The 71,844-nt window shown below is 38.0% G+C and overlaps 5 protein-coding genes and 1 pseudogene across 8 annotated transcripts; 5 read left to right on the forward strand and 1 right to left on the reverse strand.

Annotated features, from left to right (window-relative positions):
- Window positions 1-2,152: 2,152 nt before the first annotated feature.
- On the forward strand, window positions 2,153-6,846 carry LOC122640916 (glutathione S-transferase L3-like). 3 transcript variants are annotated; one of them, XM_043834198.1, is made up of 10 exons: window positions 2,153-2,251; window positions 2,387-2,461; window positions 2,605-2,665; window positions 3,042-3,134; window positions 4,102-4,200; window positions 4,291-4,393; window positions 4,485-4,561; window positions 4,970-5,077; window positions 6,489-6,569; window positions 6,695-6,846. In XM_043834198.1, exons 1-10 carry the CDS (start codon window positions 2,241-2,243, stop codon window positions 6,704-6,706), a joined length of 720 nt encoding a protein of 239 aa, XP_043690133.1. In that variant the 5' UTR covers window positions 2,153-2,240; the 3' UTR covers window positions 6,707-6,846. The 3 variants fall into 3 exon arrangements, with proteins under 3 accessions (XP_043690133.1, XP_043690134.1, XP_043690135.1); XM_043834199.1 differs by having other exon boundaries at window positions 3,045-3,134; XM_043834200.1 differs by having other exon boundaries at window positions 3,048-3,134.
- Window positions 6,847-16,041: 9,195 nt separating this feature from the next.
- On the forward strand, window positions 16,042-16,470 carry LOC122639148. The gene has a single exon (XM_043831977.1). It carries the CDS (start codon window positions 16,042-16,044, stop codon window positions 16,468-16,470), a length of 429 nt encoding a protein of 142 aa, XP_043687912.1.
- Window positions 16,471-18,833: 2,363 nt separating this feature from the next.
- On the forward strand, window positions 18,834-19,518 carry LOC122639149 (probable inositol transporter 2). Its single transcript, XM_043831979.1, has 3 exons — window positions 18,834-18,993; window positions 19,106-19,213; window positions 19,384-19,518. The coding sequence occupies exons 1-3, from the start codon at window positions 18,856-18,858 to the stop codon at window positions 19,516-19,518; spliced, it is 381 nt and encodes a 126-aa protein (XP_043687914.1). The 5' UTR covers window positions 18,834-18,855.
- Window positions 19,519-21,302: 1,784 nt separating this feature from the next.
- Window positions 21,303-57,105, forward strand: LOC122640056 (glutamate--cysteine ligase, chloroplastic). Of its 2 annotated transcripts, none has more exons than XM_043833169.1 (16): window positions 21,303-21,485; window positions 23,920-24,260; window positions 28,853-29,003; window positions 29,234-29,341; window positions 40,074-40,166; window positions 40,551-40,634; window positions 40,854-40,922; window positions 41,004-41,074; window positions 41,182-41,250; window positions 47,676-47,766; window positions 47,925-48,017; window positions 48,131-48,211; window positions 48,640-48,732; window positions 49,623-49,703; window positions 49,787-49,856; window positions 56,841-57,105. In XM_043833169.1, exons 2-16 carry the CDS (start codon window positions 23,926-23,928, stop codon window positions 56,927-56,929), a joined length of 1,578 nt encoding a protein of 525 aa, XP_043689104.1. In that variant the 5' UTR covers window positions 21,303-21,485; window positions 23,920-23,925; the 3' UTR covers window positions 56,930-57,105. The 2 variants fall into 2 exon arrangements, with proteins under 2 accessions (XP_043689104.1, XP_043689103.1); XM_043833168.1 differs by having other exon boundaries at window positions 21,305-21,485; window positions 47,676-47,769; window positions 47,928-48,017.
- Window positions 51,371-55,454, reverse strand: LOC122640057 (annotated as a pseudogene).
- An 8,603-nt stretch (window positions 57,106-65,708) lies between the features above and the next one.
- Window positions 65,709-67,421, forward strand: LOC122639150 (probable carotenoid cleavage dioxygenase 4, chloroplastic). The gene has a single exon (XM_043831980.1). The coding sequence runs from the start codon at window positions 65,709-65,711 to the stop codon at window positions 67,419-67,421; it is 1,713 nt and encodes a 570-aa protein (XP_043687915.1).
- Window positions 67,422-71,844: the final 4,423 nt, after the last annotated feature.

A 71,844-nucleotide genomic window follows, 5' to 3' on the forward strand; every position in this document is an offset into this window, starting at 1 on the left:
ATGGAAGCTTCTAAGGTTCCATTTAAGGAAGTGGCAGTCCTCTTTAGCACATCACCTCCCTTTACCTCCTAAATCTCCCCATGCTCCGGGGTTAGCCCAATTAATTTCAAACTAATCCCAATTCAACTTGGCCAAGTTTTGACCACGCTAGGCTATATTAGGACAACAAGGGTAACACAGAGACAAGTTTGTGTTACGATATCGCCTTAAAAACCGGATTGGGACTACTCAATTAAGATATTAGTTGACCATTATGGTCAAGACCCGGTCTAGAATGGCACACTGTAATATCCATAAGTTAGAGTGTTTTCTGAGCTGGCGGAGTGGGAGACAACCAATGTAGAGGGGAGAGAGATAGAGTGGTTGTGTGGCTTATACCGCCAGCTCAAAGATCTTTTTTCGTATCCGAAATCAATGGTTGGCACCAATTATATTAAGCTCAAATTTAATTGGTGATGGAGTATAGGTTTGCATAAAATGGACCCCCAATGTATACCATTACTCGCAATTGGATTTTGATAAACATATCCTTAGATATTCAGTTTGTATTTCATAAATACATTTACCTTATTCTAGCTATGATACAATTCATCATATTAAAATAATTAAATGTAAATGCGAATATGTCACTATACGTTATGACCTTTTTATGAAAAACATTGGCGAGTTCCTCTATATAATGACCCCTTTTTTCCGTATCCTAAATCAATGGTTGGGCAAAGTGAGGGGTTGGAAGAGGTTATAGCGGAAGGTGAGGCGTGATGAAGAAAAGGGGATAGAAGTAGGGGTGCAAGTTTAGCCCTGCCGGCCCGAACCCGCCCTGGCCCGCCCTGAGCCCGAACAGGGTCTGGGCTGAAATATTTGGCCCTGAGGGCGGGTCAGGGCTGGAAATTTTTGGCCTTGAGTTAGGGTCGGGTCGGGTTAGGGTTGAGGTCTTGAGCTAAGCTTGGCCCGGCCCGGCCCGACCCTGATTTAAGTTATACTATAAAATATATATTGATATAATTTATACATTATAGACTTTAAATTTCACCCATATTTTTTTATATAATATATTATATATGAAGACAATAAGTGTTATATATAATTTATTATATTGTTATTTTATGTAAAATTAATAAGTTCTTCCAGCCCATTCCAACCCATGCATTTCTTTCCCCCTCCCCATGATCAAGGCCAATCAGGGTCGGCCCGGCCCGACCCTAAGGGCGGGTCAGGGTTGGATTTTTCTGACCCTGAGTCAGGGTCGGGTCGGGCCTGGGCCCAGCTAAGGGGACTTAGGGTTGGGCTAGGGTTCTATAAAGCCCGGCCCAACCCGACCCTGTTGCAGCCCTAGATAGAAAGTTGCAAGGGAGGGTGGGGCTGCAGATGGTGATCGGAGAAGGGAGCTGGAATGGTAAAATCATCAAAAAAAAAATATACTGTGTTAGGGAGGAACACTGTTTTGATTGGTTTTGTAAACCCAACCAATGATTGTGTAATTTGATAACTGTAAACCCAAAAGTGGCTAATCATGTAATTTTTCCGTTGTTATTTAGTGAAAAATCTGAAAATGATGTTTTGATAACAATAACCATCGTACAAGATGATTGTATATGCAGTATTGATGCAATTTCTGCAGTGGGAGAAAATCAACAAATGAAAGCTTGTGATGTTTCTACTTGCTCTAATTAGTAATTCATGATACTGTATATTTGAGAGAAAATAGGGAGTTTAAAGGGTAATTTGAGTAAAACAAATGGTTCATAAAAGGGTTCTTATGTTTGTCCTTAAACATGTAGGGCTTCATCGAGGGATAGTCAGTTAGTGCTCTTACACCGTTAACAACACATTTAGCTAACGTCTCAAACCTTAGCCCAACATGTTTAGCTAATGTGTCCGATCGATCTCAAACTCTCATTGATTAAGACAGGTCAATCCTATCGGTGCGGGCTTAAAATGGACCCCATAGTATACTGTACACCATTATTCGCAATTGGTAACTAGTGAGGCAACCAATTTCACCGGTTTTGGTGAATATTAGCGTGGGGCTCTTCAGTAGCGCAACACAGCGTGTAGCACATATCCAACAATCTGCGGCGTACGGGCACGCAGCTCAACAACCCACCTAGTGGGCTAATTTGGACATAAATCTCCTTCCCCATCCGTCGTCATACGTGTGGCATTATCAGACCATAAGCTTACTTCTGAGTTCTGACTTTTAATCCCCAACTGAACAACAAGAGCTCTGAGCGACAGCAATGGCGATTGGGTAAGTTTGAATGAGCTCTTCCATTTTTTGTTCTTCTTTTCTGGGCTTTCACTTCAATTGATCTCATCTCTCTCTATAAGCTTCTTAGACATTAATTAATGGCTAACTCTGTTATCTACTTTTTGGTGATTTCAGAAGGTTTCAGGCGTCTCTCCCCCCTGCTTTGGATTCTACGTCTAACCCTCCTTCCATTTTCGATGGAACTACCAGGTTTGTTCAGTTTAGCTCTATTTTCTGATTCGAATTTGCCTCTCTCTGTTTTCATTTCTTTGTTTGCTTAAATGCCCAAGTGTTAATTTTGCTTTCTTTGTGTACTTTCTGACTATTGAATATGTTGGATTTCCTTGTTGAAGGTTGTACATATCTTACACATGCCCATTTGCGCAGCGTGTTTGGATTACCAGGAATTGTAAGGTTGTTGTTCAATTGCGTTCATGACTGTCTTTCTGTTGGTAATTTGGTATAAACAGTACCTTTTTTTTTTTTGGTTAGTTCCATATCATTTTTTGAAGCTAAGCTTTCTTTTGGACATAATTCAAAAAATTTGTGCAGCATTAACAATTTTTGTCCAACATGAAGCTACTTCAGACCTAAACCAAAATTCTAAAAATAAAAATCAGAGATTTCTCTTCCAGGATTTAAAGTTTCAGGGATTTATATCCCATATTTCTTAATTATGGATATTTTGGTAATTGTTGATCCTTCTAGTGTTTTTTCAGACTCAAAATTTCTGTTGGCATTATTTTTGAGATTTGTTTTCTGTCACCTCTCTTTTCTTCTTTATGTTGAGGAGCAGGGGCTGCAGGAAGAGATTAAGTTGGTTCCAATTGATTTGCAAGATAGGCCTGCTTGGTACAAGGAGAAGGTCTATCCTGCCAATAAGGTGATATTCTTTGAACTTAATTTGGTCTCTCTATACGCTGGGAATTAATGAGGAGCTTTGCCTTCCAAAAAACTATATTGACATATAATATAGCTGCATAAGAAACTAAAGTAATTTAGCTATATAATGGACTAAAATATTACTCTTTAGTATTCTTAACATAGATGACCTATGGGAGTTTCTTCTGGAAGAACTCTATCTCTCTCTCTCATCATTTGGATTGTTGATGAAGGTTGTTGGCTTTCATAAGATCACTTTGAAAAGTTAGATCAATCAAATAATCCAATCACATTATGGGAATGTAAAATATCCCAAAACAGTTCCTTTTGAGAAGCAGACTTATTATAAAAGAAACATATGCTGGAAACAATGTGATAAAATAACATTAGAAATTTTGCCTAAATCTGGTGTTTTAGATAAAACCATGAAGCCAGATGCCTTCCCTTGTCTAGGAGGAATCAACTGTGAAATTGGAATTGGTAACATTCTGGAATGGGTTTCCTGAGAAATGTCTATCCATAAGAACCATTTCCAGGTCTAATATTCCATGATCTATAAATATTGAACATGTACTTAACCACTTATTGTGACTGATATTCTGTATTCTATTTTATTTTTCAATTTCTATTACAGTTCAGCATAGCGTTCCTTTTGAATCTTGTTTCCTTAAATATTTTCCCCTTTCCAAAAGCTCTCTATGACTCCATGGCAACTTATACAGTTTCTCTTTCACTCTTGACTGTTTTTATTACTCATGAACATCCCCATTTATTAGCCTTGTATGATATGTCCACTCTTCTTTAAGCATTAAAGTTCAATAGTCATCAAAGAATGAAAGTAAAACATGAAATTGGCAATAACTGTGAATTAACTTGTTGATATGTTCTGATTAAGAATCATTCTTAAGAGAGCTTAACATAAGATTCAATTTGAATTTTGATTCTTTTTTTTTTTTCTTTTTTTGAAGGTACCATCATTGGAACACAATAATGAAGTTAGAGGAGAGAGTCTTGATTTGATAAAATATATTGATAGCCACTTTGAAGGGCCGACACTTTTCCCTGATGTAAGACATGGATATCTCTGTTTAACGCAGGATGGGGAGTCTCTCATTCTCTTCAAAACCTGACAGAAGCCTTTATTTGGTAAACTGTAGGATGCAACAAAGAGAGAGTTTGCAGAAGAGTTATTGTCCTACACTGACATATTCAACAAAACTGTTTTTCCTTCACTCAAGGGAGATCTAGATAATGAAGCTGGTGAGGATTGGCTTCTTGATCTCTTTTGAGAATTAATTTTATATCAACTCACAGTTTGTACTGTAAATAACTACTAAATGACCTTCGTTAGGTGCTGCTTTTGATCATATAGAAAAAGCACTTTCAAAATTTGATGATGGGCCTTTCTTCCTCGGCCAGTTAAGTCTGGTGAGTAAATATATATTCTTTTTATCCCATATTGCCATGTTCTGAACCTATATAATCATGGCAGTCCCATATTTGCAAGCATTACAAAAGCATATAAAATGATGCATCTAAGGTCCATCATACTCCTTGAACACTACTGCCACTTTGACGGATTTCTCCATCTGTGCCAATAAACTTCAACCTGCTATGTATCAAAAGGGTGTTCTCCTGAAGGTCTAACAACTAGAAAGACATTTAACCTCTCTACAAGCTCTTCCCAATTTAGCATTACAATTTCCCCCGCAAGTCATTGCATGGAGTGCCATTACTCTACTTGTATTTCATAGCTTGAAAAAGGTAAAGTACATGTTTTCTCCTTTGTTCGTACATGCCACCTCTAATTCACCACTGTGTATATGTAACCTTCAGGTAGATATAGCCTATGCTCCATTTATTGAAAGATTTCATCCCTTCCTATTGGAAGTAAAGAACTATGATATTACAGCAGGAAGGCCTAAACTGGCAGCCTGGATTGAGGTGTGTTGTTTAAATATTCTACTAGAAACTAATTGTAGATTGTTATTTGAGAATTGTTGCTTCATTGCATCCTGTTTCTGTTATGCTGAGGTGAATTAGAACATTTTTTTCTGCCACGAAAGCTTTGGACATGAACTCTCATTTGGTTCATACAGTTCTTCCTCTAAGTGGGAATTTTCTACAGCGCTTAATGTTACAACTGTTGGAGAAAATCGTCAAAAATGACATAGTTCTGAAATAGCAGATAGTTGGAACTTCAAGGCACGTTACAGTGTCGCTTCCCTTGAGACATAATTCATCCCTACCAATTGTGTGCAAACTGTTTATAATGAAAAAGAGTACAAATAAGATATGCTAATTAAGGCCGACTCACAGGCCTTATCTAGTCATACAGATACAGCGAACCTAGATGGGTTACATAATAAACTTTATCTTCAACAATACCAATACACCACAACAGTTCAGATATAAGAATTGCATTTGTAAGAATTGAATTTGTAATAATTGCATTTGACTGCTTCATAATCATCACTGTAGTTGTCCATGCCCCATCCCAAGTCCCAACTAGTTGGAGTTGGCTATAAGAATCCTGACTCTTCCTTTCCATTTAAATAGAATGATATCCTTTGTTAATGCATGTGTTGAAATCATTGCTCAGTACCTCAATTGACATCAGTTCTGTTTTCCCTCATTTTTTTTTAACTTTAGACCTGTGCTTCTGCCCTAATGGGGTGTTGATGGCTTAATACATAGCTATGGTTTCTCAACGTGACAGAATAGTACTTGACATCTTGCGTACTTTAATAGCATAACAGGAACTTTGTTCCATACAGCACATATGGAAACTGGTTCTCTCTTTTTGTCCATTGCCAAACCATACTTTGCAAATGCACAAATAATTCAGTAAAATTCTTTACAAATTTTCAATAAATTTTTTTATATAACAGTCCCAACTTTTTGTGTTCCGAAAATTTTGAAACATAAATGTGTAATTCCCAAATTAATCCATATCTATTTTTTCATATTCCCTTTCTTCTTTTTCTCTTCCCGGGGCAGCAGGGGGTTGTTGGGCTTTTGGGTTGTGCAAGTTATATGGTTCTAGTATTCCACCATTTCAAGGGACAAAATATTAAAGGAAAATACAGAAAATATTGAACAGAAAAGGAGAGGACAAGAAAAAAAAGGAAGTGAAGGTATCTGATGAATATTGGTTCAGATTTAACCCCTAAATCATTGTGGCTCTTTTATTCATCACAATCTATGTTTGGTGTGCCTTGGTACATTTGTTCACTTCTTATGCTTGTTAGCAGCATCTATTTCCTTGATCAGATGCCAACTTATTGATGTATAGAACAGATTATTGTAAATTTGAGTGTAGCAATTGTATGTTTAAGAATGGCTTTGGTTGTAGGAAATGAACAACATTGAAGCTTATAATCAAACCCGACGTGATCCCCAAGAGCTTCTGGAAAGTTACAAGAAACGATTCTTGGTAATCCTTTCTACTCATCATTATCATGAATCTAAATCTCTGAATTGTAGCCGATGTTAATTTACGTTATCGTAAGGACAAAGTTCAGTAAACCTTTTACTCTTTTCTGGGGGTTGGTTTTGCAGGCAAAAGTCTGAATGTGACAGTGATTTCTTCAACCCATTAATCGAATATCAGACTTCATGTATCCCTAAATGCTTCTAGTGCTTCAATGGAGTGTAGTAGAGCACAAATATAGAATCGATGTTGTGAAGGACATAAGCACATTAAATAAGGTTTAAAGTCCTTGATGGAGTAAGGAACAGTATTTCCAACAAATTGATTCATTAGATGTGTAATGACTTGTTCTAATATAAGAAAACAAACTAGATCAGACATATGTTTGCCCTTTCTCATTCTAAATCCTATTCTCTGGTGGATTAATAATGTGAACAAATCTATCTCTGGAAACAACTAGAACTTGCTTTGATTCAAAGCGAAAAATCTTTGTTTTGCCTCTATTTTATCTTTTTTAAGGGGTTAGGCTTGCTATCCACTTTGTATTCAATCGGCAAATATCCAATCTATGGTTCTAGGGCTGGGAAGTGGGAACCCAATTTAGAGCTCAATCATGTTCTAACTTCCCTTCTTCAGTAAAGCTAATGGCATGTCTAGGACCCTTGGACTACTGAAGTATGAAAATAAAATACACTGTAATTACTTGGAGGGTAAGAGATGGCAATGCATGGTTGCCAATTTGATATTTTTATACTTAATTTATAATCCATGACTATTAGGTTGGCTGGAAAATCCAGTTGCATAGGTTGAACACAACTTCTTAGTATTGAAAGGATTGAGTTTTCCTTCACAAACGACAAGGGAAAATCCCTTGACCGAGGGCCTCATATGGCATGGACGGGGAATCCAGATCCTCTCAAATGACGTTTGACCACTTTCCCATACGGCCACACCCCATGGATGGTGTGAGATCGACTCTGGTGATTATATTGGGGAATAGTGGAAGATATTATAAACTTCGTATAATAGGGGGTGGAGTAATTATGACTCTTAGGTTTTAGAAGATAGCTGTTAGGTCTGATTAGGGTCTGAATGCGGTGGATATGCTATCCATGCTAGGTGTGCAATATTGTCGGGTTTATGAAAACCCAAGCCCAGCCCCACCGGGTGCGAGGTTGGGCTGGGATATCTCAGGACTAGTGAGGTCTTACCAAGCTTAGGGTGGGCTGGGCTGGGCTTAGCCGTAATCCAATTGGTTAGTTCAATAATAACTAACTTTTTGAAATCTAAAACATCTCTCACTCTCATTTATCGACAAGACTCTTAATTCCCTCCTTCTCTTTTCAATTTCTCCTTTTAATTTGTTAATGTGGGATTAAAAATGAGTGCATTTATCTAGGAATAGAGAATATGATGCTTATAAATAAAGCTAAACATCTCAACCCACTTATGCAATTTTAGTTTTGGTGCTAAGCCAAACTTGCACCCATAATCCATGCAGTACCTAATTAAGATTAAAATTTTAGACCATTCTAATTAGCTCAAAGGTTTTATTTATTTATTTTTTAAATATAAGAAACGTAAATTCAACAAAATGTATTCACGAATCGAAGAAAAAAACTTCATAGCTTCATACATGATGGGTTATACAATAAAGATAAGCAACGAAATTTGGTTTGGTTCATAAATATTGGTATCTTAGAAATGACCAAGGGTGCGGCGGTCATTCATGGAACTAATATCCTGACCAGTAGAGGTCTGTATCTTCTTTTTTTTTTTGTCCTATCCTACCTATCAAGAGCATAGTTAGTAAATCCGTATATAATATGTGGATTTGGACGTTTAATTCAAAAATTCGGTTTTTCCCTTTTAAGTCATCGGATACGGATTTATATGTGGATTTTATGGTTTGAAGTATTACACACATATAAAATGGGTATAATACGTTATGTTAAAAAAATCGATATTCAATATCTCCCTGCTCCCCTAACCCTTGCCCAAATCAGAATACGGAAGGAGCGGCCTACCCCCCCCTTCTTCTCTGGCTCCTTTCGGCCCTTCTTCATTGGCAACTAAAGCCCTTCTAAATACGCACTTCCTAAACGTGAAAGTAGATTGGTTGTTCCCGTACATATCCGTGCCCGTTTTGTTGCCGTTCCCAAACTTACTAAATATGATCAAGAGAGGGGCCATAATTTGCCCAATAATGCAACTAGGAGAAATCGTTCCCTTGACCTCTTGGAGGAAGGGAATGCACTCAACTAGCATGACATCGACAAACCGAGATACCGGTTATTTGCTAGGTATGTGTCGATACCATACTTCTTTTACATAAGAATGTTTTCGGAATTTTGTACCATGTTAGTGACCAATATCAAATCGGTATCAATATGCCACACCGGTACCAAAACTCATGCTTGTCCCTGGAAGAAACCTTTTGCCTTGTATATTAGTTTTCCAAAGCCACCACTTCCTAAAAGTATTCTGTCCAGCACCCCTGCCCGAGCTGCATGTGCAGTGCCGGACTTGATGAGGTGTAAAAAGACCACCTCACCCCTGCTCAGGCAAGGCGTTAGGGAAGGGGTGAGGCAGTCTTTTCACTCCTCACTGTGTGTTATGCCACTATTTTTTATATATTTTCATTCACATAGAGTAGTTTGGAACTTGGGGCACTATTAATTGACATTTTGTTTCAAAATTTGGCCATCTATCGATTTCCCTTGTCAACATGTAACAAAATTGATTAAAGAGATTTTTGGTGGGACCACTCAACCTTATAAAAAAAAAAAATCATAAAATCTCTTGGAAATATCTTTGTCAACCCAAATCCTATGAAAACTTGGATCAGGATCATCTCCAGGGAGCAGGGAACGCCTAGGGCGCTGTCAGCCATTGTTCTATGCCACACACATCCCTAGGCATGCACCGAGATGTGTGTGACACAGCTCAACCGTTGGATGCCACCTGGTAACACCCTGGGCGCACGCCTTCCTAGAGACGAGCTAAATTCTAAAGACCTTGGTTTTCGTTCTAGTGCTAATCATAATTTAGTACTATTTCAGAAGAATGTTAAAAAATCCTTCTATCCTATGGGTTCAAGTTTGGAAAGCAAAATACCTTAATAGCTCTTCTCTGCTTGAGGATGTTTTTTTCATAGAAAGTTACTCTAAATTTTGGAAAGAAATGTTAAAAATCTTGCTCACATTTAAAAATCTCCTCTGTTGGAGGATCGGTTCTGGTAATTCGATGAACATCTGGACGGATTTGTGGATTCCTTCACTACCCTCATCTTCCTAATTTATCTACCATGTACTGCAAGGCGGCGGATCTAATAGGAACCAATGGAGTATGGAATGTTTCTCTTATCTCCTCTATTTTCCCCTGCAACATTACCAAAGTCATTCTCAATGTGAAGATTTCTCCATCTTTCACTAGAGCTGAATTATTCTGCCTTTTTTCGGTAACTGGTAACTTCTCCACTAAAATTGCAGCCCCATGTCTCTTGAAACTTAACTCTAATGAATCCACACCCATTGAGTTAATGATCCGAGTTTAATTACTCTATTGATACGACCAATCCAATATCGATCCCTCAATCCATCCTTGAACATGGATTGAAAATAAATAAATAAAGGAAGAGGATTCCTCCATTGGCAGTATGGGGAATCTGCGTGCCATATCAATGAGTGATCTGAAAAAGATATCATCCATGTGAAACCCAAAATTTCAAAATATATAAAAAAATAATCAATATATATATATATATATTTATGTGTGTATGTGAGAGAGAAACTGCACACTGGCAGCATAGTAATATTTTTCCATAAATAAGTAGAAGTTTAGATAAGATATAGTTTATGTCTTGTGACAACCCAAGTCATTTATGTATGAATAAATAATTTAATGAATTTATAAATGTGCAAATGTGAGGGTGGGCCTTGATGCAACGATAAGGTTGCTCCATTGTGATCAAGTGGTCATGGGTTCGAGTCTGAAAATAGCTCAATGAAAGCAGAACAACGCTGCGTATAATATGATCCTCCCTAGACCATAATGGGAGGAGTCTTATGCATTGAGTGCGGCCCCTTTTTTTTCCATAAATGTACTTGATGCAAATAGTACTTCTTTTTCCTCTTGAACAGGAACACATTAATAGCTTATTGAACTTTATTTTATTTTTTGGTAAGATTAATAGCTTAATGACAAAAGTACATCTAGATACTCCTTAAGACGAACAAAGTGGGGTATGCAAAAGTACATCTAGCCATCTAGGTAGTCCCCGAGATAAGCAAAATGGGGACTAGACAAAACCACATCCTGATTACCTAAAAAAAAAAAAAAGGACAAAACCACATCCTTGTCAGTTGAGTTTGCCTTGCCTGGCATGTTCATGTAAACACCAATTGGTATTTCGAGAACAACTTCTGATTGAAACATTACCAATCAAAGTCAAAAAGGTCCCTACAATACAACAATAGATGTGGGGTCTCAAGGAGGCTTCATGTTTTCTTGTTTACTTTATCAACAATGTTCTTTGCATCTCCTTCAATAATAGAATGAGGAAAAGAGGGAGTGTACCGTTCACATCCAGACACAATTGGGGTGTGGGGTGTGGGGTGGGGTACCACATGTGAAAAGGTGGAAATCCCACTCCCAAAGATGCATCTATGCTCCCTCTCATTGGACCTCACGCGAAGGGCCATGTTCCCCCCCGTAGAGAATGGTCTCCCATAATTGAAATAGAACCTGTGTCATCCTTCCCAGTTAATATGGCTTCTTTGATGGCTGAAGCCATCACCTCATATTCTTCAAGAGATGATAGAGTACGATACATATATAATGAATTAAGGGTGTAACTTGTTGTCAGCAAAATGGTTGGCCTGATTTTGTATGATTTCTATTTCAATTTCATGGGCTGATTTCTATTTCTAAAGTTGTTTGGTTTGATTTTTACACCTTAATTATTGTAGTGAAATAGAAATCAAATGAAACAGAAATTATGAAATAGCTCAAGAGTTGTTTCAATTTTGAAATTAAAATTGATTTCACTCTTGCTCTTTAATGAGTACATGGTTAATTTGATGGGCAAAGTAGTAATTTCATGTTAAAAATAAAACATCACCCTTCTTCTTCTCCTAATGGTCTCACCACCACCACCAACGTCGCCATCACCTCCCCACTGCCATCGCCGCCGCTACCACTGCCACTGCCACTGCCACCATCAATACTACCACCATCACCACCGCCAACATTACAACCACCATCAACGCCACTACCTCCCCCACCACCATCACCCCCTTCATGGTCCTGCTCCCATCACCACTATCCTCTCCCAAAGAAATTTAGAGAATCTATTATCAAAAATTGAACTATCAAATGAATTTCTTAATCTTGAAATATTTCAGATTGATGTAACCAAAACAATTTCGATTTCTTGACCAAAACTCTAGTTGTTGATTATTTCATGAAATCAATCTGAAATCGAAATAGAAATCATACCAAATCTCAAGTAAGAAGTTGTAACCTATTTTTTTATTGCCCCTTATCTTATTACTAAAAGTTACATAATATAAGGTAAAAAGGGGTTTCAAAATAATTTGAAAGTGAGTTGTCATTTTGTTAGAATTACTTTAATTGAAAGAAAAAAAAAATGTATTATACTAAAAGGACAAAAAGTAAGGTTACAACTTTTATTTCACCAACCTTGGTTACAATAAGATTTTCTCCAGAATTAATTAGTGTGATATATCCTAAACATATTATAGATATAATTTTACCAAGCACTATACATTTCATGGCAATAGGGGTGGAGTTTATTTCATGGCTTTGCACTTTAATAGATGATTAGTAACCAAAAAACAAAACACATAGTTTGATTACTTATAGTTCCAAACGAAGTGGGATATTTTTTTCCCTATTAATATTAGCTTTTCTCTAATAGTTGTGGAAATTTGAATGAACATGTGGTGCGCCCTGCACTCACAAATAGGATTGCGTGAAATGATCACCTTGCCCCATGAAAAGGTAGAAATCATATCCCGGAAGACGTGATGTCATTTCGCGCGACCTTGTATCTGGGTGCAGGAGCCGTGCGCCACACACGATTAGGTAGTGTTTTCCTTCCCATAATATTAAGGGTTGCAATTCAGGTGGGCTAGATTGGGTTTTTAAAACCTAAGCCCAATAATATCAAAAACAATAAACGGTAGAAAAATAATCCAAGAAAAGCGTAGTTTACTTATTCCTTGCCCTAGCCGGCTTGACTGGCTGACCCCCTTTGGGTTAAGAGATCCCAACCCTAACCCAACCATGTGTGATTTAGTCTAGCTCCTCTGGGCCTGGAAAAGCAGGCTAGGATGTTTAAAATACTTATACATGGGAGATGTGAGAGACTATTGAACCCAAGCTTGTGAGATTGCAACCCCATATGCTTCACCTCTTTGAAATATAATTTATCTTCGGAAACAAAATCCAATGGTCAAGCAGTTTGTTGTGTACTTGCGCCCAGACACAGTCAGGCGCAAAATAATAGATACATGCCACATTGCATGATTGATTAGCATTCTTTCTCTCAATTATCTTACACTGGTCATAGGGCATATTTAGCTAAGATTCTTACTTCCTACTTATGGGAAAGGAGAAGGCCAAGAATCTTCATGCTTAGTGTTGTACATAGACTTAAGCAAAGCATACTTGCATGTGGTTCTAAGACCGTTGCCCTAATCCAGCCCGGCCTAACCTTGAGCTTGGATTTTGAACCCTAGCCTGGCCCACACCCTGGAAAAATTGGGTAGGCCAAGCTCGAACTTAGGTTTTTCCGGCCATATTGCATCGCTAAGGTGTTTCATAGCATAAGATCCATGAGCAAATCATATGCTTAAGTAAATGCTTAAACCTACTTTAACCTAAGGGAAAAAGAATGATGTTTGGTCATGTAGCCGCAACATCTAGACACATGAGTACGCAAAATTACCATCCCTTGTGAAATAAAAAATCCCATCAATGTATATACCCATGGGCACACTCTCATTGGCCTCTATGTAGGTGCAAGGGCTACATGACCAGACAACTTTCTCTTGACGTAAGTTTAAAAAATTACAAAAATACCATAAGAGGATAGGAATCCCCTTACTATTCCTTTTTGTTTATACATTTTCTATAGGATTTTGCTTTTTCTTCACCTCCTATTGTTGAAGGTCCGAAATGTTTCTACAGTCCATTCAGAAGGACCATTCGTGGGGTTGAAAAGATTCTCTCTTCATCATGGGTTAAAAGAAACTGAGTCTTTTTTTATATTCCCACCAACTTTTCTTGATGCTGTCCAAAACTAAACAATCATCAAAAAAGACACGACAAGAAAAGATTTGTGTTCGCCTTACATGTTTTTTAAGAATATGTAAAGGAGTGTTATAAAGATCTTTTTATCATTACTTATTGATAAAAAGCCAATATCAAAAAGGACTATTCATATAAGAAGGAAAGAAAGTTCTTAGATCCCATGTGGCATGTTTCAATCCGGTTGTGGGGAAATCAAAATCAATCACCTTCAACATTAGCAAAATACTACATATAATTTTACCACCTCAAGTTGGTATCTATAAATGATCAAGATATGTGGTACAAAAATAAGAGTACAATTAAGATTTGGTTACCCCCAAGAGGTAAAGTTTCTTGTGGTCCATCTAAGCATGTCATACACTAATCATCTAATGTCATAAATGAAAATATGATTTGGCAAATCCAACCAATAAGTAAGAATGTATAGTTTTTAAATTGACAATAAGACAATTTTCACAATAAAACTCAACCATTTACCCCATTTATTGCTATATTTCCCTTGTATCTTTAACCATTCATTTGGTTTTAAGTAATGATCTATTTGTATATACACATTTGGTCCCAATCTAATCTGTCACGTGTCAGATATTAAGTCCAAATTACCTAACGGGGGGACTTACCTAAGGGGGGGAGGGGGGCGGGGAGGTCTACATGGTACATCTATAGGTGTACTTAGAACTTTTAACCTTCTTTTGATTGCACCTCATCTTATTCTTGAAAATTCTTTAACTCGAGGGTTATAAAAGGGTTTCAAAATAATTAAAAAAACTTATCATTATGTTATTATTTAAAGTTGTCGTTGTCTTTATACATTTTTTGAGTACACATATGAAATGGTAGGATTTATCTCATTGAAAAAAAAATATGTTATACTAAAAAGGTAAAAAAACAAAAATACAAATTATTTTTTTTGGTAAAAAAATACAAATTATTTGACACCTTAAGGGATGTTAATAAGAAACCCCCCATCTCCCCCCCACCAAACAAAAATAAATAAATAAATAAAAATACTACTCTCACAAGAAAAAAGGTTACATTTTGTCCTTCATTAATTTTACAATCTTAGAAGAAAATTTAATGTTATTTACTATATGAGAATCATTTCCCATGATGTAACTTTTCATATTTACCAACAAATCAAAAACTTCTTAATAGAGCATTGGTCTTTGTAAAGGATTAGAGTAAATTACTCCCCCCTCCCCTCGATTATGGTCTAATGACAAACCCCTCCCCTGGGTTTTGAGAAATGACTCTCCTCTCCCCTGCATTCCCAAGATTCTATCAACCGTACCCTTGCCGTTAAAAAGGGCTGTTAAGTGATGACATCACCCTAATTATATTCGTTTAAACCCCAAACTGCCCTTATATTTGTAATATTCCAATAATACCCCCGCCTAATAAGAAGAGAAAACAAATAGAGAGAAAAGAGAAAGAGAAAATGTATCTCTTCTTCTTCTTGTTCGAACACATCTGTTATCTTCTTTCTCCGGCGAAATCAGAGAACATCATCGTACAAGTTAGCGGTTAGCTGCGGCCATATTCTTTTAAATGCTATCCGGCTAAACTGAAGGTAAGCCCAATCGATAAACCCTAATTTTTATCTCTAATCCCATCGATAAACAAATTGATAAACCCTAATATTTGGGGACAACCCATTTTGCAGAAATTCAGAAGGGGTGGTGCTACATCAAATGTGATAAAAGTTCATTCAAAAGATTGATCCTACACACGGTTAGGTAAGATTTGCACCTATAGTAGTGCAATTGATTTCTGCTGGTTCTTTTTTTTTCTTTTTCCCCAATTCTACTGTTGTATTATAAAAACGTTTCTTTTGGCTTGATTAGATGATTATATGCTATTCCGTTTCATTATGGGAGTGTATATAACCGATATTCAATACCTATGTGATTAAACTAGAGAAAATAGGCAACCAACTCCCATCTCACGGCTTGGATCGGCAACCAACTCCCATCTCTCTCTAATTTTTATTGTTTAGATTGGAGTTATTTTCTCACTCCCATATCTCTCTGATTTCTATTATATAGGTTACGGTTTTGTATTCTTTAGATCACTCTACAACATTGATTTGTTTTTTTTGTTGTTTTTGTTGTGCATCTTTTACAGGTAAATGTATCAAATGTCTAGCTCAAGTGTTAATTGCAGCAATCCTAATACACTCAAGTACAAATCCTTGAGGTGCAAATGTAATCGGAAAGCTGTGATTAGAATATCAGAGACTGATAATAATCCAAATAGGCTTTTTTACAGTTGCCCACAGATTAATGGTTGTAATTTTTTTGTTTGGTGTGATCCCATTGTTGCACCAACAACCGAGCTTGTGCCGAATCCCACCCCTGATTTACAAGAGTTGCAGGAGGAGGTGCGGGTGCTACGAGAGGAGATACGGGTTTTGCGAGAGGTGTTACGGGGGTTACAACAGGCGGTGCGAAGTGGAACAATTAGAATGGATGAAACGGAGAAGTTTGTTGCATCAATGAAGCTTGGAGTTTATTTTGTTCTAGTTTTCTTTGTTGGTGTAATTGTATCAGTTATGATTGGCAAATAAATGTGAAACTGATGTACTTTTTTTTTTTTTTTTTTGATGAAAGTGAAACTGATGTACTTAAATCCCAGCATTAGTAATGAAAAATTGTACAACATCATTAGCAAATGATTCTACAATCATATTTAATCAACAAGATCTTCTAATTGGCTTTTTCCTCAAGTGATCATTATAGGACTTTATATTGAACTTCTTTCTCATCATTAAACAGAGCCAAGCAGCGAGAACCACTATCACATACAATTTTAGATGAATTCTTGAAACCATCACACGGTGTATTCACAACTCAACTCCACCACCTCACCGCCCCTTACAAAACCATTTATGCAAGCTTTGGACAGCATTCCCTTGTATTAGTCTACTGTACCACAACATCTGGATATTTGGACAGCAATTCCCTTGTAAATAGGCTTTTAAAAATCTGAAAATTTGGACAGCATTTCCCCTTTAAATAGGCTATCTTAAACCTGGAAATTTGGACAACATTCCTAAATTATCCAAAAAAAAAGTCTATGCTTCCAAAAGTATTTGTCTACCATACTTCAACATCCAACATATCTAAAAAAAAAATTTGTTTGGATCATCCACATCCAACTTAACATCATGTCCAAAATAAAAGTCTACCACAAAATCCAACATATCCAAAAAAAAAAAAAAAAAGTTTACAATCATCCACATCCAACTTAATATTATATCCAAATAAACATAAAAATCATCAAATTACAGCCTATGATTCTAATTTCTTCACTGCCTCTCCTCCCCTCTTTGAACTTATTTCTTCTTCATTTCTCTTGCTTTCCTTTTATCTTCCTTGGCTTTCCTTTATGCTTCAATCTTGGCCTGCATATTGTCATAAGTGATGGTAGAAGAAGCTTGAGATCTGGTCAATCTTTGAGAGGTATTGACATCACATTTGCTCCCACTTCCCTTCTTTCCCTATACAAGCATGAATTCAATATTAGAATCCTTGTAATCATCACGATAACATAAAATAAGTATGAGTACTTAGGATAAAATCTTATGATTATACCTTTACTTCCTTCCCTTTAATTGGAGCTCTTTCGCATTTCCTTGAGTTGTGGCCTACCTCCTTGCAGTTGCTACATCTGACACTTCCAAATCTTTTTCTAAACTCTCCAGATGCTCCTTCATCAGGTTCCTTCCTCCTATTGATATGTGGTCTTCCTGGTAACCTCTTCAAGGGTGGAGGCTGAACAGTACCTAGGTGATGCTCAGATTTTAACTGCTCCAAACCAGGTAATGGGTAGATTATATCCTTGTAAGCCTCCAAGTATCTTTTTACACTATAGTAATCATCACAATAGCTTTCCAATGTGTGCCTCTTGTAAAGAATACAACAGGTTGCATGCTTACAAGGTATTCCTGTACCTTCCCACGCTCTGCAACCACAAGTGTGATTTTTCAAATTAACCTCATAACTGCCATCCCTATCTGAGACTTCATACTCATCTAATCCAGCAGGACGGAAGAGTTGGGCCCCATAAATTATCAAACAAGGCTAAAATAGGGGACCGGCACATACAGCAAGGCTATATCATGTGCCTGTCCATGTGCCTGTCCCTCTCGGACTTTCCCACCGGCAGATCTAGGTTCTCAGGGACTGGCACTTGCATGTGCCTGTCCATGTGCCTGTCCCTCTCGGACCTCCCACCGGCAGATCTTTCTCAGGGACTGGCACTTGCATGTGCCTGTCCATGTGCCTGTCCCTCTCGGACCTCCCACCGGCAGATCTTTCTCAGGCACTTGCATGTGCCTGTCCATGTGCCTGTCCCTCTCGGACCTCCCACCGGCAGATCTTTCTCAGGATGGCACTTGCATGTGCTGTCCATGTGCTGTCCCTCTCGGACTTCCCACCGCGACTAGTTTCTAGTTTCGATCTGTGCTTGTCATGCCATTCCGAGAATGGTTTTGCAGCCCCAAAGTCTTGGGCTAAAATGGGGTATTCTTAGGGGTTTTTAGGGGTCTCTTTGGCCATGATACAACTCCAACCAAGGTGCCATAGCACACACCCAACATGGGTTTGTAAACCCCATGATCGATTAGGTTTTTCTCCATTAAAATACATATGGAAAGAAAACTCATGGGTTTGGGTATTGGGGTTTTGAAAGGGGCTTTAATCAATGTTATTTAACAACCCACAAACCACACCTCTATGGTCGATGTACCTATCCTCGACGACTTCTTTAGAGTCACGGTCAACAATCTTGTGGGATGGCTTGAGTATCATGGTCCACAGTTCACGAGCGTACTCCGCTCCCGGTTCTACATAAAAGGTTCAAACCAGACCGGTGGTCGACGAGTTTTAAACCGGGTTTTGGGCACGGATTTAACATCGTTGATCGTATTTTTGTGGGTCTCGGTGTTGGTATGGCATCGATGACATCTCCATTATACATCTCAGAAGCTTCTCCTGCTAAAGTCCGAGGTGCCTTGGTTAGTACCAATGGTTTCCTTATAACAGGAGGCCAGTTTCTGTCTTACCTGATCAACTTAGCATTCACCAAGGTAATTAAGCCATAATACTGTAAAGTAGTAGTAATGATCTGGTCTTGTTTCTTTTGGTTTAGTGTTAATAGACAAGACAACTTTAATTAACCCATCAGATTTGATGTTTCAGGCTCCTGGGACATGGAGGTGGATGCTTGGAGTTGCAGGGTTACCAGCTATGTTTCAATTTGCACTAATGTGGTTTCTTCCAGAGTCACCACGCTGGCTTTATAGAAAGGTTCACACTTATTTTTATTCCCAGTTATTTTCGAGTTCTTCAAATGAGAACTTTTCAAACAATTTTTATACTGTTATATATCTAGATAAGTTGAAACTTGAGCTCCAATTATCTGCAGATGATTAAGAAAACCAATTTTTTGCTTCTTGTGTATTTATAATGTTATACAGGGAAGGGAAGATGAAGCCAAAGCCTTACTCAAAAGAATCTACCCCGTGGATGAGGCTGAAATGGAGATACAAGCTCTGAAAGAGTCTATTGAGACAGAGATCAATTGCACTACTATAGGTGCAAATCTTACCTAACCGTGTGTAGGATCAATCTTTTGAATGAGCTTTTATCACATTTGATGTAGCACCACCCCTTCTGAATTTCTGCAAAATGGGTTGTCCCCAAATATTAGGGTTTGTCAATTTGTTTATCGATGGGATTAGAGATAAAAATTAGGGTTTATCGATTGGGCTTACGTTTAGTTTAGCCGGATAGCATTTAAAAGAATATGGCCGGAGCTAACCGCTAACTTGTACGATGATGTTCTTCGCTTCACTGGAGAAAGAAGATAACGGATGTGTTCGAACAAAAAGAAGAAGAGATACGTTTTCTCTCTCTTTTCTCTCTATTTGTTTTCTCTTGTTATTAGGAGGGGGTATTATTGGAATATTATAAATATAAGGGCAGTTTGGGGTTTAAACGAATATAATTAGGGTGATGTCATCACTTAACAGCCCTTTTTAACGGCAAGGGTACGGTTGATAGAATCTTGGGAATGCAGGGGAGGGGAGAGTCATTTCTCAAAACCCAGGGGAGGGGTTTGTCATTAGACCATAATCGAGGGGAGGGGGGAGTAATTTACTCAAAGGATTAAGTAAGGTGGCAAAATGTGAGATACATAAAATTTCCATAAACTGCTTCCCCCCACCCCACCCCACCCCACCCCACCCCACCGCACCCCACCCCACTTCACTTCACTTCACTTCACTTTTTTTCCCTTCACACAAGCCATCCTTTTCAAATATTGGTCTCCAAAGGACTAAAATACTACGCCAGTCTCATTAAGTCATTAGTTCATGATATACAATATATAATAAAAAAATCCTTTAGCTTATAATAATGGGAGGTAGTTTTCTATATGGGAGTGGCTTACGCCAGTACTCCCATGTGTCTATCTCTCTCTTCCTCAAAATAAGGGGACAGAGGTATCTTTTCATATGGGAAAGAGAGAGATAGATTCATGGGAGAGTTAGCGTAGGCCACACTCCCGTACAGAGTCGATCTTTTTCCCTTAATGGGCAAGATATCTCTATTTGGCTTCATGATTTCTACACAAGCGTTTGGATCAATGGATGAGCACCTCTGGGTATCTATCCAGAGGTGGAGGCGTCATCTTACGGTGCCTTGTGAGAAAATGTAGGAAACACCACCAAGTAAAGATCTTTTTCCCATAATTCAATACAAATACATCCTGCCTTTGAGTATATTCTCTCCAATAATATTTTCTTAACCACCAAAGGATTTGGGTCAAGATCGACGGCTATTGCAACCTTATGTTTTTTTTTTTCTTTTTATTGGTAAAAATTGCAACCTTATGTCACATGATGGGCCATGTGGACTATTCAAAGATTTGGTTAAGCTATATAGGGGCATTTATGTAAAATAAATCATCCACAACTTTCCATTAGATACCAATCCAACGATTGATAACCTATATTGCACGGGAGCACTTCCCTTTTGATTAGAAAGGAATATCTCTACCTTCAGTGTAAGTAAGGCTGCTATCTGTAGAAAGCTTTGCGAGACACGTCAGCTAATGGGACCAAAGTGGCACTACTATGTGGTGGGGCCCACCTCCCTACATTAGATGGTGTAGGATAAATACTTTTTTTTGGTAAAAGTAGGATAAATACTTTATTAATCATTATTATATCTTTTTACCAAAAATATAAATAATTTATTATATCTTAATATATTTTGTTTTTATGCCTATTTTCCGAAAAAGGGAATTAATAAGATATATAATAAATTAATAATAATAACTGCAATAATCATAACCAACGCTCGCTATGAACAAGAAAAGAGGAAGCAGACAATAATATGGTCTTATATAGAGAACTCGTCTTCTCCAGTTTTTATTTGTCTCCGACTTGGAGAAAGTGAAGGATCGAAGTGAAGTGGAAACTAGGGTTTTCCACAATTCTCAATTTTCTACTCTCGCAGGGATCGAAGAAGTATCTTTCTCTTCGTTTGATCGAGTGTATAGGAGGAAAAGGTAGAGGTACATCTCCTTCTTCTTTACTCTTCTAATCAGTAGAATTTCAATTAGGTTAATGGATTTCTGCTCTTCTCTGTTTGATCGAAGAAGTATCTTTCGTTAATTTTATTTTTTGTGTGGATTGGATTGATGGATTTCTGCTCTTCTCTCCGTTCAGTTGGTCTCTAGCATTTTGGTTTTTTAAAGGATTATAGATTTCTGGGTGGATTTGAATCTAGGTAAACTTTGGATTAGTCGAACCCAATCATTTACAGAAAAAATTCGAATGAAAGGAGGGTTTTTGGTAGATCTTTAACTATAACTGTGGAGGAAATTTTCTGTTGAAATAGAAATACTAAGCTTCAGAACCGGGCTCGGTCTTATCCCGGTTTGGTACTGGGTCAGTTGGTTCAACTGGTCATCAATATCATCCCAAACCGTCAAACGAAGTCAGCGGACTCTTCTGGATTAGGAAAAAACAATTGGTTTTTATAATTATTCTTCCTTTGTTGACCGGTTTATTGGGTCATTGGTCGAACCGGATGGTCCATCCGGTCTAGGTTTGCTAATGAACACACTAGCAGGGTTCTAGACTACAAGTGTATTCTGTTGTATCTGTGCTTGCTAGACCTGGTGTCGAGGAACTATTCTCTTAAGATAATACCAATATGATTAACGAAGCTTAAAGCTTGAGAATTCAAACACTCTTCTGATTGACTGGATTGAAGGTAGCTATTTATTTGTGTTTTTTTCTATAAAAGGAATAAGGTTTTCTTTTAATCCACTTTATAGTGATCAATATTCCTTTTTTGATACCAGGATAATTCCCCCCCCCACCCCACATGAGGCGGGATTCAATCATTCAATCCCTGGTCTCTGTACCAGGGGCTGGGGACCTTACCTCGAAGCCATGGGTGTCAACTTGTTTCTGCATTCTGTGTAAATTTCTTTTTGAATTTTTAGGTTAGATTTGTGGATGGTTGATTTTTTGTGTGTATCAGATTTAGTTTGGAGCACCATGAGACCAACCCAGCCAGAAAACTAAATAAAATATTGCAGCTTCGACTTATATCCAAACATCAGCTACAGTGTCAACTGAAAATAGGTGGGGATAATAAAAAAAGGGAAAGAGATCATTGCCAGGGCCTTTAGAGCCTGCACGCATGGGCTGGCCAATGGGAGCATGTGCAAGCATCGTCCTGGGTGTGGTACTTTCACGCGCTTCTATGTCGAGGCACAGGAGCCACACAGGCCACGCAACGGGGTAGCGTTCTTTTCCCCATTAAAAATTAGTTTAAAACAATTGAAAGGTGAAGGGTGAGGAACATAATCCCTTAACAGATAAAGAGTTGTCTGCTTCCAATAAGACCTAAGAGTAGATTTTTTTCTTTCTTAGTTATTGAAACTTGCCATTTAAAATTTCTAAGAAACTTATGTGGTGATCTAATCAAATGAAAGGAGAAAGGTTTCTATGCTTATGATGCATCGAGCAAATAAGCTGAGAGACGAGGAGATCAAAATACACTAAATTTAGATATTCCTCCATGTAACAATGACACTTCATTTTTCAGAATTCAATGAATTTTATGGAAGACTGAATTCTCAAGAACAGAGGAAAGGCTAAACAGATTTTTGTGGTGATATAGTTATCTACTAGCATTATCTAACAGATGATAGTGGTCATTGCACATCTGGCAGGACAGAAGTCAATTTCCTGCAAAACAAATTATTTCTCACAGATTGAATAGCAAAGTAGTTTCTGTATGTGTGTTCTTAGGCTTGGGGATAGCATTTTCAAACCCTCTTCCTAACTGCTTCCTGTAATGGATTTGGTCTAGACAACCTACTGGAATGAAATTTTCAAAATGGTATTCTCACTTGACATGAATGATTGTATCTGCATAATAAAATCTTTCCTCGGTTACAGCTGATCAATCTTCTTGTCTTCTCAACACAATCTGTCAATTTATGTAAAAGAAATAAATTCTTTGTTATAAAAAAGAACAGCATTTCTTAAATTTGGTGAAAAGTTCCTTACAATCACTTAGTCTAGTCAAGCATGCATCATGCATGTTGTTTGCACTTTATGCCCAGAAAATTTCATTGTTTTAGCACCTCAGATGCACTTAGCACTTTGGCAACAGTGGTATATACAATATTCTTGGTTTTCTTTAGCTGTTTTCCGGTATTTCCTTACAGCTATAGGCATGTGAAATTGTTTGCCTATCATGGTAGGTACCAATTCATGGAATTTTCAAATGATGTTGTGGAAGGTTGACATACTAAAAACCTTTTGTTTTGTTGTTGGGGAGGGGAGGGGGGGGGGGGGAGGGTAAGGTGTCACCTTTCTCATTCTGAAAATTACCCTGCTAAAACTGTGCTTGACCATGTTAACCAAATTTTGTTTCTGTTTTCTTAATGCATGTTATATAATATGTGTTTTATGCATAATGTACAGAGACACATGATGGCCCTCATTTCCCAGTCCAGTCCATCATACCACATCTCCTCCAAGATAGTGCAATGTAAATCTGAATACAATGTGGAAGAAATCAATTTCCTGAAGAGTAAAGCATTCAGAAGGAAGGAATGTTGGGATAATTACTCTTCAATTCTCTGGAGTTCCAAGAGAACACCAGGGATTTCACATTTGGATGGTGTAGGATGCAAACGAGGGTGTAGATTGATAGTTGCTGCAAGCCCTCCTACTGAGGATGCAGTTATTGCTACAGAACCATTGACAAAAGAGGATCTTGTAAGATATCTTGCGTCCGGGTGCAAGCCAAAGGAAATGTGGAGGTATGTGTTACATGCCTTCCTAGTTCTGGTATTCAGTGGTTCTGTTCTATGTAAATGGATGAAGCATCAACATGCATTTGTATAATTTTAACTCTTGGTAGGGTGAAGTGAAGGATTTTTCTTTTGCATTATGCACATTTAGTAATCTAACTGTTGGTTGAAACATTTCTAGAATGTTGCTTCTCATTGTGATTAGTGTAGCCATTTGTGCATGCCCATAAATCCAGCAGCTTACGTACATTGATTGTGAAATCTATCATGAATTTTGCCTTGGATATTGAACAATCTACTTTCTTTTTATGATTTTTTTTACAAGTCATGTTCTGCTATAGTGTTGTTTTTTTTTAAAATTTGGCTTAGATAAAATGACTGTAGGTGAGGTTGTGAAGAATGACATGCATAGCCTTGGTCTTGTGCCAGGTATGACCTCAGATAGAGCCTATTGGAGGGCAAGGATCCACATCGTTGACACCATGTAGCTGAGATTTTCCTGATTTCCTGGACTATATCTTCTTTCCTCTTACTTTCATTGTCCATATCTCACTTTTCTTGTTTCATTTCTTCATTTCTATTCTCCATTCCTCTTACTTTCATTTCCTTGTGTGGATCTCAATTTTCCCTACTTTTTTTTTTGAAAGGATCCATGTAACCGACCCCATTTAGTTGGGATAAGGCTGAGTTGTTGTTGTTGTTGTTAGCTTCATGTCATCATCAACATTTTCCTTTGTTCATATCATTTCCAATTAGATAAAAGACTCCTGTTCCTAAGGATAGTAGCACTAAGTGCAGGAGCTACAGCGGGGAAAACTCAAGCCCGATTTGATGTATTTCATCAAATCCTACTCAACAGGGACAAGGAAAATAGGTCTCTGTGTTTGATGTGGGTACTTGATGTGTATTGTGGCATCTTCTGATGAAAATCATCTTATATAGAGAGAAGTGTCAATGTTTGACATCTATACAGACATGGGGTATCTGATAATTGAATTTGGTTTATGAATTGTCCTTGTTAAATGGTTATAACCTAACCTAGCCCAAAAGCTTGCCTTACCTTTGATCAGGACATATCTTGATCTATGTATGGCAAAGACATGAGGTTTCTAAGTATCCTACATAAAATTTCATTGAAATTATAAGAATCTGAGTGACATGGTTGGGTCCAGATTGGTTGACTTCAAGGGCTGTTCTACTCAATAGTCCAATGAGGGAGATCTATTGCTGGTGGCCTTTGGGTTTAGCTGACTAGTTTATTTTTGTTTTTGTTCTTTTTCATCTTATGTTTGAGACTTTGAGTATAATGAGTCCGGTTTATTTGTGGTCTGCTATTTTATCAACTTTGTTTAGTGTTTACTTTTCTCAGTAGCGTCTCAATAGGAGTTGATGTGAGAATTCCGGCGAAATAGAAGATCTACGTGACCAAATTTTCCTGTTCAAAAGAAGATCTCTTTTCTTCTGCATTCTCAACAGGAATGCATCAACAAGACTGCCCTTCCATATAGATCATCATGGCATGAACTAATTTCTGCGTTTCCCCACCCCTGCCCAAAATCCAGCTTTGGTGGGCTTCCCCCAAGGTGACACTGAAGGTCTACCAAGCGAAGGAGTGAAATCCCTTGATGCAAGTCTAGAGGGGGATTTAATGCTTGAAAATGTTTATTAATATGTACTTGGTTTTGGCTCATGGCGTTGCATATAAACTATATATTTATTGTAGGAAATATTCTTTTGGATGATGAGAAATAGTTCAATTTTCTATTACTCATAAAAGTTCATAATGTGAGAGAATCTAAAACTTATAAACATACAAACATGCGTAGACCCAACCTCACATTTAGACTGGGCTTTACCAATTGAATTTAAGTTCATTAGGTAAATTAAGTCATTGGTTATAGGCAAAGTTATACCTTAAATGAGATAACAAACTTACATTTAATGAATTAATTTATTGAGTTATCCTTTTATAAATAATTTAAACATAAAAGCTTTAAGGTTAATTCCGATTTATTGCACATGAACCGTATTTGTACACAGATAAAGGGAAAGTGGTGATGTAGCATCAAGTATGCTTGCTAGGCTTGGCACTCAAATTTGGTGCACAAGTAAGCTTCGCCTACTTCAACTTTAACAACAAAATTCTGTGCCTAATAGAGTTTTAATATAGCAAAACAGAGGTAAAAAAATATTTTATTTTCAACAACCCAGAAAATTAGTTGGAAATCAATATAGGGACTTTTATGTGGTGTTATTAATATTATTAATAGGCTATAATCGGAGCCGTCACTTGATGTGATGATAAAAACATAGCTGCCTGCTTGAAGATGCAGTTTCAAGTCTGAGGACAGACACTCTGCGTAGCAAATGCTGAAGGTTAAGACTGAACCAAATCCACTCTCTTAAGACTTGGGACCCTATGAATATGCTCAGACCAGATTATAGACATTTTATGAAGTTTCAAATGAAAATTTAATCATTTATCGTTAAATGACAAAATTACCTCTAAGCTTTTACCCATATTTAGTTAATATCAGAATACTTTAAGAAGCAAATGTGTAGTTAAAATTGACCATTATGTAATTTAACTGATGATATTAAGATGCTATAAATGGACTTGGTCAATCACTAGAAAATCCCTAAATTAGCCCTGGGCTCATATTATAGTAAGATATAGTATGAATTCTTTAAATAAAAGTTCAAATTGTAATGGTCTTTAATGTTTTTGATTATTGTATTTATGTATTAGAGTTGGGGTTCATTGTTCAAGGTGAATTGTCCATGGAACAAGAACTCGCCGAGATCTCGGTTTTTTGAAAAATCAAGACAAGATGCTAAGCGAAATGAGAAGGTTTCATCATCTAGCCGAGATCTTGGTGATCTCGGTCATCTTAGTGGGAAACAATGGTATACAGACATTTATTTATGCTTAATTTCATTTAAGTAAATGTTTTTATATTTGTTATTTCATTTACTTAAGATATTACTCATAAATTGCAAATACTCCCTATTTGAATCCAATAAAAATAGTTAAAAAATCAAATTCCAAAAGGATAAAAAGTCAACCTCCCAATTTTATGTTTCGATTAAACCTTATTTGGTGTGCACGAATGCTGTCAAAATCGCTTTGAATTCATTTTTTTTAGACATCAAAACAAATGAATTTTTGTACCGCACGTTTGGTTTTTAGTAATGTTTTATCATTTTAAAATTTATGGAATTTTTAGATTTGAGAAAACCCCAACATTTAAATGTTGAAAATTGTACCTACCGCCGAAAATCCAGTTTTTGTTCTAGAAGTGAGGGTTGACTTTTTATCCTTTTGGAATTTGATTTTTAAACTATTTTTATTGGATTCAAATAGAGGCTATTTGCTTATTTATGAATAATATCTTAAGTAAATATTTACTTAAATAAGTAACTATCCTGATTTCTAGCATAAATAATTGTCTGTCCTAGTTTGCCACTAAGTCAAACTCCTATTTGGACTTTGATTTTGGAAAATCTAACAGTGCCATTATGTTTAAATAGCCCAAAATAGGCTGTATGCCAAGTTTCATGCCAAACCAAGTCAAAAACCCACCGAAACTATCAAACTAGTTCAAAAAAAAAAAAAAAAACAAAAAAAAAAAAAACACCAACTCGCAGAGATCTCGGTTTTTGACCTGGGGGAAACTGAGGTCTCGAACCATGGAAATGTCTAAATTACCATTAAGCTCACGAAGTATATATGTTTTGAGTGATGAATAAATGCATTAAAATACAGGTGAAATTACATAAAAGTATTCAACAATTATAAAATTTCTTAAGAAACAATATAATTATCATTACAATACGAGAAAAGATTATGGCAAAATACTAATTTCATGGCATCTAGGCGATCCTAGGTGTTGGAGGAGGGAAAAAAATCAAGGCAACACCAAGAAGGCGTCAAGGTGTCGCCTTAGTGACCAAGGTACTCTTCCAGCAAAGGGCATCCTAGGCATCGCCTTGCCTAAGCGGCGCCTTGACAACTATGAATTTCATAGTGTATGAAAAGAAAAAACGGCGTAATTTGCTTTTAATTATAAGTTGAACATACATAATAACTATTTATTATACATTGACAATCCAATTCGGACAAGCAGATGAATCTTTCTGATTTGCCAAGCTTGAACCCATCATGAATTTTAAAGTGGATATTATCTTTTCCAGACCTCAATTTTCAGACAAGGTTTCTTTCTCTGGACACAGTTAAATCTGGGTTGGAGATAGGCCGGTCAAAGGATTCCTCTTACTTGGATTTGCCAAAACCTGTACAATCTGATTTACCATTTCTTCCTGTTATGAAGAACTAGACCAGGATTTCTGTAGATTTTGAAAGGCTTCTGATTCCATCTTTTGTCATATTCTCACTCCTTCAAAATATAAATCTTTGTTGCCTTGTTGTGATAAAGTGTGTGTTCTCCCATATAAAGTAACTCCTAAATATCCTACCAGTCCAAAAGTCTAATTCTATGCATCATTATGTCCTTGTAATCATTCAATGTTATTTTATTAGATTTTTCTGTACTAGCTTTTAATGTGTGGTTTTGTATGAAATCTTTAACTTGTCCTTGCAGGATTGGTACTGAACATGAAAAGTTTGGTTTTGAGATTGGAACTTTACATCCTCTGAATTATGAGCAAATATCACACTTACTTAATGGCCTTGCTGAGAGATTTGATTGGGATAAAATAATGGAAGGAGACCACATTATTGGACTGAAACAGGTGAAAATGCTTCCAGGCTATTGCCATGCATTTTTCAAAATTAATATTTGATTTTTGAATGATTATAATTGGTGTCTTGAGATCAATGACTTTTGAAGACATTATATTCAAGGAGCATATGAATTATGCTGGGAAGGTCATAACTTGGTTGTCTGTTCCTTGGTGGATGCATTGATGGTCTACTCTTGTTCATATATTTCATTGGAGAAATTTAACATAAAAATTGGCAGGGGAAACAAAATATATCATTAGAGCCTGGGGGCCAGTTTGAGCTCAGTGGTGCACCCGTTGAAACACTGCATCAAACCTGTGCTGAGGTTAATTCACACCTATATCAGGTGAGACGACTTTTTTTAAGCATATATTCAGTTTATTATCAAGTTGGCAGGGCCTTTATTATCACTTGGTGTTCTTCTTGTTTAGTTGTAAAAAAGTTTGTGGATGGGTTCTGCTTTTTTATTTGACCAAATTTCTTTAGAGGCTTGATAGAACACAACGTAAAATTTCTATAGAGGGTTGATGATGCAGGAGCAGTTCTTTGGACTGGAACGAACCTGTTTGAGATCCCCAACTGAGAACTGGGCCCGAATTAGACTTTTGATCTGGTAGGATATTTAGGAGTTATTTTATATGGGAGAATGAATTGAATAGTTGAGTTTTGTGAGTGGTTGAATGGCGTGCTTGCGCAATCTCCCGCCTCTTCATCTCTCTTCCCCTCCTTTCCTGCTGTCCTGGCCTTCCTTCTCATCCTTTTCATCTTCTTCATTTTAAATTTCTTTCTTTTTTTGTTATTCCCTGTGTTTCAGTTACCCTTCTCCTTCTGTTGCCCTGTTTTGCCTAACATGATTTGCAGCCCAAGTGTTGGCATCCATCTCTACTGTCTCTCTTTGGATTAGGTTGAAATTTTAAGGGATCATTCCTGTGATAGAAACGACCCATCCTGACAGTTTCGAGTTAAGATTTGATCGCTGCCAGAAGTTTCTAACTAGAATTTCAAATCTGATCTCTGGTTCCGCCAAGTCCAGTTTCAGATTCTTTTTAATAACTCTCACGCTGTTGAACTGAGAGATTATTTTGTGGAATCCATAGGTTTGTGACTTTGTGAGTAATCAATCTCCACCTAAAACCCCAAATTGATTGGATCTCCTGGAAGGAGGAAATCTGCTTCGAGCCAGTCTTCCCTGCTGCTTGTTCTGTTGGTCGAAGGTTGAAGAAGATACGTTCGTGGTTTACTTCTAACCCTTATTTATTCTTGTTTCCAAATCTGCCCCTCCCATCTTCCTTTATCGTAGTTTGTCCATATTTTATAAACCCTTCAAAGTTTGTCCCCTTACAATAAATCATATTTTCCATTATATCCTTTCCTATTAAGTCACACAATACCACCTTTGAGATTCTTTTTCATCACAAGTTTGCCATACCACCTTTAAGATTCTTTTTCATCACAAGTTTGCCACTTTTCCTTTGCAACTTCAGTATAATTACAGAACTGCCTTTATTTCCTGCATTTGAGTTATCTAGTGCTTGGCTGGGCTCATAGTGAACCGAAACAGGGTTTCCAAACCCTAGGATCGCATCACTTGAGAAAACACAAGTAAACAGATCTGGTTTAAATTTCAAGTTTTATTTTTGTAAACGAACTGGTTGCTTGGAGTTCTAACCACTGTCAAAAAGGATTGGAGGTGAGGTTGGATTGGGGAAGAAGAAAAAAGGTTGATGTTTTAATGTTATGTAGCATCCTTCCTATAAGATCATGGTCAACTCCAAATACTCTTGAATGAAGCTTTTGGGTTCATCAGTAGTAGGGTTTTGAGATTAATTATATTAGGTCATACTGAGAGTCTAAGAGAGATATATTGAGTTTTATGAAGATAAAAATAGAAAAAGTAAATGAAATTCTGTCTTGATCCACTGAGATTCAGCCCCGTGGGGCATCAATTCATATTAAGAGAAATAAAGTATATGTAAAGAAAGGGAATGAAGTTCTGCTCACTTGTCTTAACTCTCCACATTCTACTACTAATCAATTTAGGCAAAGGAGGAAAAGCCCCTAACTTGCTTTCTCGTTCTAGTATGTGCATAGAGAATCTTTCCTTATTTAAAGAGTACCCACTTCTAACACAACTTCCATTTCTTGGTGTTGGCGCATTAATGGTTCAAAAACGATAAAGAGTATTTTTTTGTTAGTAACCATTGGCTTTTATCTTGGACCTGTCCCCACCCCATTTTATGCCCAATACTTGCAAAAGCTGGACTTGCACCGAGTCAAAGGCTTTTATTTGCAATTGAATGTTAATCTTTGTCAAGAGCTTCTGTTAAGAGGTAAAATTGCAGGGAAGTTGATGATGGGATTATGCACATATGATTTCTGTCCTGATTGATTTGCACAAAACTTTTCGTTTCTTTGTCAGGTGTCATTTATTGATCTGTTTCATTCTTCAGAGGATATATTCATTTGGAGATTATATTTGGGCTTTTTTTTGGGGTGGGGGGGGGGGGTGGTGGGGGAAGGGTTTAATGCACATTAGATGATTCTAAAACTTCAGTCCAGAAATTAAAAAGAAGGAAAATTCCTTTCGATGCAATGGAAGCATTTCTATTCCGGGTATTGTTGGATATTCTTCTACCCCAACTTTAAGTTCACCAAATCGAATGCACCCAAAGCAAAAACCTTGTTGAATGCACATGGGGACAAGGAAAAAAAATCATATGGTTGAAAGGAGAGAAGGCTGAGATTAATGAACTCACATTTCAAGGTCGGCAAACATGTAGAAAAGTTGACAATTGCAATATGTGTGATGAGGCTTGGGCTGCTTTACAGGGCCATCAGCTGAGCTTCAGTGTGTCAATTTAGTTTTAACAACGCCTATTTTCTGTCTTTTTTTTTTTTTTTGGGGGGGGGGGGGTTGGTGTTGGCTGACAAGAAACTAATGTGTTTTTTTATAAGAATCTGACTTGACCATATACTATTGTTCTCACCCATCAGGGTTTTAGGTATCGGTCAGTACCGTATCTGTAGTATTGTATCAGCCAATACACATCAGTATCAGTGGGTATCAATATGATTTTCACTGATACGTACCAGCAGGGGAAGCTGCATAGGTGGCACGATACTTATTTTTCAAAAAAAAAAATAAAAAATCATATGATACGGGTTAGATACACTTGATACTATACTGAAAGCAACCTAAGATCTTGGAAACTTGTTTTTCTCTTTGATATGAGTTGGAGGAAATCATGTAACATAAAAACGATCTGATCTTCACCATTTCGACAAGTTTTGGGGATTTACAATGCTCAATGCACGGATTGAAACAGATTTGGGTGAAAAAGTGGTAAAGTTTTAGATCTCTCGCTCTTTTTTTTTGGTTATGCATCAATAGATTAGGTAAAAATGACTAATCCTTGGTTTGTAAATCGTTCAGCCATGAATCTTCTCTCTGCCAACCAAAGCCTGCTGCTGTTGTGGATGAAGCTATCTTTGAGGGTTAATCTGTAGAGAAAGAACCTCTTGCTCAGCCATCTTTCTCTGATGAACTTAACCCTCATCTGGAGAATTGATTTTCCAGAGGGAGAACTAGAACCAGACATCGACGGAAGAAACACCGGCCGGGGAACTGGCTCGAGATTCTCGATCTGAATTATCCACTAGTCATTCCGCTTTACCCTTGGGTCGCAATCGATTCTCTGCTCTGGGCTATGACGACAATGCAGATCCTTCCCCCAACCTCGAGACCACTTCTGGTCGGCTATCTTCGACAAGTCGCTCTCACCAAGAATCTTTATCTGTTGATCTTGCACGAAGCTTCTCTGAACCAAGATCTTCTCCTCGGAAGTCTGCTTTCCCTTCTGATGATACTTGTTCCTCTGTTGCAGCCGAAGTTGCTCCTCTGCCCTCCCAGCTTGTGTCGAGTTCTCACCATCGAACTGACGTTAGCTCCCTTAGTCTAAACCCTCTTCGACTCTCCTTTGTGGGTCCCACTTCATTTTGTATCCTTCCCAACAACTCCCTTGAGGGCCCCACCACTATCCCTTGTCGATCAAACCTTAACCCTGATCCCCTAACCCCACTGACTCAACTGGCACAACCCCACTTAGTTCTCTTAACCCAAGCCCCCTCTTCGTAACTCTCTTTCCCCTCGTGTTATCCCGTCTGGACCTTCCATTCACCTAAACCCAAACCCAAACCCAAACCTGTTAAACCCATCTTCTCCACCTGCTTTGTCCATCTCTTGTCCAAAGCCCATCTCTCGTCCTAAGCCCAGCTCCTTTGTGCCATACCCTATCCCTGCAGTCTCCGCTCTCCCCTATGCCTTGCGTTTTTATAACAGGCGGCACCAAAGTTCGTCCCAAGCTAGGAAGCTTATCCCTTGCCCTCTTGGGCTTGAACTGCACTCCACCTATCTGTCCCAATGAACCAGGGTGTCATTTGGAACACTAGGGGTCTGAACTCTCTCTCCAAACACTCTGCAATTTGTTCTCGCTTAAGGCTCCACCGTGCTAGCTTTTGCTGCCTCCTTGAAACTCACATTAAGGAGATAAATGCTCAAAAAATTTTAAATTCCATTGCCCCTGGCTTGTCCCTTTGATGCAGATTCATCATCAAATAGGACTTGTTTCATTGGGAATAAGTCTAGGGTTGGGTTACATACATGTTGGGCCTTTGATCCCAAGGGTTTTCTATGTAATAGGCCACTTTAATGAGCCTAAACTAGGGGTATATAAGTTGCATACGGGATTAGCCCAATACTTAGTTTTATTTTTGTGTTTTTAATTGAACCGGTTTAAATTGGTTGCATCCAATTAGTTCAATTGGTCTAATTTAAGTGAAGTGATCCTATTGGCTTAGAGGTTCTTATATCCTATTGGCTAGTAGGGAATCTTCTTTTATTTTAAGTAGTTTAAGTTGTTTTTAAGTCATTAGGACTCTATTTTGAGTCTATTTAGTTTCCTAGTTAGTTTAAGTTAGCTAATAGGTTAAGGATTGGGTTAGGCCATTCCTTTTTAGTGTCTAAGTCTAATTTTGAGTCTTTTATATAAGGTTCTAAAGGGGCCATATATGAAACACGAATTTGATTAATGAAAAAGCTTTTGTTTGCTGCCATAGCTGCTGCTCTGCTCTGTTGAGTGAACCTTGTGAGTAATATCAAGGCTACCTTGTGGGTAATATCAAGGTGAAGGGATTGGTGGACTCCGATCGGCTCCTTGTATCTTGTAGATCGGGAGGTCCTTCTTCTAGTTCTTCAATGCTGCTACCATTGAAGATTTAATCTTTCAAGTAAGTAGTTTATTAATTCAGCATTTAACCTTCTTCTTCTAATCCTCTAACCTAAGCTCCATCTACTCCTATTATCACCCCTTCCATTAATCCATGGATCCATTAGAACCCTAAAACCCTAAATCCAATTCTGCCCTAAATTGCATAATTTTGTAACTCATCCAAACCCTAACTTCTTTATACCAAAATAACCCCCTAGACCTGCCCATTAATACCCTATAAATCTCTTTCCTAAAATCTGCCCCTAAACCCTAGATCTTACAAACAGTCCATTTTCATAAGGCATCCTACCCAAAACCCTAGAATTCCAACCTCAACCAAATTTGATCCAACTTATACCATTAGACTCATAAAATTCTGCACATCATTACCAAATAAAACCCTAAGTCGAAACCCTAACCATAACCCTAATTCTACCCTAATTAGCCTAAGCTGTCCCAATCGGCCAGCCTTGTTAAGAGATCCTATTACCCTGGTTCCTAGTGGGATTACTCCTACCTAGGACTACATTACCCTTCTTTCCAATTATTCATCTCATCCCAATGGTTGTAACTGGATCATCTGGAACTCCTCAAAAATCAACATCTCCCTCATTTCCTCCTCCTCTCAGTTTCTTCATCTTAATTTCTCAGATTGCCTGTGCCATTCCAAATTTTTGTTCACTATTATTTATGCTTCAAACAGCCCTGTAGAGAGAACTTCTCTCTGGAATGATCTTTGCTCTATTGCTGGTCAGATTGGTCCCCTTCCTTGGGGCTTAGGGGGAGATTTTAATGTTGTTCGATATGGTCATGAGAAACAAGGAGGTGATCGCCTGGACTTGGATGTTGTGGATGCTTTCAACCTTAGTATTGAATATATTGGTGTCAGTGATATCAGATGGTCGGGCCCTATTTTTTCTTGGAACAATAAACGAGCTAGTAGCTCTTGTATTGCATGCAAACTAGACAGAGTCATGGGAAATGAATCAAGGCTCTCTTCATTTCTCTCTTCGCATGCCACTTTTGACACCCCAGGTATCTCTGACCACTACCCTATTTCCTTATTCATTCAACCATATATATCATTTTGTCCCCAAACCTTTCAAATACTTTGATATGTGGTCTTCCCATCCTACTTTTTTAGCTATTGTTCAGGAGGCTTGGGACAAACCAGTCAAAGCTTTCTCCTCTCCTTTAATTGCTTTTGCAAGGAAGGTTAGGAATGTTAAGTTTGCTCTTAAAGAATGGAACATCTCTACTTTTGGGAATATTTTTCAGCAGGTCTCAGACTGTAGGATAAACTCACAGCTATTCAGGTTCAGCTCCAAACCAATTCTCTAACATTCCCCTGGCAGAGGAGGAAAAAGTGGTATCTCTTGCTCTCATCTCTGCTTTCTCGGGTGGAAAATTTACTAAGGCAAAAGTCTAGGATCAAATGGCTGGAATTAGGGATTCTAAATTGGGCCTATTTCCATCGATCTTTGAAGTCCAGGAATAACTCCAACTCTATATTGCAACTTACAGATTCAGCGGGATCTACTTTTCATCGGGTCAAAGATATCAAGAACTTGGCTGTTGGATACTTTAAGGATCTGTTTAGTGGTTCTTCAGAGGATTCGAGCCCTATCTCTGAATATCTGCTTAACAAATTCATTCCCAGTGAGCTCCAAGCCTCTCTCAGTTCCATCCCCTCTGAAGATGGAATTGTTTACACTATCCGCTCTCTCAAAGCTAACAGAGCTCCTGGTCTTGAAGGGTTTAGTTTGGGATTCTCTCTTGCCTCTTGAGATATCATCAAGGTGGACCTCATTAAGGCTATCAAGAATTTCTTTTACAACCCCAGCCAGATTAAAGGTGTAAATCACACTTTTCTCTGTCTCCTTCCCAAGAAGGAAGGTGCTTCAAATATGACTGATTTTAGATCCATAGCTCTTTGCAATCTATTGTACAAATTCATTGCTAAGATACTTGCTATCAGGCTCAAGGCTATTGTGGATACTCTTGTTACTGAGAATCAGTCTGCTTTTATTCTTGGTAGAAGCATCTTTGACAACATTCTTTTGTGCAATGAGATTGTTAGAGGTTTTGATGGAAAATCTCACCCCCCCTGCAGCTCTCATGAAGATTGACATTCACAAGGCTTTTGACTCCTTAAAGTGGGACTTCATTTCTAAGGTTTTGGATACGATGGGATTTCCTCCTGTGTTTGCTCATTGGATCTACCAATGCATCTCTTCTCCTACCTTCTCAGTGCTTGTTAATGGCACTCCGGCAGGTTACTTTTCCTCATCGTTGGGAATTCGTCAGGGTTGTCCTCTCTCCCCTTACATCTTTACTTTGGCTATGGAAGTTCTCTCTAGGTACATTCAGTCTTGTATTGACCAACAACTCATCTCTCCGCTCCCCAAGTGCAAAGCCCTCAGGCTCTCTCATCTTGCTTTCATTGACGACCTTATGATCTTCTCTAAGGTCTCTATTAATTCTTTTGAGAATATCATGACTTGCGTACATCATTTTGAAGGTCTTCCGGGGCTCCGGATCAACCTCACTAAGTCCTTGCTTTTCCTTGCTAGGGTCACTGAGTTTGAAAAAGCCGCTTTGATTGACAAATCTGGATTTTCTCTAGGCCAATTCCCAGTTAAATACTTGGGGCTGCCTTTGATTCCAGCCAGGTTTACTGCTCATCACTGCTCATCACTGTTCTCCTATGCTGGATTATATTAGAAGAAAGCTTCAACTGTGGAAAAGAAAGCTCCTCTCATATGCATGTCGGCTAGTTCTAGTCAAATCAGTATTACAAGCTTCTCATATTTACTGGTCGGGTATCTTGGGGCTTCCATCATCAACTATTAAGTCCTTGGGATCCCTTACGGTCTCTTTTCTTTGGAAAGGTAAAGATTCCACAAGATTTCTCTATCCCAACAGTTGGGCTTCTATTTGCCTTCCCAAAGATTAGTGTGGTCTTGGGCTTCACCAAATTAAAGATGTGAACTTTGCTGGTATCATCAAGCTTATCTAGAAGATTGCCTCTAAACCTCAAAGCATTTGGGTTGATTGGCTTTACTCAGGGCCTCTCTGCAATGAGTCAATTTGGACCGTATTTGTTCCTTCTAATGCTTCTTGGGTCGCGCGCAAAATCCTTGCTCTTAGAACGAGTGCTCTCGGTGCCATTCGCAATTAGATTGGTAATGGAAACTCTACATCTCTCTGGTTGGACCACTGGCACCCTATGGGAATTCTTCTTCACATTGTCTCTTCTAGAGCTATTTATAACTGCGGTTTGAACAGGCAATCCTTGGTAGCTGATATCATTATTGCAAATGTTTGGGACCTCCCCCCACTCTTCATCCAGTTCTTAATTCTGTGTGGGATGCCTTGCCTTCCATTCCAAGAACCTCTGGGAGGGATGATAGTGTCTTGTGGGCCCCTGCCAACTCCGGCCTATTCAGCTCCAAATCTGCTTTGGATCTCATTCGTGTCAGAGACTCAGAGGTCCTTTGTCTCCTTGGAGGAAGCTTCTTTGGTTCAAGCATCATATCCCTAGACATTGCTTTACAGCCTGGAGAGTCTTCTCTAATTGTCTTCCAATACAGTCTTTTCTTCTCCATAGGCAGATTTAGGTCTCTCCTCAATGCTGTCTTTGCTGGAACGCTTTTGAAGACAAGGATCACCTTTTCTTTGACTGCCCCCTCTCCCTTTCCTTTTGCCAAAATATCCTCAACAAATGCAGGCCCCATAGGCGAAGAAGTCTCCCTTTTGCAAGAGAGTGGATTTGGGTTGATATGACTTTTGCTGGCTCTTCAATCTGTGACATGGTGGGAAAACTTGTCTTTTGTGCTATCATCAATCACATCTAGATGGAACGTAATATCAGGAAATGGACCTCCAACTCTTGGCCTTTTTGTTAGATTTGGGACGTCATTTCTTTTGATATTAAAGCAAAGTTCTCTACTATCCAAATTTTTTTTTTGTTCTGACACCACAAGGAACAGACATTGTTGTGTCTTGGGGCCTTCCTATTTCCTCTCTCCAGCCCCCTACCTCCTCTTCTTGAGGTTTGGGCTGTTTGTGTATTTGTTTTTCTCTCCCCTTTTCGGGGGTCTTTTGTAGTCCTTTTTCTCCTTGGTAATGAGTTATTTATTCACCCAAAAAAAAAAGGTGTTTTATACTTCAAAACTGTATTTTATATGTATCATAAGTACATCCATGCATTTCTGGACCATTTTCATTCTTATCTTTAGCATATCTTGCATCTTTCCGATATGATACGATATGATATGATGCGATACGATACAATACGATACGATATGATACGATACGTCTCTTAAAATCACCCGTCTGATACGATACACAGAAGCAATGACATTGGCAGGAGCGGCTCCAGCACTGGTAGGTAAGGATGGAGTCATCATAAGTGGTTGACTGGGCCTTCCCCGATACTGACACCTAAATTCTTGCCACCTATCATTAATGCTTGGACTGAAATTGTGGATGAGATGAAGTATTAAAATTCGTTGATTATTTCTATTATGCTTGACACATGATTGAAAAAAATAAGAAAATAAAAATTAAAACTAGGTGAAGACTCTCCCTGGGCAATTTCATTTTCATGCTCACCTGTTGCAACTAATGTGGTATTCTTTTTCTTAATGACTATGTCGGGGTCTTGAATATAATTTTATAGTGAATCTTGTCATCTTAAGGAAGCAATACGAACCAATTTGCCTCATGTGCATAGGAATTAAGATATATGATTGACCACCTCCTCCATCATGGCATCACTTCTCTACAATTCAAAATTAGTGATTGCATTTCTTTTGTCTGACTCCCACCTTGAAGACAGGTGTTGTATTATGAAGGAGGTGATAGGGTGATTTAAGACTTTGGAATTCTGTTTGTCCGCCAATTTTAAAGAACTAAAAGACCACAGATTTATCTGAGATTGGTTTTCTACGCGATGCTTTAATTTCCATAAAATGCTGCTGAATCTCATCTAATATGTTTAAGTATATAGCCTTGCACTTTTTTTCTATAGCACTATTGTAGTTGGGTTTGTTCCTTTACACTGTGACATTCTTCATTCTCCTCCGATCAAGGTAAGATTTTCAGAATGTGAGAAACTATCACAGTTCTATGTTATGATCCTCCATAGACCCTACCTAGCTGGCACCCTAAAAACATTCTACTGACCTGAAAAAGAAAAAAGAAAAAAGAAAAAAAAAACTGAAAAAATTTGGGGCATAGTTAAATATAGAGTAGTGGAAAATGTATTATATAGGTTGGTTAACATAATATTGTACTTTTTTATTCTTTGAAGTAGACACCTTGTATGGGTGTGAAGTCTAATGCCATGTCCATGTTTTGTGCTCCAGATTTGTTCATCCTTACTCCGGCAAAGAGTGAATAGTGTGCTTATTAGAGACTAAATAACATGTTCAAACATTCTTGTTTCTGCTAATGATAAAATAGGATAAGAGAAGCACTTTTTCTGTTAAAAACATCACAGTGGTGAGTAAAGAAATATAATATACAAGCTATGTCACAAGTATAAACAGAAGGTTAAGAGTACTTCAAAGATAAACTTCTGATGGTCTTACAGTCTTACGCTGCTACAATTTGCATGGTTGAATCTGTACATTTGTTGTTCTTATTATTATATTTGCATTCTTTTCTGATCAAGGGGAATATGCTTCTATTGTGAGGAGAATGGATATGTAAATTGCTAAAAGCTCATAGAAATTTTCGCTGTCATAAAAGAAAAGGATACTGTTGAACTTCTATCCACTGTCTCCACATTCTACTGTTATACAGGTCAAAGCTGTTGCTGAGGAGATGAGATTTGGCTTCTTAGGAATTGGTTTTCAGCCCAAATGGGGGCTTAAAGACATACCAGTTATGCCAAAGGTATTACTTAATTTTCTTACCAATTATTGGATTCTTTGCTCAAATGTCCACTTGCAACATCATGGCATATACAGTTCTCTGGAAGAAATGGGTATCTGTGGGGTATCTATAAAGATGGTTAAGTTAATTATCCAAGGGAAAATTAATTCTCTCTCTCTCTCTCTCTCTCTCTCTCTACTGTGCATTCTTTTCCTTCTAAGTGAAATATTTGTTGTTGTTTATCTGAAGGAAAAAAGAATGTAACTCCACTAAGATTCTGGTTGAATCCTGTCCTGCAAACTGATCCATAATTTTTTTTTTACTCTGAAGTTTTTGAGCCCATTATTTCATTACACTTTTTTCTGCTGCATGGTTTGATTAGATGCATTACTTATTATGGCACAGGCTAGATATGCGATCATGAGGAAATACATGCCCAAAGTTGGCTCTTTAGGGCTTGATATGATGTTTAGGACATGTACTGTTCAGGTGAGATGAGCAATAAATTTAAGATGATTTGATCTTTGCTAGATGAAAGTATTAAATGCTTCTTCTCAGATTCTCTACAAAATGTTCTATTTTCATTTATGATTTTATGAGAGAATTTTGTTTACTTTGTAAATTTTTTTTTGTGGGTGTAAGATATTGAGAATTTAGATGGATTAAATGATAGAAAAATTGATGGATTCCCATTACTGCCTTTTGTAGGTTAATTTGGACTTCAGTTCTGAACTAGACATGGTCAGAAAATTTCGTGCTGGTCTTGCTTTGCAGCCGGTGAGAAACTCTTCTACATTTTCCCTTCTATAAACTTCTGTGGCGGCATGTTCTCTAATTTCTGAAGTACATATGAAACAGATTGCAACAGCACTTTTTGCAAATTCACCTTTCACTGAAGGAAAGCCAAATGGTTATCTTAGCATGAGAAGGTGTCATCAGTTACCTTGAACTCTTTCACATTTTTTGTTATTATCCTATGTATATGGTGGTGCATATCTACTCAGGAGTTGTATTAACTCTTTATGATTTATGACAGCCATATTTGGACTGACACGGATAACAATCGGTCTGGCATGCTTCCTTTTGTTTTTGATGATTCCTTTGGGTAAGTATACAAGGAGGAAATGATGTTATCTTTCTGTTTTATGATCAAAGAGGATAAGGGATTAAGTCGTCTCTCTGTTATGATAATCATGGTTCAAAATCTCGCGATATTTCGGCGAAATATCGCTTAATTTCATATATCTCGAGCTTACCGAGATGCGAAATCAGGTCGAAATGAAAAAATACCATATTTCGTCGATATCTCATGAGATATCGACGAAATATGGTATTTTGGCTTAAAGTGTCACGTGAAGGGGGGCTTTAATACAATATTTCGCAAATTTCGGTCCATATTTCGACCGAGAGCTGCATTTGCTAAGGAATTTCAGCCTTTTGCCTATTCTTCCACTCTTCCAAGCTCTCATCCAACACTCTAGCCATTGTTCAAGCACATTGTTGTCGGATTTTCGCCGGTAAACTCATCGGAGGGTCATCTAAGCTCATCATCCAAGCCTTTTTCCACTATTTAAGATAAATTCTATTCCTCTAAAACTATTTTTTTGAAAAGGCTGTACAAATTTTGTTGGATGGTGATGATATTAATATATGTTAGACACCGGAGGCCGATCTATAGCCTCACGGTGTCGAAATTTTTTTCCATATGTATTTTTTTTTTTTTTTTTTCTGGTTTTAAAAATTCATTTTCCTACAATTAAAATAGAAAATAATTAGGGGTAATATGACTTAGATGGTAATGAATTAAATATATGTTAGACACCAATGGCCGATCTACGACTTCACGGTGTCGGATTTATTTTTCTGCTCTTAAATAATTATTTTAATTTTCGCACATACCACTCCATTGGCATCGGATTATGGTGCATCACAACCTTACGGTAGATATGGATATGGATCATCATCATATGGGCAGTTTAGTGGGGTAGGGGACTATGACTACCAGTCCCAGTCCCAGTCCCAGGGACATACTGGATCATCTTTTGTAGATAACATCTTTGCATACCCTAGCGGACCTAGCTACCAACCTCACCAGCCATACATGCAGCCAATGCCATCGCCTCTTGCGCCGACGCCAACATCATATCACTGTGGATCATCTTCTTCACGGACTGGATCGATTGGTAACCCTAGTTTATATCCTAGGATAGGTTACCTACAGTATGTTGATGATTCCATTTACGTGACACTTGTGGATGACTACACTCGTTTCTTCTCCGATTCTATACCGTGGTCCACATATGTCCTTCAAACAGAGAGCAATGGACGTCGACTCCAGCGAGGCATGAGTGGGATTGATCCAGGGAGGCACAACAACTACTATTAGCAGTTTAGCACTTGTAATTTATAACTTAAGTTGTGATTTCATTGATCTATGAACTTGTGAGTTGTGACTTGCGAGTTGCGAGTCTTGTGACTTACTAACTTTGACACTTAGTGTATTGCCTTTAAGACTTTAAGCGAGTTATTGAATATTATGGAGTTTATGAGAATCATGGCACTCATCAATGTGTATTGGCTTTAACTTGATATGTGATGAAGTTAAATACTATTATTAAATATTAACTGTCTAATCTATGTGTATTTAACTATTTATACATTAGGGTCGGCGACTGTATGTCAATCAAGGGTGCAAGCCTAAAACACCAATTTGAATTCACATTTTTACAATTTTATGGTTTAAATGTGTTTATTAAGCTTAAATAAGGCTGTCCATGAAGTTTCAGGCCTAGATATGGCCAAATACCCCCCGAGATGGACCCCCGAAATATTGCAGAAAAAATGCAATATTTCGGTCATATTTCGCGATATCTCGGATATTTCGGATATCTCGGTAGGCCCGAGATACCGATATATCGCGAGATATAGTACTATGATGATAATCTGTAAATTCTTACTTTCTATTATTATGTTTTGTAGCTTCCTTTTAATTTCTAGTAGGCTTATTGCTATTTTCAATTGCCACTTCCTTGTTGGACCTAAACAATGCATTATCTGCAAACAAATGAGTTCAATGATATGTCTAAAACTGCACGGGGAGTTTAAATTTCTACCTTTTTCACTTCGGATAAATAATTGATAGGAAGTCTATTGACATAGTTATCAGAATCTTCTCCCTCAGTAATCTATGCATAACTGTTCAGAAGCGTGACAATGTAAGTTCTTGTGGCAAGGTTGGATTTTTTTGATTCCTTATTTTCTGCAGACATTTTGTGACGTTAGATCAATAACCAAGTCTACCAAGTTTACTAATTCTCTTGAGAAGTTCCTAATTATAAACATTATGCTGTACTACAATGGAGCTACACATAAGATGCTGAGCAGAATTTGTTGATTGTGTTTAAATTATGCTGAACTGAACGCTTTTACTTTAGATCATGGAGGTGCTATACTGCTCTCATTTGTCTTTTGTGGTCTGCATATGCCTTTTGTCCTTCATCATCATCTCCTTTCATTTAATTTATTCTATGATGGAAAAATAAATGTTGAATGACTCCATGCTTTAAGAAATATATGGCACTGATACGGGGATGGGTCAATTAATATTCTTGAAATTGAAGAGGTGGATATGCATGTTGGTCTGTTATTCAATACCTCTATACCTGTTCGAAATTACTTTTTTTGTTTAATGCGTAATATAAAAACGGAAAAAGTTCACACATTCGAACTGGGGGGTTGAGGTTGTTAAATATACGACTTTGTTATAAGAAAGGGGAAAAGCTGGTATACTAGGGGCTATTAAGGAGAAAAAAGAAAAGAGAATAAGGATCCAAGCTGCAAAACAGGGCCAAGATATCCAAAAACTTAAAGTGCATCATCTTTTCACTGAGGCACCCCCATCTACATGGAGGACCTGTGTTAGAGTTAAAATAATACCGCAAGCGTACGGGTCAATCGTAGCTATGGGTCGAACACGAGAAGATATACGCTACCTTATTTTACTCACTTTAAAGTAATGCAAAGTGAACCAAATTAAAGTGTTAAATTAAACTAATTAAACTAACAAATTAACACATCCTAACTCACAAGCATCTAACGAATTAAATTGGCGTCCTAACACATATCCATCTAACCTATCAAGCTAATGCGGATTGGAAGGAATAAAAATGCAGCCACAAACCACAACCACATAAAAAAAACAAAAGAAGAAGAAGGAGAATGAGATGGAAGAAGAGAGAATGAGATAGAAGAGAGGGAGAATGAGTTTAAGAGTTTAGAGAGTAAAAGCCTGGATACTTGAACAAACCTTGCATGGCTTCCTCTTCTAAATCTCCAAGTCTTGTCATCAACTTAGGAACTTAGACTAGAAAGCTTGAAACTAAACTAGAATTATTACAACCATATTGAAGACATAAAATTAAAGTATGAATCAAAAGCATTACAACCATGGAATTGAAAGCATGAAATCAAACTAGAACTTAGAAAGCCAAAAACTAGAAGAAGAGAAGAAGAAATTTCACTTATTAATTGAACTAAAAACTGAATTAAAACTAAACTAAAACTAACTTAAAAACTGAACTAGAACTAACTTGTTACAACCCAAAGGGCAAGGGGTATTTATAGGGGGAAGGGAGAAGAGGGAAGTGGTAGGAGAAATATTCCCTGAGAAAAGAAAATATTCTCTTCTCCTTCCTCCTTTACATTGCCTTGAATCCCAAGAAAAAAGAAAAAAAAAATAGAAAGAGGGAGAGAAAAGAATCCTAGATACATAAACCTTCTATTTATTAAAAAGTAACTTTCTAATTCTAACTTGTGCTTCCTTTTCTTTGTAGGTGTCTTCTCCAAGCAATGAGATCAAGGCATCTTTGACTTTTCAACCTTCCATAGATGAGAGAATATCTTTCAAAAGAAATCTATCCCAAGTAGAATTCCAAAAGTGCCCTGGAAAAGTTGGAGGAGAGAGAGAGAAGGGTGATGACTAGGATTCCACTCACAATTAATGAAATGTCAAATCTGTCCTTCAAAAAATGTGGAGCATGGGATGCTTATATGGGCCTTACTGTTGTATTCCTTACGAAAAATTACCCAAAATAGACCCAAATTTCGTCAAATTTGGAGTTCGGGAGCCCAAGATATCTCAAGTTGAAGTTGGACTGCTCCAGAGCCTTCCAAATGGAATCTTTCGACTGACAGAAAGATAACTTCTGATAATTGCGCTAAGGCCCCTGAAATCCGAACTTTCGCTTCACTTTGTCCCCAGTCGACTGTCAATAATTACAAATAAACCCCTGTCCATGGAAACAGTCGTAACTTCTTCGTTTCAACTCGGAATCAAGTGCCGTTTGAACCTTTACGAAGCTGACTCGATGGGCTACGCATCCATACTATTAACACCTCAAAATCATGCTAAGGGGCCCACTGTACTCACGTTCAAATTTGACTAACTGGCGTGATTCTTTCAGTGCTCAATCCAAACTTGATTTTCTCGATCCCTGGGCGCTTCCGGCTATTCTTAGCATCTTTTGCTCCATTTTCACAAGAATTCACCAAAAACCTGAAAAGCACAAGAAAGCACCGAAGTAACTCTCTCCAATGTGGTAAAATGTATGCTTTATGCCCTGTGATTTCACACATAAATGTGCTCATCAACCTGCCCAAATCTTAGTTAGCTGACTCTTGTAATTACATGATTTCCTGATCAGATTGGACTTATATTGTCTCTTCCATGCTGTAACCTCTGATAGTGCCTCTTCCGTTCTGTAACCTCTAAAACCTGTCTTACTTCTTCAGTTGCTTCAATACTGTGGCTCACATAATCTTCCCTGCTAGAACTGAGGGAAGAGGTGAAGTTGTGAAACCCTCTTGGCGCCATACTTGATGTCCTGTATCAGTTATGGGAAAGCATCTCTGAGTGTTCTACAAAACACTTCCGCCACAAATGCTAGAGAAAATTAACAGTCTCTTGGTTGCCACATACAACACACAACACAACTCAGCCTTATGCCAACTAAATGGGGTTGGCTACATGGATCCTTACCCTCCAATCAGCTGTATTCTAAGGCATACTTGATCCAAGGGCTAAGCTATGCATGTTTTTCCTCACCACTTCTCCCAGAGTCATTTTAGGTTTGCCCTTGGCTCTTTTAGCTCCTTTAATATAAATGAAATCACTCCTTTGTACTGGAACATCCAAAGGCCTCTGTTGAACATGGCCATGCCACCTCAAACGACTTTCTTGTAGCTTATCATGTATTTGAGATACTCCCAAATCAGCTCTAGTATGATCATTCCTTATTATTGCATAATAAGGTGTTTTATTGCTTCAAAACTGTATTTTATTTGTATCATAAGCACATCCATATATTTCTTGATCATTTCCATGTGTATCTTTAGCGTATCTTGTGTCTCTTTGATATCATATGATACGTCTCTTAATATAATCCCTTTGATGCGATACCCAATGCCGATACTTAAATCCTTGCTTGTGACTCATTTATGAAGAGAAGTTCATTTACCTGCAAAGGACAACTCATAACATTTGAAAGAGGGGGGGGTGCTTCGTGGGATTGAACCAATGCGAAGCCTGGGGATTGACAAGGCTGCTTTGGATCCTCAACAACAACCCCAATTCCAGTATCTACCACACAATTTTCACTACCTACACCAACCTCAAATATATGGTTGTGAATATTAAAGAAATTTAAGAGCAGTTAATGGAGGCAGTAGAAGCATTAGTGCTCCTTGGCTGAGATGAACCACAACTTTACACACTCATTTTGTTCACACCGTGCAGTTCCTAGGTGGCCCCAAGCACATTACTCTTCATTGTAAACTGATTTTTGCAGTATTATTACTTACCACTTCAGCTTCTATTACTTTGATGAGTGAAACATTTTTATATCTAGTTGCATCATCTTTTCTTTTGCCAAAACATTAGGATTTACAAAGTTTTAGTGCATGCACATTATTTTACTTGTCAGGTGTAGGATTTGCTTACTGTTGTGCATGTAAATTTCTCTTCCTACCCAGAGCCCTGGTCAGCCTACACCTTATCCATTGCTGAGTCAAACTTTTCCTCCCCAAAAAGAGGTAGACATTTATGGGTCCTAGACATTTCTGTTGCCAATGTCCATTTCTCATGTGAGATTCTGGTGGTGGGGAAGGGATGGGGAGGGAAAAGAGATTAGAGAATTGGGTAAGCAAAATTACTAGTGAGAGGAGGGATTTCCATCCCATAACAAAGGACCTTAAAACAGGAAGTTTTGGGGTGGGACATCTGAAGCAAGAATTCTTTACCCATTTCCTCATCAGATGAGTCGTCTGGTTTTATCAAAATTCTATTCTTTCTTTGACATATGCTTTAACATTTCTTGAATTGCTTCTTATATCATCTGACAGAATAACATTGCACCAAGTATTTATCTTCTTTCATCAAATGTTACTTGAGAATTGGCTTGATTTTCCATCAATTTTTTATTCAGAAAGTTTTTATCTATTTCCCTTTTTAACATTCTCATTTCTTCTTTGCAGGTTTGAGCAGTATGTAGACTATGCCCTTGATGTTCCCATGTATTTTGTTTATCGGAATAAGAAGTATATTGACTGTAGTGGAATGTCCTTCAGGGTTTTCGTCTATCCCTAATCTCATTTTAATTGCTGTTATATTAGTTTCTGTAAATGTACTCTGATATTGGTCTGAAGGATTTTCTTTCCCTCTTAACCGTGACTTTTGTCAAGTGCTAGTGGTTTGTTTCAGATATAACTTGTATGGTATATATGCAGGACTTCATGTCAGGTAAACTTCCTGCTGCTCCAGGCGAGTTGCCAACACTTAATGATTGGGAGAATCACCTAACAACAATATTTCCTGAGGTTAGACTCGAGGCAACAATCCTTTTTTCTTTTCCTTTGCAGACCTAGATTAAAATGGATTTGTTATCCGATACAAGTGCATAAACTAAGGCATATGGTGGTCTTTAATTCAGGTCAGGCTGAAGAGATACATGGAGATGAGGGGTGCTGATGGGGGTCCTTGGAGGAGGTTATGTGCATTGCCAGCATTTTGGGTATTTTGCCTTGATTTTTATAGTTTAGAACTGAAAGACTTCTTGCTAATTTAGTTTACTGGTTGGAATATACATTGCTGAGCTGGAAGTCTTTGATAGTACATTGTATTGTTGGGATTCATGAGTGGACTTGTGCTCTGTCGAACATGGATACTTAAATATGTCTTAAAGATGCCAATTGGAGAGTCCCCAGCTCTAATGCACCTATACTTTTATTATTCATATAGTAAGACAATGGTGCTACATCTATTTCAATTAATTTTTGGTGCTTATATTTGCATGAACAGTACATTTCTAGACTTCAAGTATCTTGATGTGGATATGTTGGTATGAGCGTGTAGCATATATTGCATTCAATTTACACTTGATTATTAACTGGCTTGTTGGCCAGGCAATATTAGATGATTCTGATTCTGTATCACATGTAGGTGGGAATATTATATGATGAAGTTGCACTACAAAGTGTTCTTGATATGACTGCTGATTGGACTGCAGAAGAAAGGCAGATGCTGAGAAATAAGGTACTGTAATCATGCCAAACAAGAATGTGAATTGAATGGCCTGTATCTCCTTATGCAAATGTTATGATGCACTGATGTGGTTTTTTTTTTTGACATTTTATATTTATTTTTCCCCACTTAAAATCTGACTTTCATCAAAGAATAGGCACTATGATGGAAAACTTAATGGACCAAAGAACAGCGGATATGCTGCAACTTATGAAAGTTCAGTTTATTTCAGGGGATTTTTTTTTGGCGGTGGGGTGTTCAAAACTCTAGGTTTGTGTGGATTTAGGGGCTAAAAACTCTCTTTCCCCTTTTTTTAGGCTTACTCTTCATGGTACCTTTGCATATTGAATTAAGGATACATCTACTGGATATAGTATGGAGACCCATGGTGATGATAGCATGATGCATGATTTCTAAGATGGGACCATGAAAGAGATTTAGACTATTAGTAGGTTTTCGGAATAAAGATTTTACATACCCATTTGGAAATATTTATAATTTCTTCTGATATAGTTAGAACCTGGTAGGGATTAAGGATATATCTACTGGACATAGTATGGAGAACCAAGGGGATGACAGCATGATGCATGATTTCTAAGATGGGACCATGAAAGAGCTTTAGACTATTAGTAGGTTTTCGGAATAAAGATTTTACATACCCATTTGGAAATATTTACAATTTCTTCTGTTATAGTTAGAACCTGGTAATTTGAACAAAGTATTCAAGCTTTGATTTTTGCTCAAAGTTTGCATCCATGACTGGTAATGAACTATTTCATGGAATCTTAGTGTTCTGTCACGACTGGGATAGTTTGACTTTTCGTGTATATGCACATCTTGTCATTCCTTTACTGATTTTGACTAGTACAAATAATCTAATTGCACTTATTGAGTGTTGGTAGGTACCAAAGACTGGTCTAAAAACACCATTTCGAGATGGTTTGGTAAGGCATGTTGCAGAAGAAGTTGTAAAGTTGGCTAAGGTAGTTTTTAATTTGTGTGTGAAAGATCAGAAGTTCCACTATCTAGATTGAATACCTCATAATATACATCCATTGTGTTGCAGGATGGATTGGAAAGAAGAGGCTACAAGGAAACAGGGTTCTTGAATGAAGTGGCTGAGGTGGTAAGGACAGGTAATGCATTTCAACCTCAATAATTTATTTCTCTCAAGTTTTTTGTTTTTTTTTTTTTTGTTTTTGTGTGTGTGTGGTCTTGAACATCTGTAAAGTGTAAAATGAGCATGGGTCTAAAAGTATCCAGTGTAACTGCATGCCATTTCTTCAGCATTTGCCATGAAAGATACGATTTTAGTGCAACATGAACCCTTTCCCCCCATACCTTATGAATGATTATGTGCACTTGGGGGGACACCATTCAAAATGCTTTCAAGAGAACATTTAAATGCTTTGTGATTCATTTTCTGTCTCTTACCCCATAGCATCTACCTCTAAGATTGAAGAAAAAAGAGAGAGAGAGAGAGAGAGAGAGAGAGAGGCCATCTCTCCCCTCCCAAAACAAGAAGCACAAATTCAAAAGACAAGCAACTGTACATATAACCATAACTACCGTGGAGTCTTTAGGCTGTAGTTTTTTGTTTATTATGTTTTCAGTATTCTGCAACTACTAAAGAGTTCATTGATGCATATGTGATCTTTAAACAATCTTTCCAAAATTGTATCACTGACTGTGCACCTGTTTGGATATTATCCCCTGTACAAATACACTCCTCCCCCCCCCCTCCCCCCAACCCAAAAAAAAGAGAAGAAAAGGAAAAAGATTCTTGGATTTTATTCATCCATTTAGATGGATGTAAGATTGCACCCAAGGATGCTCTGTACAACCCATAGAATTCTTTACTAGCATCTTCCCAGCCCAAATTTTTGGAGTTCTTAATATCCTTTGTAAATCCTTTTTCCCTCCCGAACTACTCTCAAATAAGAAAAAGGTAGCAACCATTACAAATCGGACAGTTGGACCCTAATCGACTTTGTTTCCCATGAAAAGATAGCATGTATGTGTCTTCAGAGTAACCCAACCACCCAAAACGGAAAAACCTATCATCTCTGTATCACCTATCAACTTGCAATTTTTGAAGGGGACGTGCTCGATTTGCTTTCCATTTACTCACATAGCATTATGTCACAAATCACTGCCTGATTTAGTCAGAATTTTGCAGGCCATTCCACAAAATAAATAATGGGTAATTTACACATACCACCCCTGAGGTATCACGAAAGTATAATCTTAACCCCCAGTTTTGGATAATTCTGCGTACCCCCCTGAGGTTTACAAACGTTAACACATGCACTCATTCCGTCAGTTTATGACTAACAGCGTTTAAAATATGATGTGAACTGACAAAAATGCCCTTGCAAGAAAGACAAAAAAAAAGAAAAAAACTGCAACTCATCTTCACCAAATTGATTGGAAGTTGAGTTGCAGGTATCCATGTAGGGAACACCATGGAAGCCGATCCGATGGGATCAAAGCTGACAACATAAACAATAAACCCATTGAAGATCCTCCATGACGGCTGCCCAATAGATGTGGCAAAGGAACTCCCATGATGTTTAGCAAAACGACCTCTTGCTTTTCAATTTTGAATTTCTTAAAAAACTCGAAAGATGAAAGTAACTTGAAATTTTAGAGATATCCACCTCAGGAACCATACAATCTCTACTTGCGACCTTCAAAACCTGGGTGCATTAGTTTTTTCTCTCTTTTTGCAATCCGTCGCATTTTCTTTTGATGAATCTTCTCAGCTATGTTGTCGGACCTAATCTTCTGTCTCTCTGCCTTATTCGTCTATGTAGTCTCGGTTCTGTCCTTCCACTTCTCAACATTTTTCTGATGCTTCTTCTTCTCCTTCTTAATGCTCTTGCTTATGAGCTTAACATCATCATGAACCTTAATACCCGTAGCTCTACCTGTTGCCGCTTTCCATGAATGCTTCTTCGAGATTATCTTACCCTTCTCCGGATCCTTCTTCGCCTCCTCCAGCTTCTTTGTCTCTTCAAGAGCCTGCAACTTCGAAAGCTTCCTCTTCTTCCTACCACGCTTGCCTTCATTTCCGAACTTCACATGACTAAGCGCTAGTACCTCAGAGGCTTCGGTTCCTTTTCTTTGGGTTCTTTGCTCTTTTCTTTTTACTCTGTTTCTTCTCTCTCTTCTCCCTCTTAGCTTTATCTGAAGAATCAGTTCCTTGAGTAGATCGAAGCTCTTCGATTCGTCGGTGCAGATGTTGTCTAAGTTCTTCGTATGTGACTGATCGATCTTCCCTTTTCGAATGTCCATCATGTTCAATCTCCTCCTTTTCGTTCTCTTCGTCCAATTTGTTGCCAGTTTTTTCATTTTCCAAACTTTTCTTCAGAAGGCCTAGTGTTGTGGAAGATCTTTCCAGGTCCAATCTCTCTCTTCGAGCTTTCTTAATGTTTTTTTTCGATTCCTTCTTCGCGGAAGCTTTCGCAACCCTGCTCAAACCCTGGAACCATGGCTTTCCTTTGTCTTCAGCGGGAAGATAGAATCTAGTAGATATGAGTTCAATCAACTTATCAAAGAACAGAGAATGCTTGTGGATTACAGATTTAAGCTCTGGACCAAGAGGAGGCATAGAGGCCTCCTTCTGCAACTTTTTCATCTGTTCAGACTTCAGAGATTGAAATTGGACTAGAAAGCGAAAGATGGAAAACTAGGGTTTTACGTATCCGGACTTTAAAGACGAAAAGCCTTCAAAACTAGGGTTTAACTCATCTTCGCCAATCGATTTGGGGAAGATAAGTTGCAGGTTTTTTTTTCTCTTCTTGCAAGGGCATTTTTGCCAGTTCACCCCATGTTTTTAACGTTGTTGGTCATAAACTAACGGAATGGGGGCATGTGTTAACTTTTGTGAACCTCGGGGGGGGGTACGCAGAATTTTCCAAAACTGGGGGGTATGTTTATACTTACGTGATACCTAAGGGGTGGTATGTGTAAATTTCCCATAAATAAAAGGAGAAGGAAATGATGAATCAGGATCCTTAAGAGGATAGGTTCCTTGCAGAGTCTGTTCCATATGCACTCTTCCTTGGCTTCCTATTACATTAGAATTTAGAAAACATCCCAATTCTCATCAATGATTATCCAATTGTTTTTGAATTGCGATATCACTCATGGTACATCTTTGTTCATCAGTTATTCAGTTTTGTCAACAATGGCCTAGTGCTGCACACAACTCTAAGGAAATAAGTGCTTCCTTTTTTTATGTCCATCTTTTTCCTTGGAAAGAGGGAAAAGAAAGAAAAATTGAATTTATTAAAAGGGAAAAAGAACGCTACCCAGTGGTGTGCACGGCGTGTCGACCATGCCTAGACACAAAAAGTGCGCCAGGCGCCTGGAATTACCCCCTTACCCCCATGTAAAAGAGGAAATTTCCAGGCGCCTAGGCGTTTTTTGTGTCTAGGCGTGGTTGCCACACCTTGCGCATCACCAGGTAACGTTCTATTACTCTTTTTTTAAAATAAAAAAAAAAAAAGAGAAAGAGTCAAGAAAAATCTCCACTTTCACAAGTCTCTTCCAAGAAAGAAGAATTTAATTTAATAAAATAAAAAAAAAGAGAGGGGGAAGAAAAATCTCCAGTTTCCTTGGTCTCTGCCAAAAATAATTTCCATGCCTGCACTCCATGCATAATCTAATGTGGAGGTTCATGCATGCCATCCTGAAGAAGAGTAAGAAGCAGCAGCAGCTGCAGCTGCTGCAACTGCTATTAACACCACTACCAGAGGAGGAGGAGAAGGAAAGGGTGCAGGGGAGTACCAGTTTTGTACTTGTTGGGACCTTCAAAGAATCCTTACTACTTGAGCTGCAGAGGGGAAAGGGGAGAGTGACAGAGAGTTTGGGTTCTTGGAAGGGAAAAGGAAGAGGCAAAAGACTAAGATATATTTATATACAAATAGGCAAGGTTGTCAAGGTGTCGCTTTTGCGTCCAGGCGGTTTATTGTGGGGCGCCTTTGTTGGTGTCGCCTTAAGTTTTTTCAACCCCCCCCCCCCGGCACCCCCGACCGCCTTGATTCGCTTATCACCTTGACAACTATGTGAATAGGTACAATGGTAGATGTGACAGTATGTACAATAGTACACAGTTAAATTATAGACCCTCACTAAAAGTCACCATTAGGGGATCATTCTAAAGAAGGGAATCAATGAAATATACCCCCTATCTTATAAGGGTGCCTTATGTGCTAAGGGTATGCCTAGGAACCTAGCCATTGCCTTGGTCCGGCGCCATGCCTACTATGTTTACATTTGGTGTTTTCTTCTTCTGCCTAATCTCTTGTCCATTCCATTCTGGCTGAATTGATAATGCCTCTTCTATGCTGTAACCTCTGAAACCTGTCTTACTTCTTCAGCTGCTTCATTGTTGTGGCTCACATAATCTCCCCGTCTAGAGGTGAGGGAAGAGGTGGAGTTGTGAAATCCTCTTGGCACCATATTTGATTGGCCTGAATCCATTCTGGGGAAGAATTTGAGTGTTCCCCCACAAAAAATTTCCACCACAGTTGCTAGAGAAATTAACAGTCTCTTGGTTGCCACATACAACGACACAACACAACTCAGCCTTATTCTAGCTAAATGGGGTTGGCTACATGGATCCTTACCATCCAATCAGCTCTATACAAAGTCATACTTGATACACGGCCTAAGCTAGGCATGTCTTTCCTTACCACTTCTCCCATAGTCATTTTAAATCTGAATCAAATCCCTCCTTCGTACTAGAGCATCTAAAGGCTTCCGTTGTACATGGCCATGCCACCTTAGGGGGCTTTCTCGTAGTTTATCACGTATCGGAGCTATTTCTAAATCATCTTTAATTTGTTCATTCCTTACCTTATCCTTCTTAGTTTTGCCACAGATCCATCTGAACATCCCCATCTCACTTACACTGATTTTATCTATATGATTTTTCTTAATTGCCCAACATTCCGCACTATATGTAATAGTCGGTCGTATGCCTATCCTATAAAGTTTTCCTTTAAGTTTTAAAGAAATACGTCGATTACACAATACTGCAGACGCACTTGTCTACTTCATCCATCTTATTTTAATTCTGTGTAACATCATCCTCTATTTCTCTTCCTTTATTAATGATTGAGCTCAGATACCTAATATAATCACTTTGCGGAATCTCCCTCTCATCAATTTTCACCACCTCATTATCTGTCTTAGTGTAACTAAAATTATACACCATATACTTCGTTTCCTTTCTACTTATCTTAGAACCTTTTGATTCCAAGGTTGATCTCCATAACTCCAACTTGGTGTCAATCCCTGCTTTCGTCTCATTCACCAAAACTATATCATCAACAAAAGCATACACCAAAGGACCTGATCTTGAATGTCTCTGGTTAAATCATCTGTAACAAGCGCAAATAAATAGGGGCTGAAAATTGATCCTTGATGTAACCCAATTGTAATTGGGAATTCTCTACCTTGATGCCCCACAGTTCTTACAGTAGTCACCACACCATTAACTATAGAACAACAACAACTTAGCCTTATCCCAACTAAACGGGGTTTGGCTACTTGGATCCTTACTCTCTAATCGGCTCTATTCAAGGTCATACTTGATACAGGACCTAAGCTGCACATGTCCATCACTTATACTTATCTTTAACTATGTCTATCACTTATTCCATTTCTAGTGATATCGTACTGGATTTTACAGAGCCTGATCATGTCATAGTTCTGATCATAGAAAAGATTTTCCTCAAGCGAACCAGCCTATCCTCTATAGGGCGCTTACGCGGTAGTTGGAAGAGAGACATTTTGTTGCGGAGTTGTCAAGGTGCCTAGGCGACCATAGGTGATGGCCAGGCACCTTTAGGGGTGTCAATCAGTCGGTCTCAGTTGATTTTGATTGGGCTGAGACATGACTTTAGGAGAATTGAGCTGAGACTGAAACCAGCCGGTAAGATTTTCGGTGTCTAATTTCAATACTTGATTTCGGTAGGTCGGTTTTGATTTCAGAGGCCGGGCCCGGAGCCAAAGGGGGTGTGAGACTGAGATAGTGTAAGCTGAGAGTCTGAGAGTGAACTCTGTTGGAGCCTCTTGAAGCATCATATTTTATTTTTTTTGTTAAGGTTTATGAGTTTCGGTTCCACTGATTGGTCAAATCAGGCCCATCAGTCTTTTCAATATTGGCCTGGACTAACTGATAAGTGTAATCTTTTATCACCTTAAACCGAAACGAGACCATTGGTGGCAATGGTTGGTACAGTTTTCAGTTTTTCGGTTGTTCAGTCGATTCCATCAGTAGGTGCTTTGGTGCCTACTCAGTAAGAAGAGAAGTGTGATGGGGGTTTAGTTTTATGCATTGGTTTTTAATAGGGTATATGTACACATGTCATAAACATATTTAGCAACAATGTAATATTTAAAAGAGACAGCAAGCATTAATCAGTGAACATTCATGAAAGCATTAAACAAACTATATAAATAATAAAAGTTCAACTAAAATAAGGCGACCAAGATGCCTAGGCAATGGCTTGGAAACCAAGGCATTCGCCTTTAGGAACAATGTTTGGTTGTGAATTCCAATGTGGCAGATAAAATCATAAAATCTGCATGCATCAATCAATAGTTCAAGTCTTAAAATGTTAAAGGTGGATCAAGAGACCTAAATCTAAAGCTCTCATTGAAAGTTTACTAATTCCTTTTGTACAAAGGGTTGTGATTTATCAGACCTGAACTATACAGACAGGGTTGTAGACACAGCACTAGGCAATTGTCATTTGTTTGGAAACTTATATTACTGTTTTTTTTCTTCTTTGCTGATAATTTATTACTTGGTATTGCTAACTTTAGTTTGTTGATTGATGATCTGGATGTACCTTTCAAAGGGCTGGGTCGAGAGCCCATTTCAGATTCCCCAATTCCAGATAGAATGATCCAATTGATGTTTCACCTGCATCATCCAATTTTAATCATTTAGACATTTGTTCCATGCTCTCCCCCTCGACAATCTTATTACTTCATATCCAAATTTATCTTTAGTCTTCTATTCATACCTCAACCTGCTTGTTCTATTGGAGAAAGAATCACTTCTTTGAACAATTTCATTAACAGAATTGTTTTGATGACAGGTATAACACCAGCAGAGAAGCTTCTGGATTTGTACCATGGGAAGTGGGGGCAATGGGTGGATCCTGTTTTTGAGGAGCTGCTCTATTGAGATGATCATTTGAGATTTTCTTGCACATGGGTCGGTAATAATCTCCCTAATTTGTAGAGAGTTATATAGACTTCATAGCTGTGGTGAGTAATCTTGGTTGCTTTTCCCCTAGGCTATGAAGGATGATTGTTGTTATAACAGTATTATTTCCCAGAAATAAATCTTGATGTATATTTGTACTTTTCATAGACCGTTTTGTTTTGCATAGTTCACAAAGTGAAATTATTGAAATCTCAGGCGGTTATTGAGATGAGATGCCTTGAAAATCTAAACTCTTGATCCTTTCTTTGGAGTGGCCCAAATGTACATGGCTAGGCTGTTATTGTGACCTACGCTGTAAGTTTCATTCGGTAGCCATTTCTGTTTGCTCCCATGAAATATACTTCTGGGCCAAAAATTTTCCTTTTAGAGTGTTCTACATCTATGGATTTACGTGCTTTTGTGGATCATTGCATGAACCACACAGTGGCGTGCAGCCCTTAAGACTTGAACTGACAGACATATTGGCGATACATTGTGGTATGTTTATGTATTTATATTTAGGGAAAAAGGTGGGCATATAACCAGAGTGTACATACTCCGCTCTTAATTTAATGATGTGGGTCCTTTTTTATACGAATTGATACCCACTGAACTCTTCTCCCTTTCTATGTTTGTATGATGTCAAGAATTTTCCATAAGCTGCTATCTGTTCCTCTATCTCAAATAGATTATCATTCTGTTTTGCAAGAACTACACGGCTGTGTTTGGTAGGAACGCATTCTGGGTCTAGAACGTCTTTTGAAACGATAGAAACGTTATTTGGTATGCATTCTTATTCTAAATTCGTAGAATGGGATCAAGAACAGGGCTTGTTTTGGAATGCGCCCAAAAGCCCATTCCATGTTCTCGCTCTCGTCGAATTGCGCATTTGACTGAGATGAGTAGTCCTTGTCTATCGGTCCCAGGCATTGCATCTACCATACGACGTTCTCCATACGAATTTTGTTCCCCACTTTCCACTGCTACTCATTGGAGTCATCGTTTTATCTGAAGTAGACATGGTTGTAGGGTAGGAAGATGAGGAAGACGCCTACGCCGTGAAGATCTGCTTCTGTTCAAAAGAATGCCAGATTGTTCCTTGATGAGTCTGCTCCTGTGGAATCTAGATTCATGATGGAGTCTGGGTTACTTTTGAAAACAATGGGCGGTCTTCTTCCATGGAGTCTAATGTTCTTGTTCAAAACAATGCACAACCATTGATTCTTGATCGGCCTGTTCCCGTGGAAACTGGATTCTTTTGTACAGTGCATAACAGATTGAACATGGTGCAGTCTAGGGTTCCTTAAACATGGTGACCACCATAGTTGTCAAGGCATCGCCTAGGCGTCCAGGCGCCTTGATCGCCTTGGCAGGCGCCTAGGACGCCTTGATCGTTTTGTTGGTGTCATTTGGAATTTGGACACTCTCAACCGCCTTGGATTGCCGAGGCACCGTGACAACTATGGTGACCATTAGTTTCCTTGTATCGGTATTCTTTTGCATGCAACAACTGCATTACACTTTGTCTATGAATGCTAATGGAGCATTGAGATGGGTAACCAATAATGAGATTTTGCCTATAATTGTGAGGATAAACAGTAGTGTTTATGGTGGCACTATGTTGTGTCCTTTACCTTATTGTAAGAGTACAGCCACAGCCCTAGGGGTTGGCTGATAGTAATTGTGGGTTACACATTTCAATATGGTTATTCTATTTCTCTTTCTCTATTTGGAGTGTTATTGGAGCTATGGATATTATATTGATTTTATAGTCTTTCTATGTGGATCAAGTGATAGATTACATGGCCTAAGTTTCCGTGTATGTTGTAAGATGTATGCATACTTGAAAATGCATGAAGATGTATTTGATTACATGAAATAAATATCATAAACTGAGAATATATGAAGTCATGGCAGTATTACAATGCAAGTGAGAATGTTTTGATTATTTCATGCAATATTATGAAATTGTGAGGATTTTGAACTCTGGATGTGTGCATTCTTCTCTGGTTGTGTTAGTGGCATATGTATACTAACTAATTTTTATTGATTGGACTTCACTTGCAATGAGCATTGGCATATATGCGCATGCGCGTACATATAATATTTAACATGCAATTGGTATTTCTTGATTATTATGTTACAAGATGCCATGGAAGTGTGGGGGTTATAATTTTCCCACAAAGGCAATACCTATTATTTTGATATATGAATATGGAGGACCTAAGTATGTTAAGGTTATTGTGAGAATGATGTGTTGAGTCTCTTCTTAAAGAGAAGTCATGTAAAATTATCAGTCTCTACTTAAAAATAGAATCTAGTAGATATGTTTAGATTTGGTTATATAAGTGTTTGATAAATTACATTGGTTTAAAGGCTACAAGTACAAACATGTATTGGTGGGGTGATTTATGAAATCACTAATATAAACTTGGATTATAGGTTCCATTATGATTTTATTAGATTATGACTTTCTAAGAATGCTGGATTGGGAACCACTAGGCTAACAATCTAAATAATTAATATATGGTGCTGATTGAAGTCGGATCAATATAAGTGCTTATGCGAAAGGCAAATGGCATGGTCAGTAGAGGAATAAAGACATATATGTTTTAGATACATATATTTGGTGAGGCTAAAGGAGATGGTGCTATCAACTTAATTAATGTAGTTAGGAAAATAATCTGACCAGGATTTGTATAAAGCCTCCGATAGCTAAGGTGATATCTGCTATAGGAATAAGCTTAAGGCCTGTGATGCACGAGTCAAGGTGATGGACACTCAACCAATGTCATAGGAGATTCTTGGAATTAGGTTCAAAGGTTAAAAATGAAGTCATTGCAATGATTAGAGGATGAGTTTAGAACTCTTAATCAACAAAACTTTTGAAATTGTGGGGGTATGTTAACCGTGGTACATACTAGGGGCTGACTTAAGTGATCGTAAGGGTGAGGCCGCCCTAAATGAGAATTACATCGGCGGATTCTCAAAACGATCATGACACCAAGATGGGGACAAGGCCAAGAAAAAAAAAATGTCTAATTTTATTTAAAGGAATTATTGAAGGGTCGGATGGCATGACATGACTAGTAAGATAGTCGGTTACTCTAATGAGGAGAGGTTCAAAAAGTCTGACTTCATCCGTACTGGTGGCTTATTAGACCTTGTATAGATTCAAGTCTGGAAGAAATCTGTAATGACATGTCCTGTCATTTTAATGTACTCAGGCTGTCCTGTGTTTTATTGATTTTTTTTTTAAACTTGTGGGGATTGTTGTATTAATGTAATTAATAGTATATAGTTTCATAAAATTGAATTTTTTCCATTTGTTTTTTCGGTTTCCCTCCTATAAGACTTGTTTTTTTGTTTTCATGAGTTTTTGGGTAATGCATTGGAAGTGGAAGGAGAAATGATAGAGGCATATGTGCATACGTTGAGTCGAGTCGTGTCGTGGTAATATGATGTGGTGTGGTGTATTTATTTTTGGTTCAAAGTTGGCCTAGTTTTTGGCCTAGTCACGTATTAATCCTTTTTGGATTTTTTAATTTATAAAGTTTTACGTAATGGACATGTCTCTTTAAAGAGACATCCATTTGCATAGGTGAATTCATAGCACTTGGATTGGAATCTTTTAATTTAATCCATCGGAACCAAAAGACACACCGACACCATAGGGTACCTTCAAGAGATAATTACATATGAGTGCTTGGATTGAAATCTTTTAATCCTATCCATTCAAGTCAATGGACACACCCATTCTGTGGGTGCCTTGAAGGGATGCATCCACCACTATAAATAGAGTAGTGGGTGCCTTCAAATGCTATGCATAAATTTGTGCTTCTCTCTCTATCTCTCTCTGGTACTGTTATGTTGCCCGTTTATTGAAGAATCACTATACAGTTTTTTTTCCGCTTGCATTGCATGCAAGTGTACGTAGCTTGAGTACAACTCCGAAGTTCTCAAAGGGGTTTGTAGTAGCAGAATGCATCGTTACTATCAGAAGTCAACAAGGCGGTTGTATCTTGGAGACGTACTCGCATACACCCGGTTGCACCTGTAGGGGGCGAATAAGGTCTTTAGGAGAATGCCCATTGGTACACCTAAGCTTATTTTGTCATTTTTCCGAATATATCAACACTTCCAAGTTCTCATTCTCCTTAAAAAAAAAAAAAGTATTCGTACCAAAAAATTAATAATAATAAGTACTCTTACATCATTTGGTGGCTACACCGAGCTAGTCCAAGTGGGGGGCGGGGGAGGTAGGGTTGTTTGTGGGGAAGAAGCTAGGTGTGGGGGTAAGGATGAGGGCGGAGTCAGGGAGGGATGGGCGAGGATGGGGAGAGATGCAGAGGGCTGGGTAAGGGATGGTGGCAAGACGTGATGGGCTGCTGCAAGGAGATTAGAGTGGAGAGGGAAGGGTACCAAGGGTGTTTTGGGGTTTTAAAAAATATCAGGGGAGAATAAGAGGTGGAAGTTGTATTTTCGAAAACATTCAGAAAATAAAGTTAAGAGTAATGGGGTTTGTGCAAGGTCGTATAAAGGTGGCGCATGATTCGTAAAATAAGGGGGTTTGGTTATTTTGACTCCCAGTATTTCCATCTAAAGGTATCGCAACCTGCATGAAATCTTTTGCTAAAAAAAAAAAAAACTTAAAGGCCTATGATAGCATATTAGTATGGTGATTAAAGGGAGTGTTTGAATGACACCTCTATAATAACAAGGCATCGACTTTGATTTAAATTATAATTTATTAAATTGATTTGAATAACTTCAGGTTTGGCCTGCCTAATAAATTTTATTCAAAGTAAACATCATTTATGGAGGATAGGTTTTAGCTTGGAGTATTATAAAATCTGTTAAAAATTGAAACAAACCAAATTGAACAGACCAATATAACTCGATAGGAAATTGGTACCAACAGACTCCGTTTTGATCCTTCACAACATTACCCTACCATCAATTTTCTCCAAGAGCCAGCCATCTTCTTTTGCCGGTGAAAATCAGTTAAGATATCTCTCTTAAATCTTGTCCATTCACTGTACAACTCAAACTTGCCACAAATGCTAGAGCATGGCCAACCGCTGCTCTGCCGGGGGGGGGGCTTCACACCCCTATTAGATTAGAGCTTTCACGCTAGTCGTTGACGTGATAGGCTTCCATTCAGGTCTTGAATCTATATGTTTAAGACTTCGCTAACACAAAGTTGATCTCGCGTTTTGGCCCCTTAAATCGTCTCAAAACATGTGTTGATTTATCATGGAGTTCAAACCTTTCCGACAACTTGAGTTTTGTGAAATATGAGGGAGAGAGAGTTTTTCTTTTTTCCTCTTCTTTTTTTTTTTTTGGAAGGGGAGGGGGAGGGTGAATGGATAATATACTAAAGAAGAGAGACAAAATCTAAAAGCTGCAAAGGCTAGCAAGGGGGTAAAACCCCAACAAAGAAAACAAAATAATCATCAAAAGGGATACAATATAACCGTGCGCCAGGGGGGGGGGAGGGGAAACCAACTAAACGAATGGGGGAACAAGGGGTCGGAACAAAGGAAATATAGGATAAATCAAAACCAGGGGGAGAAAAAAGAGGAAGATCCCAAGCTAGAGCAATATGTCTATTTTTAGTAGTATTTTGGGCAGGCAGTTAACACATTTGTGAAGAACTTTATTTCTTATCTCAAGAGTAATAGAGTTCCAGATTTGCTCAATAGAAAGTGAGGAGGAAGTCCACATTCTTTTATTTCGTTCCCACTAAATATAATGAATCACTCCACTAAAAGCTAACTTATCAAAAGTGAAACAGATAGTTTTGTTTCAAGGGAGTTCTAACAAAGACTACAATTTGGAATGAGTGACTTTCTTTGTAGAAGAAATTCTTTGAGTGGCAAGGGAATTGGTTATAGATCTCCAAATCCTAAAGCACTGCTTAGGGATATAAGAACTAAACCAAAACATCTTGAACCAAGAAACTGTAGGAACTCTAGATCTCATCCATTTCTAGACATAATAAAAATTGAATTTATTAGAAGAATTAGCTACTCTTTGAACCAAATTCTCACTACCTTTAGGCTTGAAACAGATACTCCAAACCTCGAGGAAGATAATTACCAAGGCTAAGATTCCAAATACCATCGCTCAAAGAGCTCAAAATGGAAGAGATCTTTGCAAACCTATCTGAACCAGCATCATATCTAATTTTATCACTATATTTAAAAAATGGAAGCACCAAGAGAGGTTTTTGAAGTGTATAGTACGATTACTGCCAAAAAAAAAAAAAACAAAAAAAACAAAAAAAAAAAAGTATAGTACGACTAATTTTATAGGAGGATCGAAAGATGAGTTGTCTGTTATTATCACCGACAACTTGACAAAAATCCTAAGTGGGAAAGAATTAAAGAAATAAAAAATTTGGTATAATCACCAACAAGAAATCCAAGTGGGTCTGAGAAATTTAAAAAATTAAAAAAAAATTTATTATCAACAACGAGAAGATTAAGTGGGTGTAAGAATTTAGAATTAGAATATTATTTCAACGTCATAATAAAATAATTAATTCATATTTATTTATATTATTGTATGATTGTGTTGGAAAACCCGAGCTAAATCAGTCCCCTTTTACCTGGGTGATGCATGGCTATTTATAGGTTCTAAATCATAGACCATCATAGATTTTTCGTCGATGCTAGACCGTTACTCCGATCTACAGAATGCATGGGTGGCGCTCTACTGGTGTGGACACCTGTCCCAGAGTAACTCACGTGGTGTGCATGACATGAGTGAAGCGATCCAGTCCCTCTCGCGTGGGCTGGTCGATGGATGCCCGAAGGTCGGATCTGTCATGATTATACCGACCCGATCTTCGTTTATAGTTTCTTATGAGTTGTCTCGTTATGTCGGTCCATTTTGGTCTGGTCTTCATCAGTTCAAATTGGCTCGGTTTGTTTGACCTTCGTGGATGCCACGCATCAATGCGCCAATGGACAAGTAGGAACGGGTATATCAGGATATAAGAACTAAACCAAACCATTTTGAACCAAGGAACTCTAGATCTCATCAATTTCAAGACATAATATTAATAGAATTTATTAGAGGAATTAGCTACTCATTGAACCAAATTCCCACTGCCTCTAGGACTGATACAGATACTAGGAAGCTTACTTACTCTAAGCCTCAATAAGAGAGAGACTTACCAGGGCCAGAATTCCAAATACCATCGCTCTAAATAGAAGAAATCTTCGCAAGCCTATCTAAATCAGTATTATACCTAATTTTGTCACCATATTCGAAAATGGATGGAAGCTGCTAGAGAGATTTTTGAAATGTATGGTGCGATTACTACCAACCAAAAAACAGGTGTATAGTGCGACAAAGTTCACAAAGATTGAAAGATGAGTTCTTTGTTATCACCGACAATTTGACAAGACTCTTAAGTGGGAAAGAATTTAAGAAATAAAAAAATTGTTATAATCACCAACAAGAAATCCAAGTGGGTGTGAGAATTTTATTATCAACAAGAAGGAGATTAAGTGGGTGTAAGAATTTAGAATTAGAATATTATTTAAACATCATAATTAAATAATCTATATTAAAATTTTATTGTATGATTGTGTTGTATAAACTTATTGAAATTTGAATGTGTTGAACTAAATCGGTATACATTAGTATAAACCCGATAACACGATCAAGAATAAAACTAAAACCGTGCGGAGTTGACCCAAAAGTTGTCCAACCATTTAGTTTTGGATCCATTCATTTTCAGTTTGACCGAAAAACCCGACCAAACCAACCAATTGGCACCCCTAATTTTCATCCTAATGTTCTAAAAATAAATAAATAAATAAGACCCATTCGTTGAGCTTTAAAGTTATTTTTGATTTTTTCTCTGAGTAATTGTATTATTGTCATTATGAATATTCTTGGGAACCAAAATTAAGTTATAACACTTTTGTAGCGTACCCTACATGATGACAACAAGCTTTTCCATTTAAAACCACATGAACCATTTTTTAATAGGATAATAAGAATGGGCACTTCTTAATTAGGTTACAACTTCAACCCCAAGAAAAAAACCTTTATTAGCTTACAACACTTTTGCAACTTTCCTAGATGATGACAACCAGAATTTTTTTCTTACACGAAACGATATGATGAAAACCAGAAATTTTTCTTTGAAATTAATCACATGAAACGTGATGTAATAGGGCAATTAAGCTTACCCAAAAAAAAAAATTAGGGCAATTAAGAATGGACACCTTCTTTTAACTTCATGTGGAGAGAGGGAAAGAGCCATATGGGTGTGGTCTCTTGTGTACGGTGTGAGAGGGAAAGAGCCATATGGGTGTGGTCCTTTGTGTACGGTGTGAGATGGGATGAGGTGGTGGTTATCTGCAGGGAAGGGGATTGGGATCTTTATCCCCTTCAATTCCCTGACCGGTTCAGTTTCCTAGTGCCCCTAACAAGAGGGGTACAATGACCATTCTACTTTTGCCCGAACACTTTGCCCGGGTGAGGTCCACCCACCTATTATTATAAGCACTGGGGAACTGGAACGGGCAGGGAATTGCAGGAGATAATTTTCCAAGGATTTGGACTATATGTACATATCTTGTTTTATTTGTTGGTAGAAATATATACATAATCTTAATCCCACTTTTTTGTGCAGAGACTATTTTCTTATTCGAACCCACAACCACTAGGTTGGACCTGTCCGCCCGCCCTCTCTACCTTCCTAACTTCTTCCTCCTCCAAAATCTAACATCTAAACATGTTTCTCCCTTCCACCAAGCCCATAGCAACTGAAACAACCTCAAGGAAATGTTCCCCTCTCAGGCTCCACCTCAATTTTTCCCCCATTAGAGGAGTTCAAGTAAGGTCACAGAACAGATCAAGAGTAGCAGTTACAGCAAACAAGGCTCAACCTACTAGAATATTAGTGGTGTCATCTCTACTGTCTTCCTTCTTCAATATGTTTGAAGATATCATCAACAGATTCACTAGATCTCCTCTCCCAACTTTCATTGATCCAAAGCATGTCCTCATTGGTAACTTTGCCCCAGTAGATGAGCTTTCACCTACCAATTGCCAGATTATAGAAGGATCACTCCCATCTTGCCTTAATGGGGTTTACATTCGCAATGGCCCTAATCCCCAACACTTCCCTACTGGATCTTACCACCTTATTGATGGTGATGGGATGCTTCATTGCCTCCACATCTCTGATGGCCACGCGATGCTCTACAATCACTATGTTAGAACCTATAGATACAATAAAGAGAGTGAAACCGGTCGACCGGTCTTCCCAAACATGTTTTCAGCCCTTTACTGTCCCACAACCGCTTTCATCCGGGTTGTGTTCACTGCTGCAAGAATCTTAACTGGACAGATCAATCCTGCAAGAGGGGATGGCCAAGCCAATACAAGCCTTGCTTTCTTTGCTAATAGACTCTTTGCTCTTGGTGAGTCTGACCTTCCTTATGCTCTTCGACTAAATAAAGCTGGTGAAATTGAGACCATGGGTCGTTATGATTTTAATGGAGAATTGTTAAGAAACATGACAGCCCATCCCAAGGTAGATCCAGACACAGGTGAGAACTTTGCTTTCCATCACAACTTGATTTATCCATTCTTAACCTTCTTCTATTTTGATTCAAATGGCTCAAAACAATCAAATGTGCCTATCTTCTCTTTAACCCAACACTCTTTGATTCATGATTTTGCAATTACCAAAAGGTTTGCAATATTTCCTGATATACAGATGGGAGTGAATTTAATGGCAATTTTGAAAGGAAAGCCCTTGATGAAATTAGACCTTGAGAAGGTACCAAGGATTGGTGTCATTCCAAGGTATGCCAAGGATGAATCAAAGATGAAGTGGTTCGATGTGCCCGGACTCAACTTCCTCCATGCCATCAATGCTTGGGAGGAGGAAGATGATGTAATTGTCCTAATTGCACCAAACATGTTGTCCATAGAACATTGTTTAGAAAGAATGGAGTTGAACCATGCGTCGGTAGAGAAGGTGAGCATAGATTTGAAGACGGGGGTTATTTCTAGGTTTCCATTGTCTGCGAAGAACTTAGAATTTGGAGTGATAAATCCAGCCTTTGTGGGGAAGAAGAGTCGCTATGCCTACATGGGTGTGTTAGAGCCCATGCCTAAGATAGTTGGGCTGGTGAAGATGGACCTTTCAGGATGGGAACATCAAGAACATGTTGTGGCTAGTAGGATGTATGGGGAAGGGTGTTATGGGGGTGAACCCTTCTTTGTAGCAAGAAACCCTGGGGACCTAAAAGCTGATGAGGATGATGGATATGTTGTGACCTACTTGCATGATGAGATCTCAGGGGAGTCGAAATTCTTGGTCATGGATGCAAAATCTCCTTCACTTGAGATTGTTGCAGTAGTGAAACTGCCCTACAGGGTACCCTATGGATTCCATGGACTATTTGTGACAGAAAGTGATCTTAAGAAATTGTAGAATTTTCAGGTCAAGGTTCACCACACCATCTAGTAGGGTTCACAAACCATTTCGTGGCGTAAAGAAAACTTGGTCCATCTGATAGTGTGTATGGATTTTGGGCTTTGGTAAATCCGAGCCCGGATCCTCTGGATGTACATGTAGAGGAGGTTTTTTTGTTCGACGAATGTGTAATCACACAAATCACACACCAATCTTAAAAGGTTATTCGATGTACATGCAAGGGAGTTACCCTGCGCATATGTTGGTGGAGTGCCATGTGTTCTATCATAACCTACTATGATGGAAAGAAATTGGGAAAATTGCCTAGATCTACTTGATGGCAAAAAGATATACGCCTCACTAATTTTTATTGAACCCGGTCCTTCATAACTCGTCTTCTTCTTCTCTTTCATTGTTTTCTAATTTAATTATACTTCTACGTCTTTTTCAACTTTTTTTATTCAACATTTCATTGTTTCAATTGTTTATTAATATTAATTTTTAGAGACACGTTTTTGTACATGACCATTCATGGTACATAGTTGTGCTTTCAACCATTAGATGAGCATGACTATATATACAATACACAGCTTCTCATCCCCATCCAATGGTTCATAATATGATCGTGCACCATATACGACCGTATATGAAATCTTTTGCCTAATTTTTATTCAATCCCAATTATAAATCTAGTACGCGGTTCCAGATACTGCATTGGTCTATCGCTATATCGACCTACCACTATAGCGATCTACCGCTCTCACCAACAAAAAAAAAAAAAAAATAGTGATCTACCGCCAATTTTATTATACTTCAATATAATATTTTGCATGTATCTAAAGCATACCCATGCATTTGTTAAGCGTTTTCACGCGTATCTTACATCTCACCTTTTAAGTATGATGGCTAATAATGGTACTTGACACCTTGGTAATTGGTGTTATTCTTATTAAAAAATTTAAGGGAGAGAGAACTGAGGGTGTCAAAACCTAACCCGAACCGTTGAAATCGATCAGAAAAACCAGATCAAATTGAACCGATTCTTATTAGATTGGTTTTGGATTGGGATATGATGGGACCGATTGAAAATTGAACCGCATCGAATCAACTGATAACAAAACGTAACCCGAACAAAATAAAACTGATAAAAAAAAGCATTGAGTATAAGATTATGATCGAATAGGTGAATTGATAAAGAAAAATCATTGATTTAGTGAACAAATTTTTGGTTGTAAAAGGAATGGTTACAAATCAATGAGTATGAGGTTATTAAAAATGAAAATTTCATTTTAGCAATGCTTTTTCCATTAATCTCCTTGTTTACTATATAAAATTAGTTGATTGTCAAATAAACGATTTGAAAGTAGGATTCATTATGTGATTTCAATATTAATTATCTTCTCAGTGACTATTCTTTGATTTCAATTTTAATTATCTTCTCCTTACAATTAATGATAAATAATTATATGATTTGTAACAATAATTATCCATTGATTTGAATATATCTTCCATTCTTCCCCATATAATATATTTTTCTTTGTTTGAATTACAACATGAACATATTAAATCAATTTTCTTGTTTATGATTGTATACTTGTTTTGCCTTGGGGAAGGTGAATTGAGGAGTTTTTACAGAATCTTTCTTCACTATAAATTATGAATTTAAGATTTCATTGTGCCTCAAACCCAAAAACAAATCAATCTAAACCGATAATAACCCAATATTGAAAAACTGAAATAAATCGAAACTGCACCGAATCGAAACTTTAACCACATCAAAAACCGAAGTTTCTTAACGGTTTGGTTTTGGTCTCACTATTCCAAGATCGAAAACCGATTCAGCCCGATTGAAACCGAGCCGAATCAACCATTTAACACCCCTAGAGAGAACACTCCTTGGTCGCATGGCCCCTGTACTAGCGCTGCGATCATGAGAGTGCTCAGACATTCAACATGGGGTGGGGTGGTCATTTTGCCAACCCTTCTCTGACATAGAGGCACATGACCAAGGATTCGGCTCTTATCTAGCCGTGGCGGGGGCAGCATGGTACAATACTCCCCTAAGATATTGACATGTGGCATAAAGTGAATCCAACGCTCTTAAATGATAAAAACTCATTAAATACTTTCTTCCTTCCATTTACCCTCTATGTTGACGACCCGACCCGAAAATCTCACACTTCCAATAAAAATAAAAATAAAAATAAAAAACAAAACCTTCACAGTCGTCCTTCCTCCTTCTCTTTCCCTCTTTTGCGATCTGCCCTAATCTCAAAACCCTCATCCTCACCTCAACATTTCGGTTCTTGGCGCAGGGGATCCGGCGACGGCGACGGCGAGAGGCGGCGAAGGCAAACCATGTATGAGTTCGGTTACAGATTTAATGGTTCTACTAGATTATGCCACAGAGTGTTCATGGAAAGTGAAATCAGTTTAGATTAAGATGTGAAAAAGAAAATGTTGATTTTAGTTCACTTTTAGCTGTTTTGACTCACTTTATTTGTATACAAGTGGATCTTTAAAAACTAAAATTCTTAAAATGAAAAGAGAGAACGAAAGTTTGAAGAGATTTTAAGCTTTGTAAGGCTAAAAATAAAAATAATGAAACCTGAGGAAGCTTTGAATGAGAAAAGAAAATATATGACTTAATCAAATCCATCTATTTGAGAAAAGAGTAAGGTGGATTGAGTCAAGGAACCAATCCAATTCTTGATGATGACTGGATGCCATATATGATTTGAATTAAAGATGATCACTGTACCTTCAAACACTCTTTGCTTGATCCATCGATTGGTTTTTCCCCTTAAAAGAGAGGTCTGAAGCACCTGAATTCAAGGATGAAGAAGACCCACTTGCAAGTGCGCCTTGAATAAATGGGTCATTAAAGTTCAGCAGTACGTATAAAACTTTTTGTGGAATTCATGATTAAATTAAGATGCAAAATTCAAAGGACTTGGATCTTGTGCAGTTGTGGCGGGAGCTGCACTGTGCAGCACCAAAACCCACCACCCTGAATACAGGGGGGGAGGTGGTCATTTCACATGTGGGATAAGATCCTTTTCCAAACTCAAACCCCACACGAAATCTGATTGGAATCAATAAATTTGAATCAGGTAATGGAATCCATCGCCGTCGTTGGATCCCCAGTGCCAAGAACCGAAATGGTGAAGTGAGGATGAGGGTTTTGAGATTTAGGGCAGATTGCAAAAGAGGGAGAGAGAAGGAGGAAGGACGACTATGAGGGTTCTGTTTTTTGTTGTTTTTTTAATTGAAAGTGTGAGATTTTCGGGTCGGGTGGTCAACAGGGATCTTTATCACCTCCAGTTTGCTGACCGGCCCAGTTCCCCAGTTCCTCTAACAAAGGGGGGCTGAAATGACCTCTCTACCCATGCCCAAATACCCTGCCCGGGTGGGGTCCACCATCCCCCTATTAGAGGAACTGGGGAACTGGGCCGATCAGCAAACTGGAGATGATAATATTCCGATCAACAGAGAGGTAAATGGAATGAAGAATGCATTTAATGAGCTCTTATCATTTAAGAACGTTGGATTCACTTTATGCCACATGTCAATATCTTAGCGGGGTGTTTCACCATGACCAACCACCAGCTTTTCCGGCGCCCCAAATTTTAATATAAGAGTTTGTTGGTAAGTGCATTTTGGAGTGTCTAAGTTCAGATTGTGAAAGTTTACCCACCTTCTAGATAAACCAATGGGAAAAAGTGTCCAAAAGACTTAAAAAGATTAAGTCATTAATTGTCACTTAAAAAAATCCCTTCCCTTGGTTGTTAGAAAAAAAAAAAAAAAAAAAAAAAAAAAAAAAAAAAAAAAAAAAAAGAGTTTTTTTTTTTTAAAATGCCAACTATCATGTGACAGATTAGATGGGATTTAAATTTTATAAATAGATAAATAGTAAGTCCCTTGTTCACACTTTTGATACATTTAGTTTCAGGTTTATCAGAGTTTGTCACAGGACAAAATAAGGTTTTGAAAGTCTAGGTATGTGGGAGATGCATATTAGATAGTGATTTGAGTACATAACTCATGCATAGACATCAGTATCTGAAATTTAACACGTGACTAATTCAAATTATGATCATTATAAAATTGAATGTATAAAAGTTTCCAATCACATGTGTAGGAATGGTTTTCAGAAAGAAAATTAAATAAAAGGGAAAAAAAACTTTGTACAGGAATATGGCCTACATCAACACTCCCATGAGTCTGTCTCTCTTCTCCTCTTAAGAAAAGACATTTCTACCCCCTTGATTTGAGGAAGAGAGAGATAGACACACAGAAATACTGACGTAGGCCACACTCCCAGACAGAAAACTACTTCTCTTAAATAAAATAAAATAAAAACAAAAGTAATATAGAGTGGGAAGTGTTCGATGGTTGTCTATTTAAAAAGTATCATCAAATTCGAACCCCAAGCTTGTTC

This window comes from Telopea speciosissima, chromosome 9 (genome assembly GCF_018873765.1).
Source record: "Telopea speciosissima isolate NSW1024214 ecotype Mountain lineage chromosome 9, Tspe_v1, whole genome shotgun sequence".
Classification (NCBI taxonomy): domain Eukaryota; kingdom Viridiplantae; phylum Streptophyta; class Magnoliopsida; order Proteales; family Proteaceae; genus Telopea; species Telopea speciosissima.

Excerpts from the sequence above, each read along its gene's own strand:
- LOC122639149 (XM_043831979.1), top strand. The coding sequence starts at position 18,856 with ATGGCATCGATGACATCTCCATTATACATCTCAGAAGCTTCTCCTGCT. Across the intron at positions 18,994-19,105 it reads TCAACTTAGCATTCACCAAG|GCTCCTGGGACATGGAGGTG; the intron begins GTAATTAAGCCA and ends TTGATGTTTCAG. Across the intron at positions 19,214-19,383 it reads CACGCTGGCTTTATAGAAAG|GGAAGGGAAGATGAAGCCAA; the intron begins GTTCACACTTAT and ends AATGTTATACAG.
- LOC122640056 (XM_043833169.1), top strand. The coding sequence starts at position 23,926 with ATGATGGCCCTCATTTCCCAGTCCAGTCCATCATACCACATCTCCTCC. Across the intron at positions 41,251-47,675 it reads GTTTTTGATGATTCCTTTGG|GTTTGAGCAGTATGTAGACT; the intron begins GTAAGTATACAA and ends TCTTCTTTGCAG. Across the intron at positions 49,857-56,840 it reads GGCTGAGGTGGTAAGGACAG|GTATAACACCAGCAGAGAAG; the intron begins GTAATGCATTTC and ends TTTTGATGACAG.
- LOC122639148 (XM_043831977.1), top strand. The coding sequence starts at position 16,042 with ATGTCTAGCTCAAGTGTTAATTGCAGCAATCCTAATACACTCAAGTAC.
- LOC122640916 (XM_043834198.1), top strand. Across the intron at positions 3,135-4,101 it reads AGGTCTATCCTGCCAATAAG|GTACCATCATTGGAACACAA; the intron begins GTGATATTCTTT and ends CTTTTTTTGAAG. Across the intron at positions 4,201-4,290 it reads GGCCGACACTTTTCCCTGAT|GATGCAACAAAGAGAGAGTT; the intron begins GTAAGACATGGA and ends GGTAAACTGTAG.
- LOC122639150 (XM_043831980.1), top strand. The coding sequence starts at position 65,709 with ATGTTTCTCCCTTCCACCAAGCCCATAGCAACTGAAACAACCTCAAGG.